Source organism: Anarhichas minor, unplaced genomic scaffold (assembly GCF_050575085.1).
Source record: "Anarhichas minor isolate MPS153535 unplaced genomic scaffold, ASM5057508v1 ptg000024l, whole genome shotgun sequence".
NCBI classification, from domain to species: Eukaryota; Metazoa; Chordata; class Actinopteri; order Perciformes; family Anarhichadidae; genus Anarhichas; species Anarhichas minor.
The window spans coordinates 3,930,377-3,999,336 of NW_027466470.1; the positions used below are offsets into that span (position 1 = coordinate 3,930,377).

Below are 68,960 nucleotides of genomic sequence, written 5' to 3' on the forward strand. Positions count from 1 at the left end.
TCACTGGAAACTATTAAACTTGCACTTAGCCTTTCACTCCCAAACAAAACATGTCTGATTCCGGTCACACGACGTGAGGCGAAAGCTAAAAGCAACGTCACACCTGCTGGAGATGTTTCCAGCGTTATATTGACGTCTAACTGTTTCGTTTCAGCCTGTCCTGTTTCATCCTGTTTAGTGACCAAGAAAGGACTTATTTAGATACTAAAACTATATGTTAGATTTTACTCTAACACGTTAAAAAAAAAACTAAAACCTGAAGGTCACTGCAGTGCGTCATCATCATCCATTGTTACACAAATATCAAACTATATTCAACATCAACTCTCTGACAATCCTCATAAACTCCCCCCGTCAGTTGTGAGGGTCCAGTTTAAACACACACACCTACACACACACACACACACACACACACACACACACACACATTCTGCCCTCTCCCTGTCCCCAGCCCCCGGTTGCCTAGGAGACAGCTGAGATGGGGACCCCGTCTCATAACACACCGATAGGGCTCAGTGTGGCTGGAGGAAGATGCATGGGATCTTTAACGCCATCTAGCAGCCAAGACAGAGAAAGACATTTAATGTGGCTTTTTTTTTTTTTTTTTCTTTTTTTAAAGCCACGATTCTGCCTAGTAACCAAATATGCTGACTTCTTCTCCTGGTGCTGAGATCCCAGGCTGGAATTTCTAATGAGACACATCAATATATGTTCAATGTGGGCCATTAGTCAAATAGTAACCTACTAGGTCACCAGTGATTGATTGTACAACACGAGGGGGGAAAAAGTGTCGTTTTTTAATTTTATTTAAAAGGGACCATGTAGAGTTTAAAACATGAATGTCACCATTTGATGCACCGTACCAGATTATAGCTTTAAGATAATTCTCATCTGTAGTCCCTTGGCAGGTCTAAACAGGGAAAGCAGTTTCAATGCAGTAAGCGTTCACTACAGTCGACAGCTACAGTCACTTGTCATATTATATGTAAATGCATTAATAATGTGCTATATTATAATTCTGTAACACTGACAGGGGCCATTCTGTAAAATATATAGTAGTACTACTCTTTAAGTACACTTTGTTGCCTTCTGTAGTTTTACTTTGAAAAAAAGTAATACAGGACTTTTAGTTGTGATAAAGTAATTAATGTTGTTGTTACTTTTACTCAAGTAAATGATCTTCACCAATGCTCTTTACTTAATATATTTCTGTACTGTACTAAATAACATAAAAAACAAGGAAATAAACAGGAATTTTTTGTCGAGGTCTAAGGTGAAGGACTTCTTTGAGGATCCTTGTTAAAGGAAAAACTGTGTGTACTTGTGTCCTACAAAGTAGTCTCCTTAGTATCCTAATGATCAATAGGTCCACTCTGTGTATCTCCTCACTTATGAGTCGGTAATAATTCATCACTTTGAACAACAAAAATACATTCGGTAGACTCTCCATACTCCAAAACGTACCAGTAATTGATTTTATGTATTTTAATACAGTGAAGAAAGAAATATTCAGGTATACCTAAGTAAAAGAAGCAATACTGCAATGTAAATGTACTCCATTACCACTGTCCCTGTAATTGTATTATATATCGGTTATACTATCGAGGCTGCATTAATGACTTTGCTGCATTTTAATGTTGTAGCTGGTGGATGTGATGCTCATTTTAACTTCATGTACCGTTGAGTAGTTTAGCAACAATTCATCTGCAAAGTAACTATAGCTTTAAAATAAATGTAGTGAGGTAAAAATACTTCCCTCTGAAATGTAATGAAGTAGAAGACAAATGTCTTTTACTGTCTGTTGTGTTTAAGATCTAGTCCATGTTCTATGACATCATTTAGGGTAAAGTCTAACTCTTTTCTGCATTCTGACACATGTTTCATATCAACGCTTCAGTACGCACAGTATGTAAATATAGCGTACTTCTATGTATGGAGCCCTTCCGCAGAATATCACACAAAGTTTTTTTCTGCAATATACTGCAGTTTATTAACTCTAGTTGTATTACATATTAAAAACATCAAGTAGAAATGGCCACATATCTACACAGCAGCAGAAGCAGGGGTTTTGGGCTAAACTGAGCAGGACACTGTTGTGCTTTTAATTTCTACTCGGCTGGGAACAGAAGATAGATAATCCTTGAAACGAAGCCACAGGCACACTCGAGTTGTCCCCTCTCTATATGTTAAAGGTTGTGGATGGTTACTCTAGTCACCATAATGTGAGAGTGCAGTTAGGAATGTCAGCTAATTCATACTGGGGTTATTAAAGAGTAACTTAAATCGTGTTTTTCGTGACCTCATCTGGTTTAACTTCCCACGTTGCTGCAGTGATGTACAGGAGCAAAGCGATGTGCTGCTGTTGACGTGGGCAGCAGCTAAAAAGAAAGACGCACCTTAAAATAATTAATATTAGTTAAAGTGTACGTACGCTACATTTAGGATATTTTCACGGCTTTGCCTTGCCGTCAGACAACCCTTTTATGACGGGAAATTAAGGCTGTTATCTTTTCTCTCTTCAAAGCCACAAGACTCCACTGACAAAAACAGTACTTTTACCTTGCAGAACACAGGAGCTGCTGCTCTGCCGCTGCTTTGATCGGTCAGTTTGTATGAGTTATTCTGTGACTTTGGTGTTTTAAAGGGTTAGTTCGGATTATTTTGTCAAAGGAGTCTCGTGTGGCTTTGAAGATAACATAGATAATCAGTTCCCCATTTGGAAAGGGCTGTCTGACGGCAAGGTAAAGCGGTGAAAATATTCCAAATATGGCGTACACTCTTTTGTAGGTGGCTAAAACACGTTTGGCTGATGTCCACAGAAGCACATTGCTCTGCTCCCGTGCTGGTACTCCTGTCTGTTTCTCTAAACTGGGGGCGTGCCGACTGCCATCCACTGTAAGTAACACACTGACTATGAATGAGTCCCTCACACAACCCCTCTTCAAAAAATTAAATATATTCCTTTAAGTTACTCTTTAACAAACAAACAATATACTCTGTGCCTAAAGAAGCCAAATATATATTTATAAACATTGTTTCTAGCACCACATGATGGTTTGTGGCCTAATGAAGTTTCTACCAGAGTATACAAATATACCAGCGGCTGTGGGAAAGTGTTCATTTCCCACCATGTTAACACCTGATTGATGTACAATAAACCTCAGAACAATCTTTGCATCTAAAGAAATTTGAAGTTACTACCATTTCAGTCTATACTTCAATATCATCTAGTGATATTCATGCGCAGGTGAACATAAAGCGTCTATGCACGGCACTTATTTTTAAATGTGAACAATCCACACACGTGACTCTGCACAAGCAACCGCCTCGTCATCTTTTTTGCAACATTCTGCCGTGGTCCACCGGATATACTAGTGTTGACTCCACCTAAAGCATAGTTTTGTCATTTAAATGTAGATATAGGCAAGGGTGATTGGAGCTAACAACACAGATCGAAGAACAAAAAAATAAAAGATAGCACACGTACAGTACACTTGTAACAAAGATCAACATAGAAATAATAAAAGACAAAATATCAATAAATGGACGCTTTCATGTGGTAACGCAAGATATGGCATATACTGTAGAACTGGGCACAATGAAACTACTCATTTGCCTTGAAAGAAAAGATTTGCAAACACAAATTGTGGTGAGGTGGCGTTAAAATGAAGGTCTTTGTAAACATTGTCTGTTCTAGGCCTCTGATTCGGACTGGTCGGTGGCGACGCTGCCGTTCAGCTCGCCCAGTCCTGTCTGCTCCTGGATGTCCGTCATCTCTCCCACGATGAAGGTCGGCTCCCCTCCTTTGCTGTTGGCCGAGCCGCTGTCCGGCTGCTTGGCCGCCTGGTTGGTCAGGGTGGGCTCCTCGTCCAGCCTGCTGGAGATGGACCAGTAGAGGTGAGCGTCCAGTCTGGCCGCAGCCAATGAGAGCTCACGTGCAGAGACGGAGGGCGTGTCCACCTTGGAGGAGGGGAAACGAGTAGAGTTGGTCAAATCACTAAACTCTTATTTCAGATTTCCACTTAAAGAAGAGATTAGCGTTGCCAAGATGGCAAAAAGAAGCCCCATTCACTGAGCTAGATTTTAGCCTTTTTGGGAAATACACTTATTTGCTTCCGTGATGAGATTTATCTGAGCTTTATTATATTAGCTTAGTTTAAAGACTAGAAACAGCTAGCCTGGCTCTGTCTAAAAGTAACAGAATCCAGCACCTTTAAAGCGCACTAATTAACATGTTAAATCTCGTTCTCCTTTGTTTAACCCGTAAAGAAGCCAAAGTGTCAATTCCTGGGGCCCTACATCTCCCATCCGGCGAAAAGCGGCGAAAAGCGGCGAAAAGTGGCACACAGCTCAGCCCAACTGTCACAGCTGGTTTCAAGACCTACGCAGTTGTCATTTTCACGCCCAGTGCTCAGGTTGTGTGGAGCAAACGTACGTGTAGGTCTTTAAATGAGGTGTGGTCAGGCGCATTGTTGGCGCAGTGCTATCTTGAGGCAGCAGAAAGCCATTGAGCCAATGACAAACAAAGCCAAGTCTAAAGTCAATGGCACAGTATTTTCCGTACACTCCGCTTGGTGAACACACAGGGAGGTGCAGCAGCAGCGCCTTCCTCGTCAGTTAAATAGGTTGTTGTGTGTTTGCTCATGTGCAGTGAAATGGAATTGTTAAAGGGACGGGGGGGATTGAGAGACGGCGGAGGGTCCGCTGCTCCCTTATATGGTGTGCCGGCATGCTTTCACTTCGCAAACGAGCAGATTTGTTTCCTCAGCAGAAAACCGCTCGTTTCTCCAATTTGCTGAATAGGCCAATTAAATAGCAAAGTGCCAGGGGAAGGAGCACCTGGCCTTTTAAAGGGAGTGGGATATGACACTCTGATGGGTTTAATTCATGTTACACCCTAAAACACTGATTACTTAAGTGACAACATACAACCCCTTTGCGCCTTACTTTGCGTCCAGATTATGTGCTGTTTAACTAGCATGGACACTCCCTTAATGCACTTGTACCATCCGCTTAATGACATGCGCTATAGATCGGGATCTTGTCATCTCGAGAAGTGCAAACAGCGTAGACTACAGCAAGTCAAACAGAGCCAGGCTAGCTGTTTGTCCCTGTTTCCAGTCTCTATGCTAAGCTAAGCTAACCAGCTGCTGGTGGTAGCTTCATATTTAACAGACAAATATCAGAGTGGCATCAATCTTCTCACTTTACTCTCAGCAAGAAAACACATAAGTAAACTATTCCTTTAAATGTTGTGGTTTACTTGATCAGTATCCCCTTTTCTCCTCCGCCTGCATCGCCTAACACCGAGTACGACCTGCTTTCAACTCACCCACAGAAGTCAAAATGATTAATTGATGATTCATTTTGAACTCGGTTTGAAGCAGTTTTAAAGAGAGGTCAAACATGTTGCAATGTGTGATGAAGTGCTTCTTTTATTAGTTCTTTAGCATGTTGTTATTGTATTCGTGTCTGTGCTCTCTGTGTACATTTGTATAAAAGCCCATCTAAGGATAGGCATGGATTATAAAAGCTGCGGTGTGTGGCATTGGTCCATGCTATGTCCCTACCGAAATAAACATGAAATAAATACTTCTGTTCGAGTTCCTGCATTTCCCAGCATGCCTTTCAACATCCCCGGGAGAACAAGCGTGAGAACTCAGTTATACATGTAGGCGGAGACAGGAATAGGGACAACAACTTACTCAAACACTTGTAGTCGGAGGAAGAACTGGCATGTTTGCCTCCTCCGATAAAAGGTTTAACAGCAGTGAAAAATGTCATAACAGTTTGACATTTAGGATGAAATGTTTTAATTGTTAGAGCTACCAAACTGAGCCCTAATTAAAACGGACTCATCAAAAAAGTCCTGAGCTGCTTTACCAAATCAAACACTCCCGGCCTGTAGTTTGTCCCCAGCTTGGAAATCCCTCACCTCAAACGTGTGATGAAAGGCTCCGTAGTCGATGTCAAAGAAGCCCTTTGCCAGCAACATCATCGGGCTGAACCTGTGACCCCACATGACTTCCTCCGCTAGATAGGAGCTCCTCGCCTGGCACGTCATCCCTGCACACACAGACACAGCAACACTGATGAGCACCCTCGTGATGCAAAAGAGGAAAGAACTGGGCAAAGATCAAAGTCAACGCAACACACCTGAAACTGGCAGAGATCATTAATTTAGTCACAAACTGTTTAAATTGGCGAGGTGTCTTCATATGAATACTTATACTTCCTCCTAACTCTCTACCAGCACTCTGACTCAGGGAATCAATATTTGGAGTAGGCAGAGAGGCCACCTTTACCTCATGGAAGACGCATCATGTATAGCTCTGATACACTGAATTCCTGCCAACCAGTGAGGATCAGTTGAGCACATCATCCTTCTCAGAATGAATCTGACATAAGACAATATGAGATAAAGAGAAAAGAGATAAACAGGGCCCGTCTAAATCATTCCCCGGTACAGGGAACTCGCTATTTGTTCCTGTCAGACTCTGAAATACAGCCACGAACGTCGCAAACTCTGCCTCTAAATGTGTCACGTCTGAGGGGATCTATGAGCAGAGATAAGTGTGATTAACAGGGAGTTAGTCCGTAAGGGGTCGGTGCCTTGCTCAAGGGCAGATGAGTGTTCGCTGACACACATTAACTGGTGTGGGGATCTGGGTGGTTTCTCTGCCTGCTTGTTGCACACACTAACACTTTTTAATCTTCTATACCAATATATTTTAAAAGACTGCTCCCTAAATCAACAGTTAAGTCATGAGAATGTACAGCATAAGAGCACAAAACTGTCCCTCTGAAGGACACAAGCTCCAGTGATACTTTCCAGTGATTTGTTTCCTATTATATAACACATTCACCTAAATATACTTGTGTCTAAATATATGTATATTTCCCCTGTAATCGCAGCATCAAAAGGCTCTAAAAGCTTCCCGAACGACGGAGAAGAGATGGAGAGCTCTCAAACAATATATTGCAGATCTAAACTCAGATATCCTGGAAGGGGAATTTCATTTTCTAATGGACAGCTTTGGACAGGGTTTGCTTTCTGTAAAACAGTGACGGTATTACTGTAATATCAGACTGTTGTATGCATCTGCAAGATTAATTTCCTAATGCTCAATACTTGTTGTTGCAGCAAAAACATGCATTTACATCATAGAGGCCATTACAACTTTACAGTCAAATTAAATTGCACGGCATTATTTCCCATAAAAAACAATGCTGTTACATTGTTTTATTTTTTTTAATCTACAACAAATCATTTAAAGCCCTTGAGGTGATAAAACATTGTTAATGGTATTGTTTATATGGCTTGTACTTTAATACATTTTAAATATATATGCATTTCTTTTTGTCACTTTCCAGTAATCATTCACTGCACAGGGATTTTTAACAGCACATTTTTCATTCTTCCACATATGCAAACGTGACATACAATCATATCCTGCTCTGTCATTTTTATGTTGATTATTTTATCTGTGTTATTCAAAACTGCCAGACTTTTAAGATTACATGCCTCTAAATGTCAGGGGGAATGCTTTACCAAAGACAGATGGACGATTTTAATGTTTGCATTCTTATTACTTCACTTTAACAACGTTTGACACGATCCTCACCGGTTGCCTCCACCATTCCCTCCAGGATCACCACGATCTCAAAGTCCTCCTTCTCCAGCTGGGCCTGCGACATGTCCCAGAAGGGTGAATGCATGTCGATCTCATGGGAGATCACCAGCGGAGAGACCAGGAAGAGACGATCGTCGCCCGTCTCGAAGCCCACGCTGATGTCTGTCTGGTCCAGAGGGATGAACTCGCCTGAGGGAGACGACAAAACAGGAGGTGAGGAAACGGAAAAGGAGGAGATGAGCACTTTTCTTTATTTATAAATCAAGATCCTCCTGATTGAGTCATAACAGCATAACCATAGAATCTACTCTGTGTTCCACCTCTGGTAGCTGTTTTAAAGATAGTTGTACTATTACAAGTAGAAGTTGTGGTCGCTGTAGTCATCATGCTAGTCCCATTAGTGTGAAATCTGCACCCATACTATGATTAATCTGGCAGTCTCACCCTCCTGCGTCTGCTTGGACTTGATGAGCTTGGCCCTCATGTTGGCCCCTACGATGTGGGAGCTCCGCAGGTCGCCCACCCTGAACATCAGGCAGAGCTTGTCGTCTCTCAGAGAGATGACGGCGTGTTTGGAGAACACCAGCGTCTCTGCCCGTTTGTTGGGCTGCGAGATCTTCACAAACATACAGCCGACCTGCGCAGAGAGGAGGAGGGGGGGGGGGGGGGGGGGGGGGGGGGACAAGGAAGGGGGGAGGTGAAAACTCAAAGACACACAGAGCAACAGAATCAAATATTTGCAGTAACCGGAGAAGCAAAGGATTATTGACTTCTCTTGTTTTTCATAATTAACAGTGATGTAGACAAACAATACTTTGAGCTATTTCCAGTGTTCAGTCTTAAAACGCAGTAGTGACACTTGAGTTGACCTCAGACTCATTATCTAATATGAATAGTAAAACAGCCCGGTTACTAATATGGCATGCGTCCAGCAAACATGCATAAACATGATTCTGCTCGGACGTCGGCATGTGGGATTCATCCTCATCAAAAGAGTGCTTACTTGGAGGGAAAAATCGAGCTCCATCAGCACATTTTTTATGTGTATATATTATTTTTCAGGAAGCGTTTCATCTGCACCAAATTAGTGTCATTTTGTCTGCACGGTATTGATGCATGCACGCTTCTCTCTAGGCTCAAGAAGAAAACAAATGTGTATTAATTCTTTATTTGATTTAGTTGAGCGAAGAGGAGCCCTCGTAATCAAACAGGTCAAACAGCATTTACATTTGTTTTAGATTATTTAGGCGCCTTTCTAAATGAAATAAGATAATTTGAACATTTTGAACACTAATAATTTTAAAAAACTATTTTGTACGCTTTATATTTCTCTTTAGCCTCCTGATGTCCTGTATAGCAGGTTTGACACAATCTGATATCCGATGGTCAGAAATAATTCAGTGTCAGTTATGGCAAAGAATATTTTTGTATGATTATGTCCTGTAAAAGTAAAAATATTGAAACATTCAATTTAGAGGTTTCTGTAAGTGAAATTTTTCAATTTATGTGAAGTCTAATAGTCTCAAAATCAAAATACTGTGAAAATATTTTTCTTTAAATGAACATAATAATCTTCTTCATCAACAACGTTAATCAGAATACATGATGCCTTCAACGTAATCTGAATCTGATCTTTTTTTTGCTATTGCTTTCTGAAAGTGATTTTCCCATTCCTCAGTCTTGTAGCAGCCCCGGTGCTCACCATGAAGGCGTTGACCATCGAGCCCAGTATAGCTTGCAGCAGCAGCAGCATGGTGCCCACTGGACACTGGTCGGTGATGACGCGGTGGCCGTAGCCAATGGTGGTCTCTGTCTCGATGGAGAAGAGGAAGGCCGAGATGAAGCCGTTGACATTGTTGACGCACGGCGTCCACGTCTCATCCTCCAGGTGGTCCAGATCACCCCTGGAGGGAGGGGGGGGGGGGGGGATGTGTGAGAAAAGGGGGAGGTTGGCAAAGTGGGTGTCAAGAGGAAAAAATAGACAGAGAGCGAGAAGAGTTATATTCTAAGAACAGAGGTGCAGAAATACGACTCGTCTCCTTTCAGCTAATTCTGATAATGAATAGAAGTAATCCTCATATTAACCATAATGATTCACACTTTTTGTTGATGCTGCAAAAACATACTTTTTCCATTGTAAATCATCACGTGCAGGGTCTTCACCGTGCTGGTTTATCTGTCCTGAGCCACTACGAGCCGGCAGATTCTCTTTGAAACTACTCGCTACGCTGGATAATGGTCCTGATTAACACAGCTCCGGCCAGAGCGGGAGAGCTCATTAACGAAAGTGGTGTTAAGTAGTCTATATAATATATGATTTGTATTGACCTGTGTTGGTGACCAAAGGGATTGCAATAACACTGACAGCTCTCTGGCACAGCTTAAGGTGTCCTGTAATTGATATAAAGAGGTCACGATTTTTACGAGACAAATACGTTAGCTAATTAGAGCGGCGGATCCATCAGACACATCTAGTGAAGAGGTAACTCATCATGATGAAGTACACTGTGACATTAATACTGCTTTGTCATCTGCTTTTTTTGGGGGGCTGAAAAGTTGGGCTTTTTTAAGCCTTCGTTGCAGAAATGTCTCGCAACGCTGGTCACTCTCTCAAAGAGGTGGTCATCCTCCATCTTTGAGCAATTAAAAAGCTGGTGTTGCCTCCTGGTGATCGCGTGATGAATGCACATTTTTGGGGAAATATGATAATTGGCTCTTCTTCCCTTGAGTTTGCTGAGAATCAGTCTGTTATTTATGAAGACACAGCAAAGAGAAGGTTAGCTTAGCTTAGCACAAAGACTGGAAACAGGGGGAAACAGCTAGCCTGACTCTGTCTGAAGGTTAGGAAAAAATCAGCCGTCAGTTTTTGTACGGGTTAAACAAAGCTAAACTAACTTCTCCCTGATGTAACTTCATATTTATCATACAGATATAAGAGTGGTAACAATCTTCCCATCTAACTCAAAAAATGTGAATGAGCACATTCCCAAAAAATGTCAAACTATTCCTTTAAGTAGCAAGAATGAGGAAAGAAGAAAGCACACAGAAAAGGAAAGCCCTGTTTTCGATAATACCAATTTTGCCACAATGTCTGAAATACTTTTGTTCTCTTGAGCTGTAGGACTTTTGATCTAGCGCTAAATAAACTAAACAAACGTCTTCCTCCTCTTCTCGACAGCCTTACCGACAGTAGGCTATGAGGTACCAGATGGCCCCGAAGAAGAGCCACGTGACGGCGTAGGCCATGACGAAGACGAAGAGCGAGCAGCGCCAGTTGAGGTCCACCAGCGTGGTGAAGATGTCGGTCAGGTAGCGGTAATGCTCCCGCATGTTACCGTGCTGCACGTTGCAGCGACCGTTCTTCTCCACGTAGCGCTGTCTCTTACGCTTAGTCCGGCCTGGCGAGGGCCGGAGAGAGAGAAAAAGCAACACGATGTGGTTACAGAAGTTTGGGTTAATGTATATGTACGTGCAGTATTAGTGTTGGTGGTTTTTCTACGATGTAAACAAGGTTGAAGATGAGTCTTAACAGGTGTCTTAGTTGCATAAGGCTGTGTTCCAAGAAACCCTTTCAAAACCCTTTAGAATACTTCAAAAACGTGAACACGGATGCCTTTCTACATTACTGACAAGTGTCGCCGTTTGAAGATACAGCTCTGACTGCAAGTCGCAGGATGCGAGTTGAATGAAGGCACGCGAGGAGATTGGAGGATAAACAGAGGAAGGTGGCAGGAGGACAAAACTGCTCAGAGAGATGCGGTGGCTCAGAGAGAAAGCCAGGCTGGTGAAGAAGGCATCACGGAAATGACAACAGACAAGGGAAGAGAGGAGATGAAGTGCGACAGGACAACACCGTCAAACACTCATTGGACTTTAGTTACTGTACAAACCTAAAGGGACCTGTTGTTTCTTTGTAGTGAGCCTTTTTACTGTGGGTGCACTCAGACACAACTGAGATTATGACATATGTAGAATGCAAAACGATCCAGTTTTGTGTTGTTTTTTTCCAGCCCTGACAACAACAGTGTATCAGTGAGCGTGCATCCTACTAAACCTATGAAGTCATCAGGTTTGAAGGAACAATTCAGCCCTAAATGTCAGTGTCTCTGCCTTTTCATTATAAACGTCTTCCTGTATGTTGATATTCTGGTATGAATTTTAAAAAAGTCCTTGCTCTTCGACTGCTCTTTAAGAAAGCGACACCAAAACTGGACATGTTTTTGATTTTGGTAAAAGTCTGCTGTGGCTTGATTGTCTAATTTTGTGCCTCTTGCAGGTATCGTCGCGCAAAAACCAAAGAACGTACAGCAAAGAGGAGAGCAACTGGAGCCAACAAAGAGCAGAGTGACTGGAGAAACAATATGTGCAAGACTGTCAAAATCGCTGAGGGATGAACCTCTATAGAACGGTCCAAATTGCGAGTCGTGGAGTAGAAGGAGGTGCACAATTTTAGTCAACACAAAGTATGTGTTTGTGGAATCCAGAGTCAGTCACAAGCTCCAAATCTCTTTATCAACATTTATTTCTTCATTAAAAAGGAAAGTAAGTCACATGCAGAGTCACTCACCCCACCCGAACCTCCCCCTCTCCTTCTCCTTCTCCTTCTCCGGCCCCTGGGTCTTCTTGCGGGGCTCATTGGCTTGGGCCTGCCGCTCAGCCAGCTTGTTCTGAAACGACCTCTTGACCTTAACTAAGGGCGGAGGTGGCAGCTCCGTGTCTGTGGTGCCGACGGGGCCCAGCTCCTCCGATAGGTTGAAGACTCCAGGGGAGGCCGTGGCCTCGGTGGCCACCTCCACTTTTTCCCCTTCCCCCTTCTCCTCCACAGGGAGCGAGAGAGAGTCCGGGCGGCCGGGAAAGACCGAGTTCTCAAGCGCCATGGTCCGTGTGAGTGTGTGTGTGTGTGTGTTTGTGTTTGTGTCAGGTGTATTAGCGTGTTATTGATATCCTCCCTATGGCAGTCTCTGTCCAAAGGCTATTGATTGGACCATTTGTTTGCCTGACTGAAGCCTGGAACATAGGAGAAGAACACAATGATCACATGAAATCCTGAAATCGATTAGCTGTTTTGCTGTCACACTAATTCACGACAGGTGATTTTTTTTAAAGAAATAGCATCCATACTTCAGGAGCTTTTCAGTCCCTTTAATTTATCTAAAGATACAGCTTTCTTTTCTAGGTCTGTAGCGTCTGTGTTGCTTGCCACACAGATCTGACTTCCTGTCTCTGCCTGTTTCATCATTTCACCTCTTTTTAAAAGCAAAATGAGCAAAAAATAAAGAAGGAAATCACAGCGTTTGAGGTTGATTTTACAACTTTTAAATTAGAGGTGAAGGGAGAATAAATCACTTTCTCTGCTAATCTGCATAGTCGAGCCACTTCCACCGTGTACGGATGAGGATCAAGCCATCACCTTGGTTTAGGGTCTCAATACTCTTATAGGATACCTAATGACCTTTACTAAAGATAAATCACTAAAGATAAATTAGCATGTTTCATAAAGCACCTTGGTGTGTGCGTGTGTGTGTGTGTGGTCCATGCATGTGTGTGTGTGTGTGTGTGTGTGTGTGTGTGTGTGTGTGTGTGTGTGTGTTGTGTTGTGTAAGTGCACTTACTGCTTTGTTAAATGTGGTTGGTTCATGCTGCAGGCCTGCTGGGATTTCTTACATAAGTGGCGTATAAATAAGAGAAACTGAAATACTGTACGTTTGTGGACAGTGAGACATGGAGTGTTTTTTATATTTATTCGCACAGTAAAATGGACTCCTAGTCCTCTTTAGCCTTGCACGATGTGCGTCCATTTGGACAATTGGGGGATGCACGCAAGAGGAGACTGATGGTGACAATCAAGATGACGCACTACGCCTGATGGATGCATCAGAAATAGCCTCTATTAGAGGGTGTCTGTTCACCAGCCAATAGAATACAGACAACAGACCAATTCTAAGCTTTGAGGACTATTTGTCAGACAGCTAAGAATGATCGAAATCTTACCTGCTCAGTGTAGCAACGTATAGATGTGTAAGATCTGGATTGGGCAGATGGTTTATCGTAAGAAAAATGAAAATCTGCTCCAAGAGCGAACCGCGACTGGCAGCCTTGGTTCGATGACACCCATTTCTGGTGTTTACCAGCGTTGCAGCATCTGTCCGCTCCTGTTCGCTTTTCCAGGAGAGAGAAAAAACAAAAGACCACCTCGATGCGACCACTCAGCACAATAAATAGAGGGCGAACACACCATCCGCTGAATGACCGCGCATGAAAAAAGAGGGAAATAAAGAAAAAAACGGCAAAAAAACAATCAGAGAGAAATTATTACGGCGTTTGTAGATCATGAGTCGGGCAGTGGACATGCGAAATGGTGGCGACAGGATAATAGCCCGGCAGCGTAGAGAGCTCCATCATCTGTGCATCTGATGGAGTCAGTCAGGTGTGGAGCCACTGAGCGGCGGAGGATGCTGTCATCAGCACAGCCCTACAAACATTACAATAACAGAGTCATCTCCCTCCTCTGAGGAACATGCAAAGGCTTTTTTTAAAATGTGATATCATAAATATATTGTATTCAACGTCTGGTCAAAATTACATAGTATATTATAGCTTATTTCGATTTTTAATAGGCCTAAATGGTTTCGTTTTAATGCAAATATATTTGTTTATTTTGGGCTGTTCTATGCAATAATAAGCAAAACCCCCCTTTTTCCTGTTAGAATAACTTCTCCTAATATCTGATGCAGACACACACTAAATTGTATCATCAACGGTATCAGTGACTTGATTATAATTAGCGTTTATATTAAGAACCGCTGTTCGGCCTCCGGCCACTAGGTGGTGATATATCTGTTCACTGACGCAACGTCCGTCAGTCCTTTTCCAAGATGTCGGTTTACGGGCCAGCGGTGAAGATTCACCCCGTCGTTCTCGCTTCTATCTGTGACTCTTACGAGCGGAGAAATGAGGGAGCGAGTCGTGTTATCGGGACCCTGTTGGGTAAGCAGAAAGTTGAGGGATTTTGCTTTGTGATAAAACAGGTTGACGGGCTAGCCGGCTAACGTTAGCTTCGATGCTAACGTTAGCGTCGATGCTAACACATGTCGGCTTGGAATCAGTCCTGTAGAAGCTAACCCCAAAAACAGCTAGCTAGCTCGCAGCGTCTCTTATAACAGCTGGCTGTTCGCTGAAATGATAACGATGGAAACAATATCTGCCAAGTCATCTAACCGTTCTGATGAATTTGTTTACTACTGTGACACATATCAACCAGCACTGAACGTTGTTATTGACGTTGATGTTAGCCTGTGTTTGTGGTCGTCATTATTCTAGCCTCCCATGTACCCTCTTGTTTGCTAGCTAACAATGCTAAGGCGGTTAGCTCAACACTAAAGCCTAACTTTGACTTTTACCGTTTGTCCTTCGCAGGTACTATTGAGAAGCACTCTATTGAGGTGACCAACTGCTTCTCTGTCCCCCACAATGAGTCTGAAGATGAGGTAAGTTCTGAAACTCATTTTACTCACTGACTGTAGGTAAACCTAGCTTGGCTTTAATACATGAACAGACACTAGTGCACAGTCAGACTTCTCCAGATTGTTTTGTCAGCCTTAATGGGATATTGTTATGCAGAAACTGAGTAACATCAATCACAAACTCCAACATTATATAGACACAAGAGTTATGTTACTGAACTAAAGCCTTGGACCTTCATCTTATTACTTATGATTATGTCATTCAGTCTTGTATTTGTGTGACAAGAGGCTTCATGATAATTTGATTGGAAATCCTACATGATCTCGTCCTGCAGAAGATAATTCTGTGTTTCCTAAAGGATTTTTGGGGTGGTGGACCCTAGTGGGGGTCTGGCAGCATGCGCCCCCTAAAGAAAATGTCAAACAATTTAAAGCTAAAAGCATCAATCTGCTGCAATTTGAGAGCAATATTAAGAGGCTAGATCTTTGTGCTCTAGTAGTGGTGTAATGTATCTTAGTACATATAGGCCACTCAAGTACAGTACTTAAGTACAATGTTGAGATACTTAAACAAATATTGCAATTTTTACTTCACTACATTTCTTTGACAATATTAGTTACTAGTTACTTTTCAGCTTCAGATTCCTAATACTAAATGTAAATCAACAAATAAACTATGATGTAGTACAAAGTATATACAGTGATTCAATTTGGCTCCACCTTTACCAGCTGCAACATATAAGTGATGAAGACAATAATTAATCTATAGTTATAATCCAATAATATATATTAATCAAAAAAGGGCCGTAATGCATAACGAGTTAAACTACTTTTCTTGTTTTGTAAAGCAGTGGCAAATGTGATCCTCTTTGCTAACAGGTTGCTGTGGACATGGAGTTTGCAAAGAACATGTACGAGCTCCACAAGAGGGTGTCGCCCACCGAGGTCATCATCGGATGGTGCGTCAGCTGAGCGAATTTAAAATATCAAAGATTGAATTAGAGAAGAAGAAAAAAACAATCTCACCACAGTGACATCTGTCCTCACAGGTACGCCACTGGCTTTGACATAACAGAACACTCGGTGCTCATTCACGAGTACTACAGCCGCGAGGCCACCAACCCCATTCACCTGACAATGGATACAGCTCTGCAGAGTGGCAAGATGAGCATCCGCGCCTATGTCAGGTGGGCTGATATTCCTGTCGTAGACTCTTTTGTTGTTGTTGTTGTTGTTGTTGTGTGTGATCAGCTACAGATTGAGACTGTGTGTTTGAATGTTCTTGTGTATCTCCCACACAGTGCGCAGATGGGTGTGCCAGGAAAGACAGTTGGTGTGATGTTCACCCCACTGACTGTCAAGTATGTCTACTATGACACTGAGAGGATAGGCGGTAAGAATACAAACAGTAAATTAAGATGATTGTTTGGAAACAAATGCTTCCTGACTAAATATCTCTTATCGTGATATTTTTTTTGTAGTTGGGGAGAAATATATTAATTGCAGTGTCTGTAAACCTGGTGTGCATGTCATTAGAAAATCATCTAAGATACTGCCTATGTGGCCGTTCATATGTTGTTAAAAACGCATTGAAAACACCAGCCATGCTGCTTTTATCCTGTTACCCAAGGTGCTTAGGGGGTGATGCACTACTACTGCGCCTGCCATTACTAAGCAACCAAAACCTGCCTTCGGCCACAGCGATGATAATGAAGTTGCGGTAATTTGACAGTAGGCCTCATTGACTAAACTAAACACGGATAAGTGGATTTCCAGCACCGTAAATCCCGCACAGTAGCTTTACTGCTCAATTTGGCTGACCTTTCAACCGGATGTTCAGTCCTTCAGTCAAGCCAAGTAAAACAATCTGTGGAACAGATGGTAAAGCTCCGGGAAATCCTGCACTAAAATGATTAACCTCTCCATGTATTTGCCGAAAACTGATATTTACGGAAGAACGAAAAGATATCTGCCAGCTGTGATTGGTTGTTCCTTGTCACATGACATGCGTTCCAAAAGTTGCACTATTTTCATCTCAGGATGACGGAGCAAAAACCGCGACATGTAAATGGCCCCTAATGATGTATTTTTCCAAGCCAATATCATTTATTCTAACTGACTTAGTACTTGGCTGGTATTTGTAGTTCTGTACTCTAACAATCCCAACTGTTTGTTGCAGTGGACCTCCTGCAGAGGACGCGCGTACTTCCGAGTCGCACCAAGGGGCTGACCTCTGACCTGTCCCAGGTGGCTGGCTCTGCAGCCAGAGTACAGGACATGCTGACCACCATGCTGGCATACATTGATGATGTTGTGGTGAGTGTTGGAGCAAGTGGACCGATGGTGCGACTTCAATCGGATATGATTAGTCCATTGTTTCTAAGCATAGGAAATGACAAAGCAACGCCCTCTGCTGTTTGTTTTTTGCTGGTCCTGGTCCAGCGCTGCTGTGTCTCTAGAGATCATTTGTGAAGTAATCAGGTTTATGGTGGCTGTAGAGCTAATGCTGTTCGATCTGTCTCAGTCTGGCAAAGTGGCGGCAGACAACAGCGTGGGTCGCTTCCTGATGGACCTGGTCAACAAGGTGCCCACCATCTCAGCCGAGGACTTTGAGAACATGCTCAATTCCAACATCAATGTAAGTGCTCCTTGTCCGCTAGAAAACTGCATCTACGTTAATTTCTCAGATAAAGAATTTTTCACTGATTGTTGTTTTTTGCCTCATTGGATTTAGTTCGTCTCCTTCAGCTTTCCATTATCAATGTACTTGTTGCACTACAGCATAAATTCAGGCTTTGTTTCCTTTTGTTCGTGCTCTCCTGGCTCCTCTTGTCTAATTCTTCTTCACTTAGCTCTTGTCCATCATAGGAACACGAGTAGTTGTTACATCTGGACTCATGTTGCATCACCATGAACAAGCTCGTGATAACCAAATGTAAAAGCTCTGTTTTGTTTGTTGCAGGACCTGTTGATGGTGACCTACCTGTCCAACCTCACCCAAGCACAGATTGCTCTGAATGAGAAGCTGGTGCTGCTCTGAGGCGGATTTCATTTGAAGTGATTCATATTTAATTTTTTACAATTTTTTTTCTTCTTTTTTTTTTTTTGGCAGAGATGAATAAAGATGTTTAACAGTCATACCGTGTTAACCCTTAGGTCTTTGGTAATGTTACTACAAATAATGCAATTTAATTCTTATGGAAAAAGGTTGTATTGCTAATAATGTAATCTGGCTTTTTTTGAATAAATGTCCCAGAGCTCAGTTATCACTGTTAACGCCTTCGGTGCAGCTTTCATGATGTTTGACATTCTAGGGCAGCAACTGATGATTATATTAATTATTGATTATTAGACACATGACGAGACATATCTAGTCATTTTCTTAACTAATGGGTTAATCATTTGCTCTATAGAATTTCCTAGAGCCTGTAGTGATGTTTAAAATTGCTTATTTTGTGTCCAAAACTAAAATATTTTCATATAAGTCAAGGAAGTCGAACTTATATTTAACTGACAATGAAGATATTTTTACATTATTATTCTTTTGATTGGTGTATATTGCCAAAATAAATGTCCAAAGACTTAAATGCAAGAAGACAGTTGATTATTTTTTTATTAATTCTCTACATAAATATTCAAATCAGAAGCATAGTTAAATCCTTCACATTGTGACAGGCCATGCCCGGCCTGAGGTACATGTGAAGCTTAGTGCAAGAAAGTGGGCATGAGGAAGTCACACAGATACGATTACAGCCTGTCTGGGTAGCACATGTCAATCTGCTGGTTCACACAAAAATCAGATTTGTCATTGCTAAGCTGTTGCAGAGTCACACTGGTGTCCTCATGGTTTGATGTCTGAGTCGGTGCCGTTCTCGGCTTTGCTCCGAGGCTTCACCATCCTCTCCAGGGCAGCGTAGCTCTGCACCGCTCGGTCGTACACGGAGTCGCCGGTCGACTTCACGATGGTCGCAGCCTGCTCCGGGTAGTAGAGGGAGGCGCTCACGGTCATCAGGCCCACCGGGTAGATTAGCCTTTTCGCCCGGGAGCCTCTGGCAAGAAACAGCCCCAAGATACCGGTGAAGCCGATGACTCCCGCCCGGGGATAGAAGTCCTTCGGCGGGTTCTTCAAGTAGGCGTAGGAGTCACTCCCAAACTTGACAGCACTTTGAACTTTGGGTTTAATTTGGTCATAGGTGCCCCGACACCAGCCCGTGTATGGCTCCGTTAACTTCCTGATGGTGGCGACTCTCTGCTCCAGCTGACCCGCTTCAGGAGGCTCCTCGTACGGAGACTTCTGCTGCGGAGGAGCGCTGTACAGAGTCAGCTCGTCCCGGAGCAGAGGAGCGGTGGTCTCTGTCTCTCCGTCACCGGCAGGAGCAGCAGCGAATACGGGGCTCGGCAACAAACTCGCAGCTCCCGGCATGGCGCTACCCGTCACCTTCAAAATGATCGCTGCCGGCTCATGCATTCACTACGGTGTCTGAGGAGGGACATTACTGGTGGCTAGTCGAAGCGACAATCACGCCGCCTTTTAGTTCACGTTTATTTCGCTTGAAGAGCACAAGGTAGTCTTTGGAAAGGTTTTTATATATACGGGTTGTTTACCATAAATACATTAAGTGATATAAAATGGTTATTCCATTATTTATGTTATTTAATAGGCAGTTACTGGTGGAAAATGTAGGCACTTGTTTTACTGTGAGGTTCAGTATTTACATTTTATGCAACTTTATAATTAAATGTTACTACATTTTACAACTACTTTGCAGATTAACCCTTTAAAATACCAAACACGATCTTCTTATAATAATTGTTACCTTGTTATAGATCAAACTGCTTATTAAATACAGTGTACAACAACATACAAAGTACCTAAAATAACTCAAACCAAAGTCGATATTAAAATGCTGCTAGACGTTAATGCATCAGTTATGATATTCTGACTACTTCGACACTTTGCAAGTTTTTAAATAATGGGACTTGACCTTTTTATTTTTTCTACTTCTACTCTTATTTTACTATAACTTTTTAATCAAATGGTGTTTTAATTGATTCACTGTTTAGTACGTTATTAATTAATAACTAAATGTGTTTTAGTCTATTTTACTATTATTTTTAACTGATTATTACCGGTCTTGTGCTTAATACACTTACTATACTGTTAATAACATCGCTGTGACTTTTGTATTCATTTATTCATTCCAGTTTTCATTCATTCATTTTCTTCGCGGGTTTCCTCATCCGTCACTATGACGTCACTGGTTGCCACGGATCTAGCGTCGACAGCAACAGTCCAAACATTCAATAATGTAGCAGCAGCTATACGTAGGCTACACATTCAGGCAAACGCTAATAATTTATGTTTATCGAATAGTTTACAAGGAGTTGTATAGTTGTTCCTGTTTGGGGATATAACGTTAACTATATAGCGTTATATTTTAAAAAAGGTAAAAGATTAGTTCTATTCTGAATGGAGTGTCTTGGAGTATCATCTGCTCAGCACCTGCAGGCTCTCTCTACCTTGTTATCAACTCAGCAGGATGATGATGGTGATGAAGACTGTAAAGTAAGATATTGTACAATCAGATTTTGATCATTTATTACATTCGGCCTTAATGCAATAGTAAATGATAATACTGTACACATGTCTCAAATATATGAAGAGTCTTTAAAAGACGATGCACAAAGTTAACTTTAGTGCTTTTGTCTTTTAACTGCATGCCTTGTACTGAAGATTGAATGACTGGATGCCATTAGTGTTTATTTGAGTTAAGATAAAGCCTTAAGTGACTGCTGCCGTTTTTCAATGTTTATTTAAGATATGTCTTATTGTTTTTACGTCATATATTCTGACCCATGGCAGAGGAAGTTTTTAAGTGTATGTCTGTTAAGCAAAAGCCAAATTAACATGCGAGAGGCCTAAACTCTCTGTTGGTTTACAATAACATGAGTTAACCTCAACAGAATGTGACTGCTTGTGCAGGACTGGGTCCTGGACACATCGGCCCCCCACCCAAAAGAGATAAAGAAGGTAATGCTTTGTATTTCTCTTGCAAAATAACTTCTAAAAAAAAAAAAACTCCTCAGTCATTATAGTAACTCAGATGACTTGATGAAATGTACAAACAGAACTTGTGTGTGTGTTGCTGTTCATTTAGTGTCAACTGTCTATGAGAAGAAGAACAGCAAAGATATATGGAGCGAGGAGGAGGTGGCTGAGGGCTCCCAGTATGATGATCTTGCTGACCCGCGGCCACAACCTGAGTAAGACTACAGGGCTGAAAGAGATGCACACCAAAGGGTTCACTGGTGTTTAAAGGGGGAAACACTGGGGAAAGAAGACATGTCCATTTTGTTTTTTACCAATTCCCTCACTGAGAATGCACCTTCCCTCATCCTCACTTCTTGGGTTTATTTAAGCCTTAAAACCAGAAAAGCCAAACTGTCCCATGTAAAGGTTTAACTCACAACTTTCTACTCATGAAACTTTATTTATTTATTACTTCCCTGGGTTACCCTTGTGCTATATATAGAAGTGAAAAGCATGGCTGATTAAGAGACAGTGGGCCCCCTGGACACGGTCTCTTTGTGGTCTTTTTGTGTCTCCTCGTGGTTGGTATGTCTCTCTTTGAGTGACATCTTGTAGGTGAAGGCCAGGGGGGGCCCTCACACTTTGGGCCTCTGAGCCTGTGGCCGGTAGACCCGTTCAGTAATCCATCCTGAAAGGGAGAACAAAACTGTCTGAAGAATTGAGCATTATTACACCTCAGCTGACACTCAGCTGAGACTTTAAGCCGTGCTTATTTCTGCATGTTGTTGTTCTCTATTGATTCAGTCCAGTGTGATGTGAAATTACTTTAAAGTTTATAACCTTTGTGTTCAGGTATGAAATAATCCTGAAGCAGAGTGTGGGGACAGAGGATCTGTTCTTGGGCTTGAACAGAAAGGACCCATCCTCCATGTGTTGTGAAGCCATGCTGGTAATTTATCTACCGCCACAGCATTTTTGTATTGAAATACATGTACTTGTTTTGATACTGAAAAAAAAGAAATGTACAAGGATGTGATCAGGGACAGCAAGAGACACACAATCAGGATGCTCCCATTGCTAAGTGTGGGCTGGTTTTGGAGAATACATTTTAAGAACTCGATCATTTCAGGCTCAACCAAGCCAGTAAACATTTTGAAACTATGGAAAGTATAAAAACTGTGAAGGAGTAAACAATTCAACTGTTAAGTTGCACAGATAAGGCAGAGTAAGTGTAACTGTTTAGAAAATCAGATCAGAGTTAAATAAAGAAAAATAAAATTATTATTATTTTTACCAGAATCTAGGAAATAAGGATCTATTACAGCCTTAGCTAGTTTATTAGAACTGAAAAAGCAGTGTATATTAACATCGTAATGCGGATGAGATATCTGTATCCTCTTTGAATGAAAGTAAAGATTGAACATGTGCACAGTGTACAATATTAAAGATGCTGACTTGTTCCCTCTCTTAGGTGAAAATCAAACTACCAGACACTGAAGCAACAGATGTAGTGCTGGATGTAAAAGAAAAGTTCCTTGATCTACGAACGCCAAAATAGTAAGGCGTGCTTTGAAAATGTTCTCTTTCATTTTTAATCCCCTCAAGACGGAGCAGCCTCAGCTCAGACCAAAACCTCCCATTTCCAGACATTTCCTTTTAATCAGAGGTTCACGTCAAGATCTGAGCTTCGATTTGCTGTTTTCCTGCCGCTCTTAACATCCTCCTCCCTCAGATACACGCTCTCTCCCTTGTGCTCTCGCTCTCCTAACCTGTCTGCTCCCCTCTCTTCAGTAAACTGGGTCTTCATCTCCCACATCCGACCCACAGCCACGGGGGAAAGGCTCAGTTCTTCAGTGAGAGGGGGGAACTGGAGGTGACTCTGCTCATCAAACGTCCCATGGATTTTATCAACATGCAATGAGAAACACTGACTACAGCCAACGACTATTCAAAAGACACGGAGTAGTTGTTTCTACATGTCTTGTCTGATTCCATGAGTATTAAAATATGTTTTTTCTAATAAACATTTGTCTTATTATATGTTTGTTTTCATAATTTCAGGATGAATTCCTTTATTATTGATGATAATACAATAACTGTGATTGCAAAACACGATTAAGGGGAAAGACATACATTAGGTTAAAATAGTTTCACGTCTGTTGTTACACAATACTCACACGGCCATGTGTGTGTGTATGTTGTTGGTGACTTTTAATTGTTCCTTTTCTTTGGGAAGATGCCCACCTCGTTTGGCTCTCAGACTACTGACGCCTCATTAACTTTGGCTGAAAGTTGGAAGGCATTTGTGCACAGAAGAGCGTCTGTGGATTTTATGTCCCATCTCTTTCATTGTTGTCACACTAGGAAGGGATTATTTCAGGGCCAGTAAAGGCAGCACAAGTTAAATTTTATTAAAAAATGCTTTATTCGCTGCCCCAATGGTTTAAGATGAGCAAACATGAAAAGCATTAACAAATATAAAGCACAATCTAAAGATGAAAAGACAGGAGCAGGAAAACGTTTAGAAACAAGAAATAATGGCAATAAACAATCCATAGTTGACCATTAACTTTTAGAAATATTACAGTGACCAATAACTATGTCAACATACATGTGATCACATAAGAATTGTATTGATATAGACTTGGAAAAAGTCTGAACCATGTGTTTCTGTGATGCTACACTGTCCATCTTTTTATTGTTTTCTGCCAGCAGCAACTTAACATTTGAGGAAGTGGACTTGTAACTGAAACATTGCTAATTAAAACCTAAGATCAGCAGGTGAGTGGGACCAAATAAATGAAATCTTAACATCCAGAAAAACAATTAAGGTCCCGCGTATCAGTGAAGCTGCTCATTGCACAAAGGAGAAACTGCTCATCTTGCAAGTCTTGATGTTAAAGTGCAGTGGTGAAAATTATCTAAATACAAGTAGTACTGTACTTAATATTTTCAGGCATTTTACTTTAGCATCACCATTTTAGGTCAATTTATGCTTCTCACTACATTGCAGAGTGAGATATTGCATTTTGCATGTCACTATTTAACAGCTCCTTTTTAAAATGAAATGCAGTTTACACATATATAATTAACAATGAGCCAATGATATAATAGTATTACACTCTGTATTGTGAGTATTTCTTTACTTTTGATAAGCTACTTTAACTACAATTTGTTGCGAATACTTCTGTTATTTAAAAAAAATCTGGAATGCATGACTTTTAAACTGTGATATTGCATATTTTGCATAAGAAAATGATTTGAATATTTCTTCTACCACTGTTAAGGTAAGATAGGATATTTAAAAATAAACATGTAGAAGCAGCATCCCTGGGTGAGCCGTGCCACACCTCCCAGCGCCGTTACCGCAGCAGCGGCGGCGGTGGTGTGATCACGTGACGCCTGCATTTCCGACACAACAATACAACATTGGTCTGCATTCACGCTCCCACTCTTTCCCCCCCTCCCTCTCGGTATGGCGGACGGCGAGAGGTCCCCGTTACTATCGGATCTGGGAGATGGTGGTCTTGGCAGCGGTAACGGCGGGGTGTCTCCCGGTGCAGCGCCCTACGGTGTGCCCATCAAACCACAGAGTGAGTATCCATGGTGCCCTCTCTCCTCCAGCCTCAATTAGCCTAGCTCTAACGTTAGCCGCTAACCTTAGCGGCTAACGTTGTGCCAACTAGCCAACCTAGCAACCGTTACATGTTAGCTTTGGTAGCGTTAGCTAGCTAGCTAGCTAGCTCTACTGAGCACCGGCAAAACCACGCGCTAAGCTTTAGGTTTGCAGCTCAGTAATACTATCACAACAAATATATTTAATTCACGTTTCCTGACGCACATTTATGAATATATTTTAACAGCTGTACGGTGGCCACTGTGCTAGCAAGCTAGATAACTACAACTTAGCTAGCATCTGAGAAACACCTGATTTGATTGACACATGAGACAGCGAATACGGAGACTGGTGAGGGACGATGCGACCAATGACAGCTCACATTGGGAGGGACTGTTGGTAGATACGGTAATGGCAGATGTATGGCTCCTAATTGTGTTTGCTTTCAAAAACTGAACTGTGTTCAGCCTGCTTGCTAACAATGTAGATCAGTTGCATCTGGTTCCTAGGTTAAACTGTCTCATTTACTACCTCATTCCTTATCAGATGTCTGTCCCTCACTAATACTAGACTCCTATTTGTTGAAACTAACCCCCAATCAGCATTCCAAGAATGTTTTTCTTATAAAGCTCCTTTCAGTCCACCTCGAGACTAAATCTTATTAACTTGTTAATCGCAACATAAGAGGTTACTTGTCACGGGAATTTAGGCCTTTTTTTCTCTATCTGTTGCACAACTCCTGTAATTGTGTTCCCTCAACAATCCCTTCACTTGTTACTGGTCGGACTACTTTTGTATTCACCATTTTCTCCCTTCCTTGCCTCCGTCCCTCTCCAGGCTTCCCTCCGTTCCCCAGCCCGACTCAGCCCTCGGTGCTCCTGGGGGAGGACCCGCCGCCCTACTCCCCTCTCACCTCCCCGGAGAGTGGCAGTGCGCCTGTTATCAGCTGCAGGGTGTGTCAGAGCCTGATCTCCGTGGAGGGAAAGATCCACCAACATGTGGTGAAGTGCGGGGTTTGCAATGAAGCTACGGTATGTTATCAAAGTAACGCACACAAAGCTTTTTTCAAATCACACAAACTAGGCCTACAAAAGACAAATTAATTATGAACTTTCATAAAAACAAAATGGATAAAAGACACCTTGAAAAATACATATTGTATCCATAAAGAATAACAAAATTCAACTTAGTTATTGTACACAGACCTACACTTAAGACTGGGGCACTTACGCTTGAGGGGTATTTCTTGGGCAGTTTACAGCGAATGTGCATTAGCATGTTCATTGTGTTTCCATTCACATACCCTACAACGGTAGAGCGAAGCAGACACACTGTCCTCGTCTAAAACAACACAACTCTCTCAATCAGGCGGGTCTTTCAGCTTTGGCGTTATCTCATATGGGATCAGTTTATCTCCCATCTCTACTGTATGCCGTTGAAAGACACATTCATGCACAAATACATGACCAGTATCTTACTTTAAAGGGTTGTTTCACACAAATTACAAACTTCTCGTGGTGTCTACCCACACAGGAGATTTGGTTTTATTTAACTCAGCCTTTGAGATATGTGTCTCTAAGATTTCTGCCTCCATCCCAGTACAATGGAGGTGAATGTCATTTTGTTTTTGGGACTCAAAGCACTGAAAATTCATCCCAGAATCGGTGTCCTCATTACTCTGGATAATCCACAGAGCTCACAGTGAGGTCACTAACAGTCCCTATAATCCGTCTGGAAATGGTTTTTGGTAGAAAGTTGTTTTTAGAAAGCATTTGTTTTGTTGCTATTTGGTTGAACTAACCCTTAAATGTGCTGGCTATAGTTTTTACACATCATGAAAAAGCTTTATAAATTAGATGGACCGTTTTTATAAGTTTCCACTCTGAACTATGCCAACCAACATCAACTGGGTCAGCCTCAGTATCCAGATCCAAGGACTCCTTAACAGTGGGAGTTGATTTATTTAGTCTGGTGAGGTGAGTGCGATGTCATTTTAATTTATATGTGCACCAAACAATCACAGTGAGACATGCTGTAGACGTGCTGTAGGTCCTCTTCCAGATGTTAGCTACAGGTTTATGATGTGAACTCGGGTGTCGACAAACACAGGATACACAACATGAATTTTTAACACTTGTACGAATTCCAAAGCTAAGCGTCGGTCTTCTGATCTCTCAGGCCCGTTTGATGTTGTGAAGTCTCGTCAGTGTTGTGTGATGCTACGCTCTACAAATATTCTGTAAGCTCCTTGCGAGTAGACGAGAGATTTGGACTGAAAAGCACATGTAAGTGTTTGACTTATTAATGCCAGTGGTCAGAATGAACCACCGATACTCGGAGAAAAAGCCTCTACTTCAGCAACACGGACAGCGCCATGGATATATATATATTTATTTAATTTTTATCAAAGCACAGAAAGAGAGACACTTCTTTAAACAAGCTGTCTGGTGGAGTCACAAGCATTGTCTACTAATTTGCACTAATTCATTCAGGATGTCAACTCTCCTACTGCCTTTACATTCATACCACTTGTTTACCATCATGGGGTTTTTCCTGATCTGGCAGTCTGAAGTCTTAAAAATGTTTGACCAAGACTGAGTAAAATGCAGATGGAAAAATCAGGCACCAACAACACCAAACGCAGTCGATAGAGCCCACCTGTCCTCTTGATAAAGGTCCCATTGTTGTGTTTTTATTGTAGCTATCACAGTTGATTTGACAGCGATACAGTTATGTATCTGGTTATTTGTTGCGTCAGGTGTGGAAAGACAACACAAACAACAAATGTACATCAGATACACCTTTTCTTTTAGCTTCCTGGTCTATGAAAGTTTAGATCATCACTTTGAGGGAAAGGGCCTCTCAGAGAAATGGATCTAAACGATTGGGCCATTAGGAGAGTTGAGCTGAAGATAAAACGCGTTAAATGAGCTCCTCTGTTGTGCGTCAGCGGCAATGCAGATCGGTGTACAGATGGAAGTTGAAATGTGAAATGTGTCCAGATGTACCAACTGGCAAAATGAGCAATTCACAGACGGAGGGAACATATGTACATGTGCAGAAATATGTCCAGGGTGTGCAAAAAGAGATCCTTGGACAACCTACAGAGAACACACAGACGAGGGTGCATTCGGACTGAAATTGGTTTCATCGTCTGCATGACAGATGGAAGTTGCATCGTACAGAATCTTGTTAAGACTCCAGTATTGGCTCCAATCCAAAGATTTGTATAAGAATGTGGACAGCAGGCGAAGCATAGGTTTGATCTACAGGCTCTGTGCTGGTGTTAATGGGGCTCTCTTTCTGCTTGTGTGTCAGTCTTCTGTTGTTAATTAGCCTGATGAACGAGCCATGTAGCTTTTAATTCAACAAGTAGCGTGAGAAAACAATCAGAAGTTAACATTTGTACATTTCACTGCCACAGATTTCTGTGTCTTCCATCGCTGTTAACGTGGTAATATTCACGAGGCAGAACGTCTCTTTTCTCGACGCGGGACACGCCGATCGAGCAGAAGCAACGATTATTATATATCGAGACGTCAGATTCCAACATTCATAAAGAACATCGTACAATTTACAGGTTGTGGGAAAGATTACTCTCCTGCAGCTGCATGTTATTTTGTTTTGAATTAATCCATTTTTGTTTTAAAATGGGCAGAATAACAGAAACAGCTGTCAGTATAATGTTCTACATTTCAGCAGCAGCCTCCAGAATGACATTACAAGCTTCATGAAGGTGGGATTTATTGCAGGACTGTTGTATTAGACTGGGCTGAAAGTAATTTAAATGTTGACACTGACAAATCTCTGTATTACAGTCATTTTAATAAGTAAAGGTGACTGAGATTTGACAATCCCCCGTGTAATGACTACATGTAATATTAGCTTTCCCTCCCTATCATTACCTCCCTCCCTCCAGTGCAGACACAACCTCCCCTCCCACAGCTGTTGTAAGTGATATTGATGACGGAGCAGGACGCTCATAGTACTCAATCTGATCGGGTTAGTCAGAGTGTAATGACGCAGGGGAGAGAACCATCATCAGGCCATTCTGTTGGGTCCAGAGGAAGGCGTGTTAATGGTATAGCTGTGAGTGTTTGTTCTCTGCGTGAGCTCAAACTATGTGCTGGACAGCTGATTTTCGTGAGATGACACAAAGTAGGCTGCACCAACAAGAGCTGGTTATAAAAATAACATATTATGCCACCAATGTGAATACTAAATACTGTAGAGCGTACAGCAACAAAAACCTTCTAATATACTGTAGCAGCCGACTGCAGGACCAAATCTTATCGTATGAAAGTCACACTTTTGATGCCTTTTTCCATATTTTCCCCGATATTGATGTTAAGGTGCATCGCTAGATACACCTGTTGTTTTGCAGAAAGTCCCGGAAGGCTTTAATAAATGTCGTCGCTCCAGACTAACTGTTTACTGGTTTCACTGGTGTGATTCCATTTATGTTTACTGGAATATCAATAGAGACACCCAAACTCGTTCACAGAGCCTTTTTGGTGGCGCAATAATACATTTTAAGCGTTTCTCGCAAAGAATGAGCACTCGACGCTTGATGTGTTGGTTCAAGTCTTAAATCACCTATTTAATATTACTATAATAATAATAATAATGTGATGACTCTGTTCAGTCGTTTCAACAGCAACGAGCAGCTCCTGAACCGATGAGGTCGACGGAGCTCCACCGGCATCACGATGTATCATGAAAACTGTCCCTTGATTCCTGCAGTACAGCAACTTTCTAATACCTCCCAGAATACCTCTCTCTCTCCCTGAAGTAGTATTGGTTAATTCTCATCCGTCAAGAATAATTGGCTTGTTATCTACTCCCATTGTAATTCCTCGTTCTCCTGTCTTCTTATCTCCTCCTGTGCGCCTGCACGTCTCCCTCTGCAGCCAATTAAGAACGCCCCAGCAGGGAAGAAGTACGTTCGCTGCCCCTGCAACTGTCTGCTCATCTGCAAAGTCACCTCCCAGAGGATCGCCTGTCCCCGGCCATATTGGTGAGAGATTCTTTTCCGTGTGTGTGTGTGTGTGTGTGTGTGTGTGTGTGTGTGTGTGTGTGTGTGTGTGTGTGTGTGTGTGTGTGTGTGTGTGTGTGTGTGTGTGTGTGTGTGTGTGTGTGTGTGTGTGTGTGTGTGTGTGTGTGTGTGTGTGTGTGTGAGAGAGAGAGAGAGGGGTGAAGCAGAGGAAACAAGGTGCAGTGGGAGCAGTAGTCCCCTCAATTAAGGCTGTGCTCCTGGCGCAGTTTGCATGCGGTGCTCAGTGAGTCGGATGAGGAAGTAACAGCCTCATTAGAACGCGTTTCACTTCTGCACACCGTCCGTGTTACGTCGGCGTGGGTAGTATACTGTATTCTGTGTGAGGTTGGGCCAAATATAATAGAGCAATGGGGATTGTGTTGAGGTTTAATCTGCACCTTGCAGCTAAATATCACATTTATTTTGCATGTAGCTGCTTTAATTATGAGCTAAATTCCTGCTACTATACAAATACTCACATAGCAATTTTATTTATATATACTATAATATACTATACTATTAGAGAGCAAAATGAGCACATACGTCTCTTTAGAACATAACCGGTGAAAGTAAACTGTTCCATGAGTTATAATAAATGTCCTTTTTTATTTTCCAGTCCATGAAGACGTCGGTTGCTAGAAGTTCAAATACAGTTTGGGGAAGAAAAGTTTCAGTCGCCGTCTGTCAGGAAATGAGCGAAAGAAAAAGCCATAAAACACTGTTTACAGGCCCAACAGATGTGTTGGGATTGTTTTATTGTAAAACAAACAGAAGGCTGATTTCAGTGTCTGGAAATGAACGGCTTTGGCAGCTCATCTGAACATCGTGCTGCTGCTGTGTGACGCTGGTAAAGAGAGATACCGGGCCTTTTACATTGTTAGCCATCTTTTATTTGGAGGGTTAATTTCCTGCTGCAATGTAAGTCTGTATAATTCTAAACTGTGCATCACAAAATCTGTTGTTATGATGATCTGCAGCACATAATCCATCTGTCAGCTTCAGTGCAGATCATAAGTCTGAGAGCTAATTAGAGTAAAGATTCCTTTTTGTCATAAATGCACAAAGAAATTAGTGTGTTTTCAAACCAAATGACATATCTTAAAAAAAAAAAAACATATTTCACGACTTACCCATAAACCAGTAATCTGCTTTGAAATGATCGCACATTGCGACTCTTTAGGAACAAAGCAGGAGTTTCAGTGTGAACTGTCTTTGAAGATATTGTCTGTGAACTGTGTGTGTGTGTTTATTGTATCACAGGTATTCTTTAGATTGAAAGACTCTTTGTTTCCAGAACACAACATCATTTAGCTTTCATAGCCGGCGGGGGATCCTGCATGTTTCACAAAACGTGTAGAAAACATCAGCCATGCTGCTTTCATCCTTTTATCCAAGCTGCTCCTGGGAGGGGGCTGCGTGCTGCGATGATGATGAAGTTGCTGTAAATTAGCAGTCGGCCTCACTGACTCACCTAAACAAAGTCATTTCTAGCCCCGTGAATCCCTCACAGTAGCTCTACTGTCTCTCAACACGATGTTGTGACGTCCAAAGAATATCTACCAAAGAAAGTAGAGGCGTCTGCTGCCGTCATTGGTTGTTCCTCGTCCCGCGACATGACGCCCTGCAGGGTCCCAGAAGTAGAACTATTTTTATCTTTGGGCGCAGCCGCCGCGCCCTGAAAAATAGTCTCTCGGGAAAAGGTTGTGAGGATTCCTCCGAGGCCACTCGTCCTGCATCACATGTCTCTGGAGGGTTTACCTCCTCGTGTCACCGCTTAGCATTCAGACACGTCTCCGTGCTGCTGTCTGATCAGGGATGCTGAGCGACCGCGGTAGTCTGAGGAGGAAGTTGATTAAAGAAAAGCAGTTTTAATGATAATGAACAGATTGGCTGCTGATGAATCCCCCAAAAAGTGAAACTGTCGTCAGCCTTTCCACACCGACGCCTCGGGCGGTGCTAATTAGCTTGCACTTACGCTGAGTGATATCTTGAGTAGGTCGTGGTGTGAATGTTCATTTTCTTTTTCTGTCTGCGTCTCTTCTAGTAAGAGGATAATTAATCTGGGTCCAGTTCATCCTGGTCCGGCCAGTCCTGATCCCCAGCCGGCCGGGGCCCGGGTCTCCTGTGGACACTGCAGCAACACCTTCCTGGTACCACACTCACTCTGTCGAAACAGAATAATGTTCATTCATTTCACTTCTGTGGCCTCGAAGATTTAGAATCACAACACAGACACAGTTTAAGCAATAGTTCAGCTTTTTGGGTGTTTTGCCTATTTGCTTTCTTGCTGAGCGTTGGATGAGAAGATTGAGTCTCACGTCTGTCTGTCACATCCACAGCCACCAGCGGGCTAGCTCAGCTAGCTTTAGGCTTTCAGACAGACATGAGTGGTATTGATCGTCTGGTCGTCTATGAACCTTTTCCATAAAGGTCTACTAACTAGCTTTTTTACTTCTATTTATTTTTCATTTCTTTATACAAAATCGAATTCATTTTCTCTTCCCATCCTCATAGCTTTTGAAGAGATAGATCAAACCATTATGAAATTATTATTCTCTAATTATCAACAATGGCATAAACAACATGTATTGATCGCTCTGATCCGCCTCTGACGAGCAGGAGGAATTGCAACATCAGAACAATATATTCAGTCTCTGGCACAGGTCCCTCTACGGCCTCTTTAGATGATCTATATCTCAAATAAAATCACATGCCCTGCATGGAGCCAAGACCCGTTAAAGGCGTTGATGAAGAGGTGATGCATTACTATGTACAGTAGCTGAATAATAACACTGCTCTTGGCTTCGGAGTGAAGCTTTTAGCGTTTGTCCGCTGAAATGTCTGGCGACCCTTTCAGCAGGCCTGCGAGGTATCTGTTGTGAAATGTACTGTAGCATATATATATATATATATATATATACATATGCATATACACACACACGACCAAAGAGAGGAGGGCGGGAAGGAGAAAGGGAAGAATGGCGTTAGACGTCGGATGGATGATTGAGGGTGTTTAGCATTCATCGGACCTTTGCTGCCTGCTTAAAGACAGGGAGGCTGAGTGGAAATACTAATCTGTGCCCTGGGTGGCGGTGCGGTGATCCTCTAGTCGCAGATCTACTGATAATGTTCTCTGTGCTCCCAATACAGAGTGTTTTCCTCTTCAAAACAAGACGAATGCACAGTGTATTCTGCCCTGCAGGCTGTACAAATGTATAAACGCGCCCAACGTTAGGGAGGAATAAACGTCTGCAGCCTGAGAGGAGACTGTTTCTCTTTGTCATCTCTGTGGCTGGTGCTGAGCACCTGTTGGCAAGAGCTGCGATGCTTTTTGTTAAGTTTCTTAAAGTATGTCATTAATCCATGAAGCAGCAGCAGGCGTGTTTATATAACGCCGCCTGTAATCCCACAAGGAATTTATTCTAAATTTGTACATTTTCAAAGTATTTGTCCCATCAGTGCAGATTTGTACTCTCATTGATTTAAATAGGGAATTATTCAGCAATAAGTCATTTAAGTATCAGTAGATAATTTAAGTCAAACATTTGCTTCTCAAATGTGAGGATTGTTGCTTTTCTCCATTTTCTATCATTGAACTGCTTTTTATTTATTCTTTTACAGACGTAATCTATTAGTCAGCTGTTTTACTCCAGTGTGCAGCGTTACACCCCCTCCATAAGTCCCTCAGGTCTCTTCTATACAAACCTGGTCAGCACAAACGCATTAAGAAAATAACATGAATTCCAAATGCCAACCCATTGTAAACACCTTTAACACCTCCACATGTGTGCACTGCCATCTTCACCTTTCTTCACCTAATGCATGATAACTCTCTGTATATGTTCATGTAGTGAGCAGTGTCTTCTGATTGTGAATGTAAGCCAGAGTATAAACTCGTTATGACTTCCGTGTCAAATGTGCGTGTTGGTTTCTGGCTGCAGCTGAAGGTGACATGTCTTTGTCTTTGTGATTTCAGTGGACAGAGTTCACAGACCGGACGCTGGCCCGGTGCCCACACTGCAGGAAAGTGTAAGTAGCTGTAAGCGATTCATCCATCACATCCCTTCACTCCCCACTGAGCGTCTACATTGTAGATTTACACCCTGAGGCGGCCTGCTGAAGCTTTAACTCGGTGGAACCGAGTCACTCAGTGAGCGAGCAGGTCGTGGCTTCAGGGTCTGCTGCAGCAGCAGCAGCAGCAGCAGAGAGCTCACGTGTCTCACGACATCATGAGGTCTCTGATCCGTGGGATTTAGCTCCACTTGTGTTTGGTACCTCAGGAGGTTCCTTTGACTTTGCTGCAAACCACATTCCTGTATTCTACATTCTGCGTAAGCTTCCTAACGCGGTGAGCAAAGTTCACCGGACTTTAGGAGCTGGAATCAGCAGGCATGTGATGCGTATCAAAAATGTGTTTCAAGTATGGCAAATCTGTGATATTGCAGTTTTTTATGCCAATATGGTCTGTCCCTGGAGGGAATTTCTTCAAATGTAGCACAAACTTGGCATTAAGGAAGAACTGATTAGAATTTGGTGGTCAAATCTCATTGTTGCCATAACTCAAGAATGAATATGCTAATTATGAAAAATTCAGACAAATGTCTGTCCAAAATATCATCACTTCATCCTATTAGACGTCGATGTACGGCATAGAACCGCGAGCTGGTAGTTCTAGTTGTGTTTGATGACTGGTTACGTCTAGGATTATGAACAGAACTGTGTCGATAAAACTTAGTTTGAAGTTTTTGTTGTACATTTAGGAGTAATGGAAGCAGCCTCCAGGCGTGTTCCTGCAGTCTGTCAGGCACACAGAGCAACAGGTTGCCTCCAGTCTTTGAACCTCATGGTGCTGAGAAGGAGGCGTCAGGTGTGTCCGTTGTATTACTGCGATACACGGGTGGGCCGTGACGGGTTTTATGAACAGCTTTAGTCGTCAGACTTAAGTTGGTCAGATCGGAAAAAGCCCCCAAATCCTGGATGGAGCCTGGACTCGTGTTTCTGCAGCTGTATCTCCGTCATCGTTCATGTGTTACTTCAGCCCTGAACATTCCATGAAGAGTTCACCTGCTTTGGTTGCAGTAATAAACATGTTTCTTATGTTGATTGATCCTGGAGTAGGATTCAAAAAACATTAAAGATGCCAAATTATGTTTTAACCCACGTCCTTATTGTTGAATAGGACGTTTTCAAATATATTTGGACATGGGCAAACACAGGTGAAATATTGCAATTAATGTTTGTCTGAATTCTTTTCAGCTGCTCCAGCTTCAGCGTTCTGTTGTCGTTCATGCTGACTCACTCACTGGGAACTCAAATAGCACGGAGCCATCTTTATTAATAACGCCTGTGCTGCTCCTACTGCGACAACTCAAAGTCCCTGCTGTGAAAAATACTCGTACTTACAGGGTCATATCATTGTGTTGTATTTGATTTAATTTCCTAATCAAATTAATCACCCCCTCTCTCTCTCTCTCTCCTCTGTCGGCCCTGCAGCTCCTCCATTGGCCAGAGGTATCCCCGAAGGCGGAGCTTGTGGTGTTTTCTACTCTGCTTGCTATTCAGCATCTCCACCGCCGGGCTGATGGTGAGTGGACGCCACACTGACATCCAACAGAGGGAGAGCTCTTTTAATCATAAGCATTAATATGAGATAATCATATAAAAAGTGGCCTGTAGGAATTAAGGAAAATAATAACTATTGTCTCATCTTTTTCAAATCTATCCTCCGTCTTTGTTATTTAAAATATGCAAATCTTAGAATTGCAGATAAAACAAAGGCAGTAGGAAAAAGCAGTCCGATTAAAATCTCCCATCTGTACGTTTAACATGGAGGGTGTGCAGATGTTATCTGTTCTTGTTTAAAAATGGATAAAACAAGAGTGCAACAGCAGAACTATCTCCCGATCATAGATCACAACTGGACAGTCAGCAGAGGATAACACCCGGTTACATAGAGAGGACGACACAGTGGATGCATTCTGCTTTATAAACAGCAGAGGGTGCAAGACGAGCATGAAACGGCCTCAGTACAGACACATTTAACTCAGGAGACAGACGTGCCTGTCAGCATGGAGAGCACTTAGCAATGTGCACACAATGAGAATGCTGTATTGACAGCATTGCGTAATGCTGGTGTAGTGGCAGTAAACGCCGCACCATGAGATCAGGTTGTTTTAATTCTAAAGTATGGCGCAGGAGCACAAGTTTTGACAGTTTTAATCTCCGAGCTGCGTCAGTAAACTTTTATCGACAACAAGTTACGGATCAAACTTTGCTTCCAGACTGCGTTTAATTAGAGGAATACCGAAGCAACGGTTTTAAAGTACATCAAGGTAGTTAAGAAGATCCATCGCCGTAACAGCTGTGATGTGTTCCCAACTCAGCAACATGAGCTAATAGCTGCCATTTAAAATGTTAAGGCCCCCGAGAGCAGCTTGAATCATTAAAACGTCACACATCGTTTACAGGAGAAGAGGGAAGGCATTAACTTAAGGCTGCGCTCTACGTTACTCTTTAAGGATATTTGATGTTTTTCTCAGCCTGCATGAGCTGGTTTGATTACCTCATGGTTCGATACGGCTGCCGGTCGCGCTCTCTTTAAATAACGATGAAGAGAATATGCAGTGCACACAAACGCGTACCTTTAACGTACACAAAACCTCGTCCCGGGCTGAAACATGCTCACTGGTTCATTCTAGATCTCGTTAGTCATCAGAGCCAGCGCTGCGTATCATCCAGCAGATCTATTAGTGTCAAAATGTTATTCATTAGAGCAATTCTATGATATTCCCGACAGCACTTCAACAATTAATATATATAGATGAATAAAATGCCTCTGAAGTAATGTTCCCTAATTCTAATTCGCCTTGTTCTCCCCATATTAGCTTTACTCCAGTGTTGTGACTTTGAAACAGGAATTCATATTTCCATATTCTCAGAAAATCCCTGTGGGTTCTCTCAAAGTCACTTTTACCGTCCTCATTAAATAATTTTCTTCGAAGCAGCTGCACACTCAATACTTGATGGTGAAGATATATTCTCTCTTACCCCCCCCCCACCCCTCCAGTCACTCTCGAGTATTGAATACTTCCATGGAAATTAGTGCATTTGCAGCAATTCAGTGGCGCTGCATCAGTCTGGTGCAGGCGGATTGATCACAGACTGTGGATACATAATTGTAGGAGTGACTTTCATCTTTTAACATTAGAAATCTCTGGATTGTTGGATGGAACATGAATGTGTCACATAATAAATGCAAAGAACATTTTAGTTGTAGCTTTAGCTCCGTGTTTGCTGGTTTCTTTGTAGCCTGCTTGGTCTTGTGCTGACTCATTCCAGTCACCATAACACCCTCAGCCTGTACTCCACAATGCTTTGTCTGTCTAGGCCGGAACGTGGACGAAGGCTCAGACCTACCAGGGGATCTACGCCTCGTGGGCCGCGCTGCTGCTCCTGGTTCTCGTCACCTTGGCTCGGGCCTTCTACTGGGCCTGCATGAGGGTCAGCCAGCCCCTCCAGAACTTCACATAGAGCCCCCTCCAGCCCCATGCCGCTCCTCTCCTCCCAACCCAACCAGGCAGGAGGAAAGAAAAAAAAAAACACAGAAAAACCAGATTATTTATTTAAATCCAACTCCAGAAAGAGAAACTTCTCCTCCTTCTGTCCCTCCCCGTTTAGTCAAATATGTTTCGAAAACTGGATGGCGGTGGCTGTGGCTGCTATATATCTATCGGTAACTATGATGACGCATATAGCCTAATGTACTGTTTATCTGTTCTAATCTCGTGGCCAGTGTGGGGCTCATTTTAACATCGCCGTTCTTCTTCTACTACTCTCCCCCCGCCCCCCCGCGCTGTTTCTACATTTTGGCTTTCGTCTGTGGCACATCGGTTGCAACCTCTAAGCTTAAGGGCTTAAAGCCAAGTCTTACGTGTGAATATTTGCTCCTGACTTTGTTTCGGGGGGGGGGGCCCGCTCCCTCTTCCAATCCTAATTTGACCATTTGGTTTCGTATTTTAGCATTTTTCAAAATGTTTAAACAGAGAAAACAAGTGATTTCTGTGAAAGCGGCGATGAAGTCAGATGAAGCTAACTAATCGATACCAGCGGAGGCCGTGTGGCTGGAGGGACACCAGCCGCCTTTTGTGAAGCAAAAAGATCAAGTAGGTGTTGAAATGTGTCTGAAAAATGTAATCCAGCAGCACATGAAGGTAGGCTACCATGTTTTTTAAACTCAGTGTTTTCTGCTGAATTATCCCCCTGGGACCGACTTTGATCCAAAGCAGCTTGAAAGCCTTAAAAGGAGGTGTGGTAGAAGGATTCAACACACACACACACACACACACACACACACACACACAGATGCCGACACACACATAGATGCCGACACACAATAAAAGGAGGGTGCTCTTTTAGAGTTTCAACGGCTCACAAACCAGCTTGTCAAAGGCATCCCAGCCTCCCTCTTCAAAGACGGACCTGCTAACCGATTTTCTCCATATTGGTCCTTCTCCTTATTTCAGGGAAGGAAAAAAGTGACACGCATCCCACTTTAAAGTTTGATAGTTTGTTCTGGTCCCGTAAACCACATCTGTCATCCAAACTGTAGCCAACAGGTTTTACTTTTATACAAAGTTGTTTTACTGTTCATTTTCCCGTTATACCTAAATACCTATTTTAATTGCACGTCTCCAATTGACACACCATGAGCAGCAAAATGTGGCACAAGCCCCCCTCCCATTGTTAAGAGGCCGCTTTACTTCATTACATGCGTCTATATGGTTTGACCTGGATTGATTTTTGTGCTGCTTGGCTTCCCAAAACACACCAAAAATATGAAACAAAACACGAAGAGGTATTGGCGGCTACAACATTGATATCTGAGTATAAGATGTGTTTTTGGAATTGCTTTCTGTTGCTGGCTGTAAGCTTTCATGCTCTCAAACCGCACTACACATTTCTCTTGGGAGAGGACGAAGCTGAATTTTAAGGGCCTGTTTGTATGTTTTGCTAGCTGAGGTTGAATCTATGAAAGCAAAACAACAGTGGGCTTAAAAATACAGTGCTACAGGCTCCAGATAGCAGCCCCAGAAGCCCGGGCTGTACATGAAAATACATCAAAGCTACCAAATAAACTGCAATAGGCGTGAAAGCACCCTGTTGCTAAACTGACAGGGTTTTGTATACATTTGGGACAATTCATGGTGAAAATATGTCCAGTCTTTGTCATTGAAGATGGCGGCTGTTATTGAGCTTTCTAGTTGATTGGTCTTCTTTAAGGCAACACGCTACATGCTCACTCATTAAGTCCCATCATGACTTCTCCGTCTGTGGTTCTGAATGTGGTAACATTTCTTTTTGATTGTAAATATATTTGTTGTTTATGTACAATGAAAAGTGACGAATTATGTTGCACTCCGAGCTCGACGCTACGGCGGTGATCGCCGCGGACGTTTTGTTTGTTTTAAAGAAGGTTATTTTTGCAACTCTTCACCCGTTACATATTTAATGATTTGATGAACTACTAACCTAATAAGCCTCTGGACACCCAGTCGTGTCCAAATCTTTAACCACAGAAACACATCAACATACTCACAAGCAACAAAACATTATGACCGAATCACATTCTCAAGCAATGACATTCTCTCTCTCTCTAATAAACACAAACACCCAGCACCTTATACAGTAGTGAGAAACACTGCAGACACCAAGTAAGATGAGAAGAAGTTACCCTGCTTGACTGAACTGAGGTCGCAAACGGTTCACATGGAAGTGTCATGTTATTTATTATACACGCTGCAAAAAAAAATCCACAAATAAGTCATTGATCGAGTCCAAAAATCTTATTTATTGTGGGAAAAAGTCTGTTATGGAGCGAGATAATCTAACTTTCTTCAAGACTGGACCAATGACGTTTTGTTTTTGATTTTATTTGATTACTACAATGATCCACCAGTTTCGAGTTATGTTCAGTGCATTGCTTTTTAATACTGATGGTAAAACAATAAGATTGGAGGACATGGTTGATATGACTTGTTTGAGGAGACCTTTTTTTGCAGTTCAGTGATCATGTTTTATCCATGACTGCAAAATGAAATCAATCATGTTATTGCCAATAATCAAGAACCTGGCTGATGCTCTTTTCAGAGTTTGTTTACACACAAATAAAGACATGATGATGTACAAAATGGCTCACATGAGTTCTTTTTTTATTTACCAAAACACAGGATCTGATAACGCCGTGAATCTCGGTTCATATATTTGTGGGAGAAAAACTTTCCACGTTAAGGCTTAAAGGCAAGGTTGGTAATCTTGAGAAACTAGCAAGAGTACGCTGGATTTAAAAAATGAAAGTAGCTTCCAGCACTAGCTCTAAAAGTTGGTAAATATAGTAACGTCCCTTCACCTCTACCAGCGCCTCTCTTTTTTTCCTTTATATTCTGCTTTTGTCTTGTTCCCGTGTACACAAATGGTTCCCAACCTTTCTTGTATGATGTAACCCCTCAGCCCAATCCGATGAGCTCAAGTGTAACAGTTTCAGCCATTTATCCGTTACTTTAAGCCAACAGTTTCAGCCATTTATCCGTTACTTTAAGCCAACAGTTTCAGCCATTTATCCGTTACTTTGAGCCAACAGTTTCAGCCATTTATCCGTTACTTTAAGCCAACAGTTTCAACCATTTATCCGTTACTTTAAGCCAACAGTTTCAGCCATTTATCCGTTACTTTGAGCCAACAGTTTCAGCCATTTATCCGTTACTTTAAGCCAACAGTTTCAGCCATTTATCCGTTACTTTAAGCCAACAGTTTCAGCCATTTATCCGTTACTTTAAGCTAACTGTTTCAGCCATTTATCTGTTACTTTAAGCTAACAGTTTCAACTTCTCTGCTTGCTTATTTTCTAGTTTTGCAACATGCAGAGGTGTTGTTCTGACTCAAGGTGGTGGCGTGTACTGTTCAGTCAACCTATTGTGGCTAATAGTATATTTTGAATATATTTAAGATCGGCATCCACCAATTTAGTCCTGTTTTTGTGATTGCTTTCATCTGTAACACGAATATGTGGATATAGGTTTTAATCCAATCATAATTCCTTTTTTTTCTCGAATGAGTTGAGCTGTGCTCCACAATAGTTCCACGTCCATGTCTACAGAGAGTAGTTTTGGAAATAATGTCGGTAAGTGAAACCTATGATTATAGCTGTCATCCACTCTTAATTGGGATAATTCATAGTTATTAAAACGAGTGAAATCAAACAATTTTTCTTTTTGTTGAACCTAAAGGACACCAGTTTTAGAACCACTCATTTAAAGCTTTGTACTTTAAAGAAAGAAGCCCAATTATCCTCAATTAAAAAAAAAAAGAAAAGCTTTATTTTATTTTCCTATTCCCACAAAATGTTGGAAAGAAGCTCATCTTTTTCTCACACGACTTGGCCCCTGTCGGCCTCTTGAGTTTCATGCGGATATATTTTTTGCCTGGACACAAAGAGATGGAGGGATTAAGGACATTGAGAAACCTTTTAGAAACCACAGCTCCCCGGAGAGCAGCACGAACCAGGGAGGCTGAGAGAACAGAAAGTGGAGGGGAATAAATAAATAAGCCCAAGGAAGTGAGGAAGACAATTGGTCCCATAACCTTCTGGTTTTAAGTGAGAGGGCATTCGTTTGCTTTTATTCTGTGACACGCTCAGCTTCTCTCTCACACGCTGCTGCTCTAAAAGGCTTCAGGTCCATTTTATTGACTGAAGATTTTATTCATGACATTATACCACTTTACCTCCTTTGGGAAACGTTGCTGTCTCTGCTCTCCACTTTTGTTCATTCTGCCATGTTGATAGTTTCCCCTTGTGAGATACTTCAGTGACTGTTCAGATGATGTGGGACTCGTACGATGGTGTGAGGCAGGAAGGAGAAAGGAAATCTCATTTGCTGTAAATCTTATTTGGTGCCTTTTCCATCATGACAGTCACATATACAATATAACATTTTTATGCCTTTTGCACATCAGTTCACAGCTGAGGGATCTTTTGCTCATTACTATTTAGCTATTATTAGGAAATAATGTTTTAATGAGAGTTATTTATCCAACAGCATGACTCAAGCCTTTGAAAATGCAGCAATACAACAGATCCTGTGTTGGAATGGTTTGCATCATCCTCGTTTGACAAAGCTTTTTTCTTTTGTCTTGGATGATATACGTGTTTCTGATGCAAAGATTCAGAGAGGAATTTGTGTGAAGAGAAATCCCTAAAATACACTAAAGAATATGTGAGCAAATATGAGGTTGAATTATGGCTTTGCAAAATGGCTGCAGTTCATGTTTTTCCGATGTTTTTTTTTTTTTGGCGCTTTGAGCACCAAAAGCTGAGTGCCATCTCCCGTTATATTCAAGAGAAGACAGACATCTCTATGGCCGATATCTCCAAAACTAGGCAACTCACAACAAAACGATCTTGATTCATAAATAGCACTACAGGTAAGAAGAAAATATGTAGTTTTGATTTGGGGGTGAACTGTCCCTTTAAATACATTTTTAGTTACTTGTCCTTTACTTCAGTATTTCCATTTTATGCAACTATGTGCTTCTAAACTACATTTAAGAAACAAGTATTGTACTTTTTACTCTACTATATTTAATTGACAGTTAATAGTTACATTGCATTTTCTGATTAATATAAAATATACCATCAACTACTAAATTATTATATATTAACTACATAAAGTAGTTAAAATGAGCCTTTACCAGCAGCATCATTGATTACTATAATATTCTGAAATGGACCATTCTGCACATGAGTACTGAAGTATATTCTGATGCTAATACGTATGTGCTTAATATAAATACGTAAGAATTAGAATGCAGGACTGCTACTTGTAACAGAGTATTTATACACTGAAGTATTACTACTTTTACATCAGTAAAACATCCGAGTTCTTCTTCCACCCCTGCTCAAAGCGGTTTATCCTGATACAATCAATTATTTTCTTCTCTGTGCCGCCTCTGTTTTATTGCTTTACATGTATTAACGGAGCTCAATCAAACCAAAGCTGTTTTAAGTTATTCCACAGACACACACTCAGACACACACACACACAGACACACATACTCTCTGAATGTCTCACTCACACTCACAGAGCTCCTCTTGCACAGAGTCAGTAAATATTGCAGCAGTAAGAAAAAAAAGAAAAAGAAAAGGGCAGCGACTTGCTAAAGCCTTGATCCCTCTTACTTCTAACAGGATTTGACCCTTAAGTCCTGGAGCATGACCCTCATCTGCTGCAACACTATCATCCTGTTTAACATACACTCTCACTATTGTCCTCCTGACACACACACACACACACACACACATTTAGAGGCCCTAAAACACACACACACAAGGACACATTTGAGGGCCCCGAAACCATCGCTGCACTCCTCCCCGTCCTCCCACACGTACACACTCACGCATGCACCCACTGTACTGTGTGATGTAACACCGCTTAATTTTACGCATAACATGCAACCTGATGGATCCAGTTAAATGTAAATCGTGGAAAAAGAAGAAAAAGAAAACGCTCCTGGCGCCACGAAGAAAGAAGAAGAGAAATAAGGAGCTGACAAGGGATAGAGGAAGGAGGGAGGAAGATGATGAAGAGGTGGTGGTGTCTGAGGAGGAAGGGGGGGGAGGTTAACTCACTGCAAGAGGATGATACGATTGAGTAAGTGAGAAAGAGAGAGATGAAGGGAGAAGAGAGGCAGGGAGGATGAGAGGATGCAGGGAGAAGAGAGGCAGGGAGGATGAGAGGATGCAGGGAGACGAAGGAGAGGAGAGATTGAGCAGGCAGCTAAGCACCAGATTAAACTCCGGGGTCGTCAGCTGTAAAACAAACAGTCCTTTTAGTGGGGATCAGATCCAGACTTAACCCCCCCCCCCCCTTCTCCCCATCCTCCCTCCACACACACACACACACACACACACACACACACAGTTCGTCACAGAGGAGATAATACCGCTCGCAGGGAAAGAAGAAAAAAACAGGATAACAATCTCGGTGGAAAGCAAATTCCCATCTACCTAAATTGCCCCTCAGGGAATGTGAAGTTTGATTATGCCCGATTCATTATATTTGAGTGTCTGTTGGTGAGAGACCGGGCTAATATCTGACACAGAAACGCTACAGAGGAGAGGGTTTTTTTTTTTCTTTCTTTCTACCTTCTTACAACTCTGGTGTTTATATTACATCTTTACAGTAATATTCCCCTGACAGCAGCGCTCGCCTCAATATTCAGCCTGTTTGTTTAAATCTCTCTCTCTCTGTCATCTGGCTTTGGATGCTGTCTGGGCGGCTCCATCATGTCCGAAGGCTCAATTTCCAAACTGTCAGCTTTTATGCTCACTGTGAGGCCTCTTCCTTTGTTGTGTGTGTGTGTGTGTGTGTGTAAATCCATGAGCAGCAGCAGTGTCTTTATTCTCTGTGTGTGTTCTACTGCTATCTCTGAGAGCACCAATTTGAGTTTTAGCGGTAGAGATTGGGAGCGTTTGTTGGAGGGTGAGGATACCTTTGCAGGTCTCTCCTCGCCGCTTCAAAGGGCAGATTGAGGGTTGAAGTGGAAAACGGACGTATCGATCTCCACACAACGTCCTCTCTGGAGCTTTTAACTGAATCACACGGTCTTCATCAGCAGGTTGTTTGCTCAGTTGACCTGCAAGTGTAGATTGCCAAACATCGTTTTAATCGCATCCGTGTTGTGTTAAATTGTTAATCTTGAAAACTTGTCAACAACGGAGGAAACAAACTTGTTCTCCAACTGAGCCTCTGCTGATAGAGAAGTGAATTGTGGGATTGTTGAAGCTGTAGTTGCTCAAGCATTCCTGTATATTTTTATGTTTGCAGCCTCAGAGTATTGATTTGAGTAATCCATCACATCGCCGAGTTTTTCTTCTTCTCAAAATCCCTGCATTGTTACATGGTGCAGTTTAAGTGCGGATATCTCACTCCAATAATATAACCAACTAAAATGAATGCAGGCTGAATGTTGACTTCGGATTTCATAAATTCCAAGAGTCTGCTAATTGATCTTCATACCATCTCTTTACCCAAGGCCTCCCACCCAAGGCCCAAGGCCTCCCACAGCATGAAAACATGGCTTTCAAAATCATCATCAGATCTTCATCAGTGACACAAAGTACTCTTAATATGTTATAGACGGGCAAAAACATACAAAATCAATGCTACGGTCTATAAAGACTAAAGCTAGAGGCTAGGATATGCACCATATCGATAGCGGTCCTCACAAGTATGCAAATATATAGGCCTGTGTGTGTGTGAGCGTGTGTTTGGTTTCAGGCTTTTTGCATGTGACCCAGGGTCCCCAGGCTGCTAAAAGCCCAACATTCAACTCAATTAGCGGCATACATAATTGATAGCTGTCTGGGAGAGTATTTGTATTTACACTGGAATTAAAAGCCTCCGGTGTCAGCTATCACATCTGAGAGGCAATAAGTGTGTGTGTGTGTGTGTGAGTGTGTTCTAGGGGGCGAATGTATAGGATGTGTGTATATAATAAGCCTAAATGGATTGCTGCTGGGAGCTTCCCTGTCTGTCTCCTCCTCAGCTGCAGTGAAAACTAAATCACAGATAATCCACCTACAAACACAGCAGCAGCAGCCCTGTGTCTGAGTTAAGTCGTCCACAGTGATCCTGTAACCTGCTTCTCACTGAAACCACGTTGTAGAACATACTTTCACATTCACTTTATCCGTGTATTATCCGTTTCGCCTGTGTTCAGATCGGCACCAAGGCAGTAGGGATGTCCGATAACGGGCCGATACTGACTCAACCAGACGGAGCAGATTCTATGTTTAAATACAATATTCATAATATGCTAGAATTATAATGCCTGTTCAAATTGCATGCAGTTAAAAGGTTTACACTTGAATGGGAATTCCTGTTAATTTTGAGGATTTTTCACTAAGCTGCTGGAGCACGATTCATTATTCTAATGATGGATAACATTTCATTTGGTTTTACAAAGTAAAGTGTTGAAGTCAAGCCTGATGTTGCCTTACACATGAAAGATAATCGGTACCCGGTATCACTATCTCTATCGGTATCGGGACTGAAATATTCAGCCAACAACTTTGCCCAAACATCATTTTCTGAAATCTGCCGTCATTTTGATTTAGATTAGAAACTATTTTATCAAAAAATAAGACTATGAACCCTTTCACGGAATTTGGTCGATTACAGAAAAAGCATTGCAAGCTCAGACTTGTGTTCTCCTCATCATGAGCAGCATTATTATTAGTGTTGGTTGCTTTTAAATTAATTCCGTTAATCTGTGATTTGTTTGAGAAAAACAACAACGTTTGAATGTAAAATTCCAAACTGTCTTTTGAGTTCAAATTATTCAAGCGCCAGTTTTCGAGCTTCAAATATTAAAACATGAAAACAAAAGTTTTTATGAGCCATTAAATCCTCTTATAGTTTCTTGAGTGTTTCTGCTCAAACTTCAAAGGTGAGTAATAGTATTTTAGAAATATGATTTCTAAACCTTGTTCTCTAGGAGTTCACCCCCAGTGGAGTGAGCCTAACACTTGAGACTCGAGGACCCTGTACCAAAATAAACCCCCCTCCTCAGTGTCTCCACCACCATGTAATCACCTCATGTAAAGTGTGTCCCGACCTCTCACAGCCTCCTGAGCCCGCGTGGCCGAGTATTTAACAGCCCGTTGACCTTCGGCCAAGGCCGGTCCCGAGTGAAAAGCAGCTGTGGAGCAAAGTGCTGCTCTGCTGTTGAGTTCAGCCGCACATTTGATTCAGCGAGGAGAAAACCCTCCAGTCACCTTCCCTCCAGTCGAACACAGCCTCGGCTCACTATAATACTCACCAATCCACAGCGGATTAGAGCACCGTCACCTATTTCCTCCCGGCTCATTTCTTTCTTCTTCTCAGGTCCGACCCTTTAGAATCCCACCTGTGATGACGGTTTACTGTCGCAGCAGTCGACCTCTCTGCTTACAGACAACATCCGATGTGCTGCGGCTGCAACTACGGTTTACAAGTTAGTCTACCCAATCAAAGTTGATGTGGTTTAAATGTGCATGTTATGTTCAAACAACAGTTAAAGAAAAACCTAAATATTCAATTTACAATATAATAAGACATGTTTGCTTGATTAATGACTTAAACAATAGAAATATCTGAGACAGTTGATGGATTAATGGATCATTCCATTGTAGATTACATTGATGAGCATATATGACAGTAAACTGAGGTTTGGATCAGCTCTGGGAGATTAAAACGGATCATTTCAGACATTTTATACACAAAACAACTAACCACGAAAACAATCAATAATGAAAATAATCAGTTGCAGCCTTAGACATATCGATAATCAAAAGGTGTCGTTGATTGATTCTCTGTTGCTCCACTAATGGACTCATCAACAGATTGATTAGTCCCAATTTCCAAGAAAACTATTTTGGGAGGATTTTTTTCTGGATTATTTGTTATTTTGAGAGTTTGGTCGCTTTTAAATGTTCTATTTTTATCCAGTGTTTTTTTCTCGAAAGGCATCAACAACAATAAGATGTTTTAGTTTTGACTCCCCTATGTCTGGGATGGGGGAGAGAGAGGGAGGGATGTTGCAGGAGGGAGAGGGGGGGAGGTGGAAGTGGAAGTGTGTGTGTGTGTGTGTTTGTGTGGTTAGGGGTGAGGTGAGATAGAGGGTTTAAGATTCGGTCCATCCATCCTTCAGTCCTCCAGCGGAGGACTTGAAGCGGGCCGGCAGACAAACCGATCATTGTTATTCATCTAACGAAGCTTTTTCCTCTCCTGCTCCAAACAAGGTAACAGGACCGATTGAATAATTATCGCACGTCCACAGGAGTCTTTAATTAGCTGGCTCTCTGTAAACGAGATGATTGTAAGGGAGAATTCCCGTGAGTGATTAGTTGAATTAGCCGTGTACTTAAAAAAAAAAATTAAAAAAAAAAAACCTCTGACGACCGTTTGTGGTTGACTGGCATGATGATTCTTACTTGTCGTTTTTTAATTGTGGCATTCAGAGTCATTGTGGCTGTCATTAGATTGATGGTGGATTTAGATTTGCATGTTTCGGCACTTAGCTGACGCTGAATTAGAACAAGCGGCAATTTGTAATGAACCAACAAAACAGCCAATAAATAGGGAAAAACACAAATGTCGGAGTCAACATTTGGATAAAAACATATCATTTTACTAATTTGTTTGCTAATCCTGTTCCCGCATGATTGCATTTTGTTTTAATGAGTTTTTTGTGTTGGCCTTGTGACAGCAGAACCTGTTTTTGTCTAAATGGCGCCTTAACAGTAGAAATGTCTTTGGCTCAGCCCTCCAGGTTTCCCCGATAATGTCCCCGTGACCCTGCAGTGATCATGTGGGAGTGTGCTGCTGCGGGGAAAAGGGGAATAAAATAAGAGCTAAGGGGGAGACATGTTTTTTTTTTTTGTTGTTGTTGCTCCAAGATAAGAGGATATTACGGCTTATAGGAAGAGGAGACATCATTCAGCGGGAAAAAAGGGTTATGCCAAGTGCTTCTTGAAGAGATTAGTTTTCAGCCTTCCAGGGAAGCTGCTGGGTGCCTCCGCTCTGCCGAATCGCCTGGGAAGGTCATTGTGTGTGTGTGTGTGTGTGTGTGTGTGTGTGTGTGTGTGTGTGTGTGTGTGTGTGTGTGTGTGTGTGTGTGTGTGTGTGTGTGTGTGTGTGTGTGTGTGTGTGTGTGTGTGTGTGTGTGTGTGTGTGTGTGTGTGTGTGTGTGTGTGTGTGTGTTTATGGGTCGAAATCATAGAAAAAGAATATATAGAAAACAGTATCTGGAGGGAAAGAGATGCTTCTTACACACATTGACGTTACTACCAAAGAGTCTGATGAGCTTTAATCACAAATCAGCTGTTAAATTAAATGTAATTTCAAGCACATTATGAACTGACAGAGATCTATAAACCCTATATTTATTATTAATAATGTTGATATTGTGTTATATGGAGTCGGGAGAGCTGGAGACTTTGCTCTGGTCCTATTTGTCACTAAACTAATATGCGTGAAGATGATTTACTTTCATAAGTGATATGAAGTGCAGAGGTTGCTGTAATCAGTTACATCTCTGCTTTGTTGTGATGGCTAATTTAACACCACATGGCAGCCAATTCATATTTCTTTTATGTTTTGTCCCCCCCCCCCCCCCCCCCTCTCTCTCTGATGATGATCACAGTAATGAAGATGCTGAGTAGTGTATTTTGTGGTGTGTTTTTTAGATGCAGTGCAGCTGTAGCTCTTCAGCAGGACACCTTTCATCGCCCTACTGGAGTAGAAGTAAGTGTGCGTTCGTGCTCCTTCGTCTCACTCATTTACATGCGTGGGTTTGTGTGGGTTTGTCATTTGTGCGTTGGGCAGATCTTTCATATCTATGTAAGAGTCGTTATGTGTTCATTGTTTGCAGTGTGCATCAGCCTGAAGCACAGCGGCGTGATGAAAACGTATAAAAGTTTAACTTCCTTATTGAACTTTTCTTTACTTTGATGTGGCGTCCACTACGGAGGACCAGAGTGGACATAACAGCTGCATTAATGTTGCATTTTACTGCTGCAGATGTTTATGGTGGTGCTAACTTTAACTCCTTTATTCACTGTTGGGTAGTTTAATTAAAAGCTATGCATTATATTTTATAAGATCATCATATGTTTGTAGTGCCGCCGGTGAGCACCACTGTGGTGCAGGGGCTCGTTTCCCAAGTTCTCAGTTTGATTCTCACAATATTAACGCAGACTTCATCGAAATCTGATTTGTGGTTTTCCCAGACGACAACAATTCAATGAACACATTTTCTGGCTGGGCCTCATCGTACCGTATACCTCCTCCTGTCTCTCCAGCAGTGCTCTTCCCAGACTGGGCCTACAAACCAGCCTGGTCGCCCGGCTCCAGACAGGTCCAGCTGTGGCACTTCCTGCTGGAGCTGCTGGGGCGGGGCGAGGGCGGGGCCATCGGCTGGGGAGGGGAGTGGGGCGAGTTCGTCATCCGGGACCCCGAGAGGCTGGCCAGGCTGTGGGGGGAGAGGAAGGGCAAACCACACATGAACTATGACAAGCTCAGCCGGGCGCTGAGGTGACACACACACACACACACACACACACACGTCCAGTTGAAAACAGAGTGTAGTCTGACACAGGAAACATTTTACTTCCAGATACTACTACAACAAACGCATCCTGCACAAGACCAAAGGGAAGAGATTCACCTACAAGTTCAACTTCAGCAAACTGATCCTGGTCAACTATCCGGGATACCCACCTCCACCACCTCCACCTGTACCTCCAGCACCACCACCACCACCCAGCCATCAGGTCATCACCACATCTCTACATCTCATATCACAACTTAAAGGACTCCGATGTTTGGAAATCTGGCTTCTAGGTTATATTATGTTTTACATAAAAGGATTAATAATACAATGATTAATAAATTGTCTCTGGGAGATACCTGTAGTTTTATTTCTCATCACAAAAGCAACGGGCCGACTCTGATAGAAACAATTACTTCCACTTTATAATTTAACATAAAACTGGCTGACTTAAATATAAATCATTTCTGAAACTTTGCCATTTAATTGAAAGCTGTCATTGTGCTAAAGTTATATCATGTTCACAGGCAGGTTAGCTTCCGTCCTTTAGAAAGCGCCGTCATTTATGATTAAAGTAGAAGTGCTGTATAAGTGCAGTCTATTAAGGATTCACCATTAGCTTCTGTGAATAAAACTCTTAATATCATGCATTGTAATCAAGTTTTTTTTTTTTTTTTATATTTCAATTTTAAATGAGGCCACCAGTGTGCAAAACATCAGTAACGCCTTCCTGCTATTAAGTTTATTACTGTTTTAATCATCTGAAGTGCTCGTTTAAGGTTTCTGCTCTCAGCTGCATCAGCTTTGATCTGCTGTATATTTAATACGTCGGTAACAGCTCCCCGGTGCTCCTAATGTGTTGTGCACACCGTATCAGACGTAGATTGCATTGAAAGGGTCCACGTTCCCATTTCAACCATCTCTCCATCTCATCCTCCATCCGTCCGTCTTGCAGCTGTTGCAGAGCGGCCCCCTTCCCTTCCATCTCCCCCCCGCCGAGAGTGGTCTTCCTCTGTGTGGAGGAGCAGGCGGAGGTAAGAAACGCACCCGTCAGAGACTCGCCTGCACAGCGGGAACATCTCACAGCGAGTCGGTTACAAGTGGCGAAGCCATTCGGTCTGTTTTTAGTGTCCCCGTGATTATTCTGCCTGCAGCCTGAAGGCTGAAGGCAAACAAAACAACTGAATTTAAACACATAAAATGTTATAACAAATATACTAATTACAATATGATGAAAACAATAAAACGGCCAATAAAATAGGACAGAGTGTATAAAAGTAACACGAATAAAACGGGAAAACTAGATTATATTGACGAGATCCAAATAGATTAGAAATATGCAGTTTCATTACTACTACTACAACTACTACTATTAATAATGATAAGTGTATTTATTTATATATTTAAAGCAGTGATTGCACAATGCTTTACAATGCAAAAGATAAAACACAGAGTGATACAATCTGTGGAAACGATGGGATCTATTCATAAATACAAGCTGAACTGTAGGTTTTTATTTAGCAAACGTTACTCAAACACAGAATACATTGTGTATTTCCTGGGGACTATTTTCAGCCGTGGATTGATTCACATTTGGAGCTGTAGTGAGTATTTATAGCAGCAGGATGTATTTGAGTTCCTGCCAACGAAGGAGCAAGTCCCTCGGTGCAACAGTTTGGCTCACTGATGTGTTTTTGATGTTGTTTGGACAACAATGGAAGAAGATACACAGACAGTAGTCAGGAGCAATCCGATCCTTTAGACCTCTTTGTTAAGTATTCAACAGAACCTGCAGTATTAACTGGATATCAGAACACTTTCATGTAGCTTTGCCTTTAAAATATCACTTTTCCATCCTCCTCACACTCGGCTTGTCGTCACCATGATTCACTCTTAAATGTGCTGCAGTTTCTTTTAGTTCAAGTCACGAGGAAATTGCTTTTTCTCCTGCGGCTCACTGGCGTATATATATATTTTTTATTTCGAGGTGAAACGAAATGCAGTTCAGTCTTGTCCTTGAAGACAAATATTGGGTTTTTCAAGATGAATAAAGCATCTGGAGTCTAACTGTGGTATCTTTTGGGAGTCGACACCAAAAGAAATGCTCCTCCACTGTGAACCTTGAACATTGTAGTACTGCAGGTGTTTGTTATTTACAGGGTCGCTGGTTGGATTTAACTACTTCAAATGTGCAGCTTTAAATTAAATAAAAGCAACAGAATTTCAATATAAAATACATCAAATTAGATTTTCTTTGACAAAAACATTTTAACTCAAAGTCCCCTTACTTGTGCTTTCAACCGTATTTCACAGTCTTCCTCTGAGTTTGTTCAGTTGCTCTGAAGACGTTTGAAGCTCCGAGGTCAAGAATGAACTTTCACACTTTATTTTTTTATTTTTCTTTCACAACTTTTGCCATAAAAATGTCAAATGTGTAAGTTATATTGTGCAGCGTCGGCTAACAAGGTGAAAAAGGCCGTTTTAATTTAGCTGTGAGTGACATCAACGTGATTTAAGGCCCCGTTTAATGCTTCAAGTTCATTCTGGAAAACAGATTTGTTTAATGAAAGTTTGAACGTTGATGAATTAATACGTATCGGAGCTCTTGGTTGGTTCTTTTTCACACGTGAAACACATGACGACAGATTATTTTGGACTCTGATTGATGTGACTCTCTCTCTCTCTGTTTCCTCACAGCGGTCCATGTGCCTCACCCCTTCTTGCTCCCGTGCTGCCTCCCTAAGCTCCTCCCGACGCCCCGGGCTCTCCACGGTCACTTCCCCTTCATCTACGGCCCTGCACGTCAGGGGGCCAACCTGGGGGACTCCGTCCTCCCACCCATCCCCTTGGCCCTCCACGTGAGCGCCAGCGGCTGGCCACACAAGAGCCCCGCGGGGTGGGATCTGAACCACATCAGTCGAAACATGTTCGGGGGAGTGAAACAGACTGAAATTCACGAAGAGGAGAGGAAAGCGGGAGATTTTGCACAGACGGGGGAAAGAGAGTGAGGAAGAGGAACAAACTACAACAGATGGACTGCTTTGCCTCCTCAAATATCTCAAATACACACTTCTTTTGTCCGTGTTTTTAGCTCATTGCACTTTAGTTTGTTATTCATTTTATTTATTAAGTTAGGCCATGATGTGTGTGTTTATGTTTTTCATAGAAATACTGAGGAAGCTACTTTTTCTTCTGTCAGCACTTCAAGCCACAGTCGGAGAATTGCCCTTGTAAACAATTAACAACATGGTACTTGCATTTGAGTAAATAAAGCAGTACACTTAACTTCAATTATTCAGCAGCTTTTCTTGCATTCTCCCTCTGACTCCACGGAAGTAACAGGAGCTGCATGAATGATGCATTCAAACAGACGATGTGACATTTTCATGAAAGGAGCTTTCATGTCTTCTTTGCAGCATCAGGACCAGCCAGCGGTGTCTGCGGGTACCACTCCGACACAGCAGGGGGCAGTAGCGTCTTTTGGACTCCCACAAACTTTTCTTTTTCCGGGAGAGAGTCAGAGCAGAGATGTCTCAGAGAGTAAGATGTGTCACTCTGTAGATATTTTCCAGGTACACTAAATCCAAATCAGAACGCTGTGAAAACTGCGAGATGCACATCAAACATCTTTATATCTTATTACATTCTCCATGTTTTACTACTTTAAGGGAACCATGTTCATTTTGTTTTTCTTTTTGTTAAATGTGTTATTTCAATTGTATTTAAAGAGACAAACATGTTAATCTATGGTGTTTAATTGGCACACGCATTCATAATACCAGTATGTTATATTTTAATATTGCAAACTGTATCAAATAAAAACCAAATATAATGACCTTCCTTCCTGTATTAGTGAATTACAACACACTGTTCTTCATGTGTACAATATCTTAACTTTTACAAACTGACCACATTTTATCGATCGCGTGTAAGCTCGACTTTTATTGACGATCTTTGGTTAAGATTTCATTTTGGCGCCGAATATTCTAAGTATTTTTTTTTTGGTGTCATTCTGCAGCGCGGGAGTTTGTGTTTTTGTGTGTGGATGTTGGACCCTGTGCAGTGTTTTAACTAATAACGTTATTAATACTATCTGAGGGAAGAGTTTAACGACAACATGCAGCGGAGCATCGCGTGAGTCCAAACTTTAGCGTTGAGAACGGTTTATATTTATCTTACTATTGAGGATTAGCGATAGTTTGGAGGCTGTTTGACTCTGTATTAGCGTTGAATAACCTACCAACGTTAGCTGGTTAAGTGTATTATGATAATTTGTTAGGGTCAAAGGGCCTAAATGAGTGTAACGTTAGCTGAGTTCTAGTGTTAACTGCACTGCCTGTAAGTTAGCATTAGCATAAACTAGTCTGTAAGGTCTGTTTTGGGTAAGACACGTCACCTTTTGCACACGCCAAACTCTTGTCATAACACGTTAAATGTAGCGCGTGAGCTAACGGTAAACAATAACCGTTAGCTTTTTAGTTTTGTTATGGAAGCACCATAACATTAGCTAACGTTACATGAGGCTAGCTAACTTACGCAATTAACTACGCACTTAACGTTGATTCGTTACCTGACTCGTTTATTCGTCAACTGACGTTAACAACGCACACGCACGTTGATTAATTAACTGACGTTAACCGTTTAACTAGCAGCCCTCTAACCTAAGTTAACACCAACTGTCATCGGCAAAACTTATACATACATATTGTTTTCATGACTGTTACTCTATTTGATTTAACTCTGATTTAATCATGTTCCTCTTCCTCATCATCCTCTTCCTCATCATCCTCCTCATCCTCATCCTCTTCCTCTTCCTCTTCCTCATCCTCATCCTCTTCCTCTTCCTCGTCCTCATCCATCAGATCGTTCTTTCAGCCCAAGAGCAACAAAGAGATTCAGAAGAAAGCCACAGATGAACGTGTGAAGAAGTAAGATTTGTTTCTTTTAAATCACGCAGAATGGGAGTTTATTGTTTGTTTACTATGTCTGATGGAGAGATGTAACACAAGTTCAGAGGAATGAAGCAGAAGTTTGAGGGACTTTACTTGATGTATTTATATTTATTGATGCTTTACAGCTCTGCTCCGCTACATCTCACAGACAAATATTGTGCTTTTTGCTGCACGACTCTCAAACATTTATAGCTTTAGCTACTTTTAGACTACAGTTCAACACCCAACCCAATGTAACATGCACATTAATGCAGCACTAATATTAATACAAAAACATCACATACTGTATTATACTGAACCGGAGTTTTTAAATATTTGTATATACGTGCGTTGGGTAGGTTTTCTGTTTTCTATTTTGGTATTTGGATATTCGTTTTGTTTGTTTTTCGAACCCATCGGTGTAACAATCATGCTTAAAACACACAAAACCTTTTGAAAAATGCTTCTTATTCAATAATGAATACATATTCAAACAACAATACTGTAATGTAACGGACTCCTTAGAAATGAATAGCTACTCTGACGGTGAATACTACTTTAAAAACATTAGCTCAGACATCAGTAAACATGCTTTGTCATGTTGAAACTCCTCTGACAGCTTGGATATGGGCAATTATCTTTGAATCACTCTGAATTATGAATAAAAGTTTGTGTTATCAAAAGAGATGATAACTTGTGTTTCTCATCTCTGCTTAGCTTTGATGATAGTGTTCATTATCTCCACAGTATCATCTTTAAAGTGTCTGAAAAGCCTCTTTAACACTCTTGTCTTTGTGTAAAGATCCTTTCATCATCGCTTTGACCTCTCTTTTATAACGCTCGCCTTGATTTTATACGTCTCGGTTGTGTTATCCTGTCTAGAATGCTTAATGCAGCCTTCCCTGAGACTGTGCTTTGTAAAGGTACCGTATGAAAGAGGCTCATGGCTTTTATTTATTTGAAATGCGCCGTGTCTCTGTGCTCGTCTCCAGACCCGTCAAAAGCCCTCTCAAGGTGCAGAACGGCGTCCGGGAAGCAGACTCGCCCGTCAGGAAGGTTTCCAAACGCAGCCGACAGATCCTGGACAGCGACGACGACGACGACGAGGAGGCGGCGCCGGTCGTTAAAGAGAAAACCGCCGCCGCCGCCAAGGGACAAGGAGACAAAGAAGCTCCTGATAAAAGAGAAAAGGTAAAAGACACTTCAACCGTCCTAATTCAGTTTATTTCTAATTACAAAATTCAACAAACCAACTGGATTTATTTTGACAGTTTGACGGGACGTCATCGTGTTAACGAACAAAGTCAATATTTATTAAATAAAGTCTGATATAATTCTAAAAGGTGATTTAAAACGACGCTACTGGACTCCTGTACACTGTAGGCGTCATTGAAACGGTGCGGAGCCGTCACATGTTCTAAACCCACACAAGCTGAACGTAATGACCGTCGGAGCTCCTGTAGGCGTATCGCTGTTTGTTGTTTTATTCAACGGTGGCCAAAGCGCCGGTGCACAAAGACGGTAATTGTGCGGTGAATCACCACGTTGAATGCATTTTCATCAATAAGCCGCATGATGGGGAAAAAAAGAGCTGATTATCGGCTTTGGCTGTCGCTCGACCACCTGCTGTTTGATGAACGCTCCTCTGAACGGCCCCGTTCATCCTCTCTCTGTGATGTGTCAGCAGTTATTCATCAATCGTGACGGCAGCGTGACCCTCACCTCACTTTCACACGGCCGCAACCATTGATTATTTGTTGTGACACGGTGCTGATAATACATGTGCTGGTGGCCACAGAGATAAATGTAGAGCAGCAGCTAATGAGTGTTTTTACTGGTGATTAATCTTTTGTTTTTGTTTAATTGATGGTCTGTGAGATGTGAAACAAAAGGCCTTCGCAGTGACGGAGTTCTCCAGGTCGGGTCTCACACACTCGGACTAGAGGAGACTTGAAAGACCTGATGTCAGGCTTTCAGATCCAAGCAGAGAGAACTTAACCGACATATCTAACGGATGAAATCCCGACATTAGAGTCCCGATTTCTGGCTCTACTTCGCTCGTTTTCAAGGTTTATGGAGAAAGGAAACATTTGACACAACCTTTGATTCTGCCGTACCTCAGCCTGACTCACTAGTTGTCGGAGGAAAACAACGGTGAGGCTGTAAATCTTGTTTTTATTTCAGTATTGATCAGGTTTGTATTCGTACCGCTACCACACAGAGAACTGCATTTATTCATCAAATACTTTAAACTCTATTTCAACTTATTTGCTTCTCTATAGTTTTTTATTTTCTCAACCATAGCATGTAATGTTCAGGGGAGAAGTGTCCTAGAGTAGTTTATTGGTTATTCTGTGAAAATAAACACATTAAAGATCAGCATCACTGCAGATTATAATCAGATTTGTGTTGATTTTCTCCTTAACACAAACATGTGGATATGTGTTTAATCTTTAATGCATCTCCTGAAACTGCAGAAGTACCCCCTGATGTAGAAGTACCCCCTGATGTAGAAGTACCCCCTGATGTAGAAGTAGATAGATAGATATATACTTTATTCATCCCCAGGGGGAAATTTGTTAAGTAAGAACCCCCCGATGTAGAAAAACCGCCCCGGTGTAGAAGTACCCCTGATGTAGTAGAAGTACCCTGATGTAGTAGAAGTACCCCTGATGTAGTAGAAGTGCCCCTGGTGTAGTAGAAGTACCCCTGGTGTAGTAGAAGTACCCCTGATGTAGTAGAAGTACCCTGATGTAGTAGAAGTACCCCTGATGTAGTAGAAGTGCCCCTGGTGTAGTAGAAGTACCCCTGGTGTAGTAGAAGGCCCCCTGGTGTAGTAGAAGTGCCCCTGGTGTAGTAGAAGTACCCCTGGTGTAGTAGAAGGCCCCCTGGTGTAGTAGAAGGACCCCTGGTGTAGTAGAAGGCCCCCTGGTGTAGTAGAAGGCCCCCTGGTGTAGTAGAAGGACCCCTGGTGTAGTAGAAGTACCCCTGGTGTAGTAGAAGGCCCCCTGGTGTAGTAGAAGGCCCCCTGGTGTAGTAGAAGGCCCCCTGCTGTAGTAGAAGGACCCCTGGTGTAGTAGAAGTACCCCTGATGTAGTAGAAGGACCCCTGGTGTAGTAGAAGTACCCCTGGTTGGGAAACACTAAAGAACTTAAATGTGAGACCTGGCAACACGTTTCTGCTCGTGACCTTCATCCTCATCAGGGAGGCTGGAGTTAAGCACACACTACATGTACGATCCCCCCCCTGCTGCAGTGCTGGGGGGGGGGGGGGGGGGGGGGACTACATAGTTATTGATGGTTTATAAGGGATTGTGCAGATTTCAGTTCATGCAAGAACAACCCCACAACGATGATTAATTGGGACTTTGGAGCCGTTTGGTGGGGCTCAACACTGACTTTTAGCAGCTCTCCTCCTCCTCAGCCCTCTCAACGACGCGCTCCATTGAACAACAAACTAGTTTCCTCACTGGTGGAGGTGCGTGTCATTCAGGGTCTGCAGTATTTCCTTTCCAATGCTTACTGAGACACTTCATCCATTTTTGCTTTCAGCTGCTCCATGTTGACAGGCCATTGTCTGATAATCCAATGATTCTTCTTCTTTTTACCCGTTACAACCGATTTAAAAAGTGAATACTCGTGGTGCCGTGGCACACAAAGCCACATGCGTGATACAAACTATCCACAGTGATCCAGATCACGATGTTTTGGAGAACTGTTACTGTCCGTTCCTGGGATTTCGATGTCGGCTGTTGATGCAAATAATCAAGATGTTGATGTAATTTAGATAAAAGAAATCAGAACCACGATGTGCAGTAACTCTGTCCGTTCCAGCCTCTCGTCACAATGATCACTAAAACCAACTCTGCTCGTCTCTTTCAGAAGGACGCCGTCTTTAAGGTCGTCCCCACCCCTCTGTCTCCTCCACCGGCCCCCTCCACCCCTGTGACTCCCGCCACCCCTGTGACTCCCGCCACCCCGGCCTCTTCTGCTTCACCCGGGACCCCGAACTCCATCTCCCCCTCTGGGATCGTCAGACGCAAGACCGGTCAGTATCTGATCACATTTCATCCTTTCTTTCTTTAGTCCTGCCACTAAATCTGTGGTTCTTAACTTGTTTTTCTTCTCAAAATTGCAGCATTTTGGATTTTTGACACCAGCTCACGATTGATAGTCTTTCTGCCTCGGGCTATTTTACTTGATTATACTTTATTAGCAGGAGCCTAATGTCTCCAAATACTCATTATTTCACAATGAGGGGAAATAAACAAACAAGACATTTATCACAAACTGAGTGAGAAACTCTAAATACTCTTTCCTCCCTCTGGGTTCCTTATCTGTCTCAACCTTTTACACTGACTCTCACTGTGCTGCATTATTTCTCATTATTCATCTGCTGAACCAGGAACACACTCCTCAAGCCTCCATCATTACTTCGAGAAAGAACGTAAGACGTCGTTATTATGCAGTGTCTATACGTTTAAAAGAGGGCTCATACATGTTCATTATCTGTGAATTTTAAATGAGATGCATGCGCGTTACTTCCTGCATTTACCATCAAATAGAATGCCCGAGTGGTTTTAAGTGGCGTTTTGTACTTTTCATGTCGCACCAGAAATGTGTGACTTTGAATGTAATGCTTAAGCTGCTTAGAGCTGCACAGATGTCGAGTATCGCAGCTTTGTTTCCATTTGGGGAGCACCTCCTTTACTTCCTCACTTTGTTTCCTTCAGCCTCCTCCTTGCAGCAGGAAAGCGGCTCCTTCTCTTCTCATCCTCCCGTTCTCTGTCTCTCTCTCTCTCTCTCTCGTGTTTGTTGACTGCAGTGTTTTGCTTTCAGCAGCGGTGCCACCATCGCATTAATGTGACTGTAATTTGACCCGAAATTGCATTCTTAATGTCCTGGGTTAATGTAGTCGTTATAATATCTAGAAGAAAAGGCATCAGCAGTGCTACCTGTGCTAGAACCCTAACAAGGACCAAAACAGAGGCTGATGTGGAACCAAAACTAAATTTACCCTCCAGCACCACTGCTGCATAACATTACAGAGGAAATTACACTGAAACCCTAAGCTGCTGCGCTGCATAATATCTTTCAGGATGGAATTAGTGTTTTCATTAGCAAAGTACGTATCTGAGATTCTTTTCTCTTTTTATTTTTTCTTCGTTGCCCTACATCTGCAGTTAGAGAGCCGACTCTCCACAGCCTCCTTCTGTTTGATCAGGCAGGATTTCAGTTGGGATGCTTCTCAATTTCTTTTTTCCTTTTTTAATTTAATGCCCGCCCTGACGTGCGCAGCGAGGAAGATGTTCCCCAAGAGGAAGCTCGATGAGAGCCGGAAAGAAGAGGCAGAGGAAACGCCGGGTCAGCAAAACAAGCGATCCCGCGTGGAGAGCGGCGCAGGTACGCCTTCACCTCTACGAGTCTGATAACGGCGCGCAGGTCCTTCGCAGGTCTGGATGAGAATGTAAAATTAGCTGGAGACTTTCTGGGATGATCAGAGTTGAGAAGTTTGGAAGCACTTTAATTCAATTTCCAAATAGAAATAAAAGCAAAACAACACGAGTGATAAAATCCATGAAAAATGATTTTCAATTTTGAGTTCTAGCTACAGAATAAGTCTCCCATTGACATCAAGCCTCTTTGCCTGATTAGTCTTATTTACAGAAAGTGATGAGTGTGCAAAATCAGGCTGCAACTTCTTCTTCTTTTTTTATTCAGTGAAAGAGTTTTGGCCCAGTCAGCACCTCTAAACCTGGTGGGTTGTTTTTTAAAGCAGCATGTGTACCTGCAGACAGGAAAATGGCCTCGCTCTCATTTTTCCTTTTTCTTTTTAATTGGCTGGTTAAGTACCAAAAAGTGACAGTTGGATTCAGCCGTCACTTTAACCTGTGGAGGAGGAAATTAAAGTTTCATGTCTCATGAGCCCGGCTTTGTCTGCTGACACTCACTGCTGCAGGTTTATCAATACTCATTTTCTCTTCCCGGACTCTTGGGTGAAGATGGAAACCTTAAAAATATAACCTGCGGCATTTATTGAAGAAGGCTGTTATGTTGAAAGCCATCTTCAAACATGGTCTCACGGAGGAAAAATAAAAAAGTGGGCTCTCTGTAAACCTGCTGGCATTTATCTCTTCAATGACTCCTCTCTCTCTCTGTCTCCCCCTCTGTAGGAAACACCGATGAACCCATGGAGGAGGGAGTGAAGGAAGAAAGGGTTGTAAAGGCAGTGACTGAGGCTAACAGCCCAGATGAAGAGGTGGTGGAGAAGAAGAAGAAGAAAGGAGGAGAGGAGGAGGAGAGGGTGAAGAGAAAGAGCTCTGATGGGAAAGTAAAGAAAGCTGAGGGGGCGGAAAAGAAAAATGAAGCAAGGGAGAAGACGGATGATGAGAAAGGGCCCGCCGCTGCCAAAAAGAAGAAGAAGAAGGTGGAGGAGGACGAGGTGGTTGAAAAGGACACGACAGAGGAAGAAGAGAGCCCAAAAAGTAAAACGGCGAGAAAGAGGAAAGAACCAAAAGAGCAGAAAGATAAGGAGCCACTCAAGAAAGCTCCCATCAGCAGTTTCTTTGGTGAGGAGCTATTTGCATAGCTCTGTGCTTGCACAAAAAAAAAACAAGTGTCTGTAAATGTGCTTTTATCAGTTAAGAAAGACGGCAAAAATATTTCTCTGCCCCAACTCCTGCTCCTCCCTCACCTTTCACTCTTTCTTCTTTTTAATTCAACAGCCCCAAGAAAAGCTGCCGTGAAGACGGAGAAGCCAGAGAAGAGCGAAGGGGAGAAGAAGACGACGAGCGGCGAGAGGAAGACTTCAGAGGAGGACGCCAAAGACACCAAAGGGTGAGGCCCAGTGCAACAGGAAGTTAAAGCAAAGCTCAGGACAGACATCTCACCCGCTAGTAGGCGTTAAAGTTTAAGTCACGATTATCATGGCCAAAATAATTGATGTCAACACGATCGACTTTGCACACTTCACATGTAATTCAAGCAAGATGGCCGCCTACACAAAGAAAGGGAGAGAAAGGCAGCGTTGCAATAAAGGAGATTGTGGAGCAAGGCTGTTTTTTTTAGTTAAAGTTTTAGTTTTTATGTATTTAGTGTAGAAGTTTTAGTCTGTTTCTGTTGGGACCAGGTATAAGGTCTCAGAAGTACGTAGCTACGTAAACATAGAAACTACATAGCTGCAGTACCGTGTATGAACGGCCACGATGTTTCATCTTCACTACTGCATAGAGCCATCTCCTTGAATGTCGAGTCGGTTAAATGTCTCGGGAATTCTCCTTTTCACAGTAGTGATCATCTCTGTTGTATCTAAAAAGCTTAACATTAGGGGAGAGCAGTACACGTCTGTACCTGGACTTTCAAATCCCGTCTTCATGGAGCTAAACGCACACGAAGACGAGAGAGAACGTGTGATCTACGTCACTCTCACTCAGTTCATACCGTCTGTGGCTACAAACGGCGACTCGCTGAATCTCTGGATGAGCCGCCAGCAGCCGAGCCGATCAAGGTCTTTTCTACAGCGCTGGTCCAATACCGTCTACTCAGCGTATTTTAGAACTCTTTCTTCCTGTGGGTCAGGATGTAAAAGGTTATGTCAGCGTTTGGTTTCTTCAAAGAATATTTTAAATGTAATTCCCATGTTGGCTGTGATGAAAAGAGGTGTGCTGAGGTCCATGTTGCTCATCAGTACAGTTCACTCTGGACTCAAAACAGCAGCTGGTACAACTGTGAACGAATCACATTTAATTTACATTGGGGGGCAGGCTGCTCCTCCCACAACACATGCACGTCTGGACCTCATTTTGACTCTTATTTGGAGACAATAAACACGTCTGTTTCTTTAAGACATGTTCCCTTACGTTGCCAATAGAGGGAAAATTGGTCGAATCATGTTTTGAGCAGATTTTTTATTCATTTCATTTTAGTTTTTCTTGGAGGATATCAGATTCATTTAGTTTCAGTTTACTAACAATATTTTTCACTGCTTATCATTTCTTAACTTTACGATAATAACCCTGCTATGGAGCTGTCAGGTGTCTGAGTGTGAACAGTGTCGTCTGTCTGTTTTGCAGCAAAGTTCATTTATATTTAAACCACAGTCTCAGTCAAGACTGAAATCATACTTGAATTATAAGAAGCTCCAGAAGTTCCTAACGGGTCTGGAGACGGACGCATGTGAGAAGTCATCGTACGGTCAATTCGGCGTCGTGTCTCCTCGTTAAAGGACGGCCCGTCCAGTGGAAACTCAGCCTGATTCTTAAAATAGCTGAACCACTTCACCAATTCAGTTTGTGTCAATATTTATAATCAGGGCGTGTCAGCAGTGTATCAATAGAGTTCTGTTAAAGTTAAGGATCATGGGAAGGCCTTCTGAACACTGATCAGGCAGAACAAGTGAAATACTCGTCTCTCTGTGTGTAGGAAGGTTTTGTAGCCTCAGCTGAGGTATTATTTTGTATCTCTACATTATCAGTCTTTTCTTTCTTACACAAAGCAGTTCTTCTGTTAAATAAACCAGCAGCAGAAGCGGCGTATTACTGCTTTGTCACTTTCAGGTCACGTTAACTATTCCAGCCACCGACTATTTTTAGCTCCAGAAGAGAGGAAATGCATTTTTCATCCGCCTGTTTATTTTTTTATCGCTGGCTCGTGTGCGACAGGGACGGGAGTGAGAGGAACGGCACACAAAGGACGGTTCACAGCTCCAGCTCCTCTTCTTGTAACGATATTTTGTTCAACCTCGTGTGAGGAAAAGAAACACTAAACACATCTTGTAAGAACTGCGGTGAACATTTTTTTTTACAATCCCAATCAGTGTTTTTTTAATATAACATTGCTGCCGTTGGAAATGCTTTGTCTTAATAAGCACTGTTTTCTTTAACTGTAAGCAGTGAAGCTTTCTCTTCAAACCCTCACATTTCAGAGTGCCTCATTGTTATGAGCGTGCGTGACTCTCTTTCTCAAAAGAGATCTGAGTTTGCTTCAGTGACTAACAGCTGTCGCCGTCGCTCAGTCACACTCTTTAATTTGCTCCGTTTTCTCCGTTGTGTTCTTCCCTCAGCGAGTCGAACTCGGGAGAGACGGACTACAACCCGTCCAGGGCCAACTACCACCCTGTGGACCACGCCTGCTGGAAGCAGGGCCAAAAGTAAGTCCAGCTCCATCCTTACCCGGCCTACTCGCCTCACAAATGGGATCCCAAAGTCTTGAATGTGTTTCGACAAACGTATGGTTCCCAGTGGCTGTGATAGTTTACAAAGTCGTGGGCTTTGATTTGGAATGTCGAAGAGATGCATTTCTTGCGTTGACCACTGGGGGGCGAACCGCACGGAATAACTGACGAAAACAACTGTGAGGCAACCAGCCTGGTTTATTCTGGGCAACCGTCCAGAGTCAAACATTAAAGAACTCTGAGGAAATTACATTTTCATGCCAGGGAAGTGCTCTGACTTTGGTGATGGGGAAAAAAAATCATGAACTTTTTACATCAAGTCGAGCTGCTTAGACTCCGGTCAGCTGCTGCGTACGGTGCCGTGCTTCGTGTTTCTCCTTTTGAAGCTACATGTCGATCACACACTTTTAAAACATTGTGTCTCTCAGGTTTCCTCATGTAACCAAAAGCAAAACCCGTCTGCTTCAGATTACATTGAAACGTCATGTTCGTCTCCGCAAAGAACTACAGAAAATGTCTCTTTTGAGACGTGTCTTCTAAAAACTACTCTCCCGTTTGTCCCCCGAACATCATTTTTCCCTCCATGGCAGCTCTGACCCTCGTCCTCCCCGCTGTTGCTTGTAACGGGGTTTTGATAACCCTCAATCAAAGCTCATTCTACTGTTGCACTAATTGCGAGCGGCTCCGAACAGCTGAGCCCGTTAAACGCTGCAGAATGCTTCTCCCGCTAACTCTCTGCTCATCTCTCTCCAGAGTGCCGTACTTGGCGGTGGCTCGCACCTTTGAGAAGATTGAAGAGGACTCTGGCAGGTAAGAGCTCCATATGGAGGAAACGGTGTTTCTCCCCCCTCTCGACGAGGAAAACACCATTCGGGAGAAAGTGATCGCTCTTCAAAGGAAGTAGAATATACCAAAGCATTTTTACAAAATTACCACTCGGGCTTCCTGCTGGGAATTTCTGAAAAAAATAATTAGTGTGTTCCTGCCAGAGAAATTGAGGAAACTGCGTTCATTTGAGGAGGGCAGGGGACATGAAATTAAATTTTTACAATTAGCCAATTTTCTAGGAATGCTAAAGAATGCATTTGGATGGAAAGGCATGTAATTCTTAGTGTTAGGAATCCATATCATGCACTTTAAAGGATGATCCGGAACTCACGTCTCCAGCCAGCAAATAGAAAACACCTTTACAGACTTCCTTTTTTTTTGTCTTTTGAGGATATTGAATGACAAACACGCCGCTGATGACTTCTATTTCGCCCGCCCACTCCAACTGATGTATAGCGTTTCATAAATGAACTGTTCATCTGCCTCCCCGGCTTCCATTTCCGATTAAAACCTCCCAGACAAATCTCATTTCCCGCCTCCCAGTATTTACAGGATGGCTTTAAAATTCGTTTAGCTCGTCTTCCTCGTCTCAAAGCCATCCTGTTGTCATTTCCCAGGCTGAGAAACATCGAGACGCTGTCGAACCTGCTCCGCTCCGTGCTGCTGCTCTCTCCAGGTAAATGGTGTTTTATCTCTCCCATAATGCATGCTGATGTCGCAACACAGGCAGCTGGCTGCCAGCCACTCTATCAAGGAGATGATGATGAAGCCAGGCTGCACATGAAAGTGGGAGGATGAGTCACTTCATTGATGTGTGTGCGTGTGTGTGTGTGCGTGTGCGTGTGTGTGTGTGTGGGGCCATGTTTCTCTTTGTGTGTGTGTGTGGGTGGGTGGGTGGGTGGGTGGGTGTGTGTGTGGGTGGCCATGTTTCTCTGTGTGTGTGTGTGGCCATGTTTCTCTGTGTGTGTGTGTGTGTGGCCATGTTTCTCTCTGTGTGTGTGTGTGTGGCCATGTTTCTCTGTGTGTGTGTTTGTGGCCATGGTTCTCTGTGTGTGTGTGTGTGTGTGGCCATGTTTCTCTGTGTGTGTGTGTGTTTGTGGCCATGGTTCTCTGTGTGTGTGTGTGTTTGTGGCCATGGTTCTCTGTGTGTGTGTGTGTGTTTGTGGCCATGGTTCTCTGTGTGTGTGTTTGTGGCCATGTTTCTCTGTGTGTGTGTGTGTGTTTGTGGCCATGTTTCTCTGTGTGTGTGTGTGTGTGTGGCCATGTTTCTCTGTGTGTGTGTGTGTGGCCATGTTTCTCTGTGTGTGTGTTTGTGGCCATGTTTCTCTGTGTGTGTGTGTGTGTTTGTGGCCATGGTTCTCTGTGTGTGTGTTTGTGGCCATGTTTCTCTGTGTGTGTGTGTGTGTTTGTGGCCATGGTTCTCTGTGTGTGTGTGTGTTTGTGGCCATGGTTCTCTGTGTGTGTGTTTGTGGCCATGGTTCTCTGTGTGTGTGTGTGTTTGTGGCCATGGTTCTCTGTGTGTGTGTGTGTGTGTGGCCATGGTTCTCTGTGTGTGTGTGTTTGTGGCCATGGTTCTGTGTGTGTGTGTGTGTGTGGCCATGGTTCTCTGTGTGTGTGTTTGTGGCCATGTTTCTCTGTGTGTGTGTGGCCATGTTTCTCTGTGTGTGTGTTTGGTTGTCTGTCCATATGTCCTTGATTTTGTGTGTGTGTGTTTGGAGCTGTCACAGACTAACAGTGTGTGTTGGTGCTTCTCTTTGTAGGTCTGTACTTTTGTTTGGGTTTCATACCAGCACACTAGATACTTTTGGGCAAAATATGTCATTTACGTGAGTCTTGTTGATCTGAGTATTTTTTGGGGGGGGGGGGGGTTGCTGAGTGAGTGAGTGAGGAAAGCTTTTATTGCCGTAGCTAACGTGCAAATGTCCCTCTTGTCGTGTTCGGAGGCTAACGTGTGTTGTGAGTGAATTACGCGACGGTGATCGTCTGTGGCGTGCGAGAGTTTTCCGTGAGTCAACTCTGATCAGCTGCAGCCGGAGTAAATAAAGTGTCGTTAACGGAGCAGCGGCTTACAGAGCGACTCCACCGTACAGAGCCTCCTCCCTGAGTCATAATGTTAGCCGCTAGCATTAGCTTCACTTCATGGCGTTTCTCAACTCTGTTACAACAGGTGGAAAATAACTAAGTACATTTAAACAAGTACTGAAGTACAAATTGTAGGTATTTGCACAACATCTCGGAGGCAAATATTGTACTTTTTACTCCACTACATTTATCTAACAGCTTTAGTTACGTTACTATGACATATAATCAATAAATAAAATGGTATTGTATCAATAAAGCTTTATTGATCCACAGGTGGACATTCACAAGCTACCCAGCAGAATGTGATATAATATTTAAATAGATTAAAATGAGCTCTACCTTTTTTACCAGCTGAAACATTAAAGTGATGAACACATTAATGCGTCGGTGATATATTATTATGCATTCAAACAAACATGTTTATGGTTCTCTCGTTGCTTTCTTATAACAAAAGGCTTAAAAAAAGTAAATTGACACTTTTTGCTCGTATGACGATCGTGAAAAGTACATTAATTTGAGACCAGATACTTGTTTGTCAAGAAATGTAGTGTAGTGTGGGATTCATAATTACGATTAAGTCCCATTCTTTGCTCTTCCTTCAGTTCTGATAATGACTGTTATTGCAGCATCTACGCTAACGTCTTTAGAAGCCGCTGTTATTGTTTTGAACAACAGTCGCTCACAAACCAATTAGAGCCTTGGAGCCTGACAAGATGGATCTTCCTGTTATCCAGCAGTTCTTGTGTGATATCGTGAGGGTCCAGCTGTGAAGTAAAATGCTTATATATATATATATATATATATATATATATATATATATATATATATATATATATATATATATATATATATATATATATATATATATATATATATATATATATATATATATATATATATATATATATATATATATATATATATATATATATATATATATATATATATATATATATATATATATATATATATATATATATATATATATATATATATTCTGTGTCGTAATATGTGTGTGTGTGTGTTCTTCTTCCAGACGACTTGTTGTGCTGTGTGTACCTGTGTTTGAACCAGCTGGGTCCCGCCTACCTGGGGATGGAGCTCGGCGTGGGAGAGACGGTGCTGATGAAAGCGGTTGCTCAAGCAACTGGTAATGTGTGGGGGGGGGGGGGGGACACACACACACACACAGACACAGAGACAACCATTTCATTTGCACCTAAACGCTTTGAGCATCGTCGGCCTAACTGCTAACGACACCCTCCTCTGCTCATCAGCCCGCCATTTACCGTCTCGCTCTTGTTTCCAGGGCGACAATTGGACAAAATCAAGGCGGAGGCGCAGGAGAGAGGAGATTTGGGCCTCGTGGCCGAGAGCTCCCGGAGCAACCAGCGCATGATGTTCCAGCCGGCCAGTCTGACAGCGGGGGGCGTGTTCAGGAAATTGAAGGAAATCGCCAGCATGAGTGGGAACTCGGTGAGCCAGGGAATAACATTTTCATTAAGGGGAAAGTAGTCCCGGGCAAATATTGTTTTCGCTCTATTTGGCTGCCAGTATTGGGTCATCGAGGGAAGAGGGAGGAAACGTTAATGTGATTGTGTATTTGTTTATTAGTCTGCTACAGAGGAAAGAGGGTAATCGCTCCGCTTTTGAGTAAGTCGTCACCTGGCTGGAATCTCACAAGCAATTAGTTCCCTTTTCATCCCCGTTGCTGCTGGCTCTCTTTTCTTTTCTTTTTTTTTTTAACACTGGATTGAACATGGAGTTTGTACTCGCTTGTGACCTCAGTCGTTTTTGCATTCTGTCTGTCCTCGCTCTTCCTCTGTGAATCTCAATTTCCTCCCGTCTGCCTCAGGCCATGAATAAGAAAATCGACATCATCAAAGGCCTCTTTGTGGCATGCCGCTTCTCCGAGGCCCGCTACATAGTCAGGTAAAATAACACTCTCACACGCATGCACAGAGACGCTCGGCTGCACACACACACCTGCATGTATATATGCACGGATGTTACGTCGCTGCCTT

General features: G+C 42.4%; 7 protein-coding genes and 1 long non-coding RNA gene across 16 annotated transcripts in view; 5 read left to right on the plus strand and 3 right to left on the minus strand.

Moving 5' to 3' along the window:
• Positions 1 to 3,693: 3,693 nt before the first annotated feature.
• On the minus strand, positions 3,694 to 12,511 carry kcnj9 (potassium inwardly rectifying channel subfamily J member 9). The gene is made up of 7 exons (XM_076097575.1): positions 12,202 to 12,511; positions 10,819 to 11,032; positions 9,337 to 9,538; positions 8,079 to 8,271; positions 7,626 to 7,823; positions 5,936 to 6,066; positions 3,694 to 3,960 (listed from the first exon to the last, which is right to left on the minus strand). The coding sequence occupies exons 1-7, from the start codon at positions 12,509 to 12,511 to the stop codon at positions 3,694 to 3,696; spliced, it is 1,515 nt and encodes a 504-aa protein (XP_075953690.1).
• Positions 12,512 to 14,466: 1,955 nt separating this feature from the next.
• Positions 14,467 to 18,369, plus strand: eif3f (eukaryotic translation initiation factor 3, subunit F). The gene is made up of 8 exons (XM_076097576.1): positions 14,467 to 14,621; positions 15,051 to 15,121; positions 15,977 to 16,056; positions 16,147 to 16,284; positions 16,399 to 16,490; positions 17,277 to 17,413; positions 17,622 to 17,735; positions 18,060 to 18,369. Exons 1-8 carry the CDS (start codon positions 14,510 to 14,512, stop codon positions 18,135 to 18,137), a joined length of 822 nt encoding a protein of 273 aa, XP_075953691.1. The 5' UTR covers positions 14,467 to 14,509; the 3' UTR covers positions 18,138 to 18,369.
• A 322-nt stretch (positions 18,370 to 18,691) lies between these two features.
• On the minus strand, positions 18,692 to 19,580 carry LOC142956180 (MICOS complex subunit MIC26-like). The gene has a single exon (XM_076097579.1). The coding sequence runs from the start codon at positions 19,563 to 19,565 to the stop codon at positions 18,939 to 18,941; it is 627 nt and encodes a 208-aa protein (XP_075953694.1). The 5' UTR covers positions 19,566 to 19,580; the 3' UTR covers positions 18,692 to 18,938.
• A 987-nt stretch (positions 19,581 to 20,567) lies between these two features.
• On the plus strand, positions 20,568 to 23,164 carry dnaaf6 (dynein axonemal assembly factor 6). The gene is made up of 6 exons (XM_076097580.1): positions 20,568 to 20,663; positions 21,062 to 21,128; positions 21,256 to 21,361; positions 21,981 to 22,077; positions 22,600 to 22,685; positions 22,920 to 23,164. Exons 1-6 carry the CDS (start codon positions 20,568 to 20,570, stop codon positions 23,047 to 23,049), a joined length of 582 nt encoding a protein of 193 aa, XP_075953695.1. The 3' UTR covers positions 23,050 to 23,164.
• On the minus strand, positions 20,704 to 25,637 carry LOC142956182 (uncharacterized). Its single transcript, XR_012955997.1, has 3 exons — positions 25,547 to 25,637; positions 21,969 to 22,134; positions 20,704 to 21,816 (listed from the first exon to the last, which is right to left on the minus strand). It is a non-coding gene; the product is annotated as an uncharacterized LOC142956182 (long non-coding RNA).
• pip4p1a (phosphatidylinositol-4,5-bisphosphate 4-phosphatase 1a) lies at positions 24,515 to 39,966 on the plus strand. Of its 2 annotated transcripts, XM_076097577.1 has the most exons (7): positions 24,519 to 24,721; positions 25,582 to 25,775; positions 29,655 to 29,761; positions 31,824 to 31,929; positions 33,756 to 33,808; positions 35,273 to 35,363; positions 37,166 to 39,966. In XM_076097577.1, exons 1-7 carry the CDS (start codon positions 24,604 to 24,606, stop codon positions 37,307 to 37,309), a joined length of 813 nt encoding a protein of 270 aa, XP_075953692.1. In that variant the 5' UTR covers positions 24,519 to 24,603; the 3' UTR covers positions 37,310 to 39,966. The 2 variants fall into 2 exon arrangements, with proteins under 2 accessions (XP_075953693.1, XP_075953692.1); XM_076097578.1 differs by lacking the exons at positions 35,273 to 35,363; positions 37,166 to 39,966 and adding an exon at positions 35,036 to 35,265 and having other exon boundaries at positions 24,515 to 24,721.
• Positions 39,967 to 49,061: 9,095 nt separating this feature from the next.
• LOC142956850 (ETS domain-containing transcription factor ERF) lies at positions 49,062 to 53,145 on the plus strand. The gene is made up of 5 exons (XM_076098609.1): positions 49,062 to 49,119; positions 49,677 to 49,908; positions 49,991 to 50,111; positions 50,880 to 50,973; positions 52,622 to 53,145. The coding sequence occupies exons 1-5, from the start codon at positions 49,062 to 49,064 to the stop codon at positions 52,930 to 52,932; spliced, it is 816 nt and encodes a 271-aa protein (XP_075954724.1). The 3' UTR covers positions 52,933 to 53,145.
• A 752-nt stretch (positions 53,146 to 53,897) lies between these two features.
• lig1 (ligase I, DNA, ATP-dependent) overlaps positions 53,898 to 68,960 on the plus strand; it is a 36,833-nt gene continuing 21,770 nt past the window's right edge. For 3 of the 8 annotated variants that reach the window (XM_076097908.1, XM_076097913.1, XM_076097914.1), the window contains exons 1-14: positions 53,899 to 54,058; positions 54,787 to 54,852; positions 55,848 to 56,046; positions 58,737 to 58,902; positions 59,260 to 59,301; positions 60,153 to 60,256; positions 61,024 to 61,423; positions 61,580 to 61,691; positions 63,916 to 64,002; positions 64,780 to 64,836; positions 65,472 to 65,530; positions 67,973 to 68,086; positions 68,246 to 68,412; positions 68,792 to 68,868. In XM_076097908.1, coding sequence (XP_075954023.1) covers positions 54,042 to 54,058; positions 54,787 to 54,852; positions 55,848 to 56,046; positions 58,737 to 58,902; positions 59,260 to 59,301; positions 60,153 to 60,256; positions 61,024 to 61,423; positions 61,580 to 61,691; positions 63,916 to 64,002; positions 64,780 to 64,836; positions 65,472 to 65,530; positions 67,973 to 68,086; positions 68,246 to 68,412; positions 68,792 to 68,868 — 1,667 coding nt within the window. In that variant the 5' untranslated portion in view covers positions 53,899 to 54,041. Of the gene's footprint in view, positions 54,059 to 54,786; positions 54,853 to 55,847; positions 56,047 to 58,736; positions 58,903 to 59,259; positions 59,302 to 60,152; positions 60,258 to 61,023; positions 61,424 to 61,579; positions 61,692 to 63,915; positions 64,003 to 64,779; positions 64,837 to 65,471; positions 65,531 to 67,972; positions 68,087 to 68,245; positions 68,413 to 68,791; positions 68,869 to 68,960 lie in introns of all 8 variants that reach the window. The other 5 variants (XM_076097915.1, XM_076097909.1, XM_076097910.1 and 2 more) reach the window with 5 other exon arrangements.

Coding starts and splice junctions, on each gene's coding strand:
- pip4p1a (XM_076097577.1), top strand. CDS start 24,604: ATGGCGGACGGCGAGAGGTCCCCGTTACTATCGGATCTGGGAGATGGT. Junction 25,776..29,654: donor GGGTTTGCAATGAAGCTACG/GTATGTTATCAA, acceptor CTCCCTCTGCAG/CCAATTAAGAACGCCCCAGC. Junction 31,930..33,755: donor ACTGCAGCAACACCTTCCTG/GTACCACACTCA, acceptor TTGTGATTTCAG/TGGACAGAGTTCACAGACCG.
- dnaaf6 (XM_076097580.1), top strand. CDS start 20,568: ATGGAGTGTCTTGGAGTATCATCTGCTCAGCACCTGCAGGCTCTCTCT. Junction 20,664..21,061: donor ATGGTGATGAAGACTGTAAA/GTAAGATATTGT, acceptor TAACCTCAACAG/AATGTGACTGCTTGTGCAGG. Junction 21,129..21,255: donor ACCCAAAAGAGATAAAGAAG/GTAATGCTTTGT, acceptor CTGTTCATTTAG/TGTCAACTGTCTATGAGAAG.
- kcnj9 (XM_076097575.1), bottom strand. CDS start 12,511: ATGGCGCTTGAGAACTCGGTCTTTCCCGGCCGCCCGGACTCTCTCTCG. Junction 11,033..12,201: donor GAGGGGGAGGTTCGGGTGGG/GTGAGTGACTCT, acceptor GGCCCTCGCCAG/GCCGGACTAAGCGTAAGAGA. Junction 9,539..10,818: donor TACCTCATAGCCTACTGTCG/GTAAGGCTGTCG, acceptor CCCTCCCTCCAG/GGGTGATCTGGACCACCTGG.
- eif3f (XM_076097576.1), top strand. CDS start 14,510: ATGTCGGTTTACGGGCCAGCGGTGAAGATTCACCCCGTCGTTCTCGCT. Junction 16,057..16,146: donor ACCGAGGTCATCATCGGATG/GTGCGTCAGCTG, acceptor CTGTCCTCACAG/GTACGCCACTGGCTTTGACA. Junction 16,285..16,398: donor AGCATCCGCGCCTATGTCAG/GTGGGCTGATAT, acceptor TCTCCCACACAG/TGCGCAGATGGGTGTGCCAG.
- LOC142956180 (XM_076097579.1), bottom strand. CDS start 19,565: ATGCATGAGCCGGCAGCGATCATTTTGAAGGTGACGGGTAGCGCCATG.
- LOC142956850 (XM_076098609.1), top strand. CDS start 49,062: ATGCAGTGCAGCTGTAGCTCTTCAGCAGGACACCTTTCATCGCCCTAC. Junction 49,909..49,990: donor AAGCTCAGCCGGGCGCTGAG/GTGACACACACA, acceptor TTTTACTTCCAG/ATACTACTACAACAAACGCA. Junction 50,974..52,621: donor CGGAGGTAAGAAACGCACCC/GTCAGAGACTCG, acceptor GTTTCCTCACAG/CGGTCCATGTGCCTCACCCC.